General features: G+C 41.2%; 1 protein-coding gene across 1 annotated transcript; it reads right to left on the bottom strand.

The window, feature by feature from the left end:
* Window positions 1-5,447: 5,447 nt before the first annotated feature.
* Window positions 5,448-46,191, bottom strand: ESR2 (estrogen receptor 2). The gene is made up of 8 exons (XM_007531714.3): window positions 45,710-46,191; window positions 40,808-40,980; window positions 26,689-26,805; window positions 21,768-22,067; window positions 20,280-20,418; window positions 14,547-14,680; window positions 11,096-11,276; window positions 5,448-7,548 (listed from the first exon to the last, which is right to left on the bottom strand). The coding sequence occupies exons 1-8, from the start codon at window positions 46,126-46,128 to the stop codon at window positions 7,362-7,364; spliced, it is 1,650 nt and encodes a 549-aa protein (XP_007531776.2). The 5' UTR covers window positions 46,129-46,191; the 3' UTR covers window positions 5,448-7,361.
* Window positions 46,192-64,192: the final 18,001 nt, after the last annotated feature.

The following is a 64,192-nucleotide window of genomic DNA, read 5'->3' as shown; positions in this document are numbered from 1 at the left end:
AACCTCTTCCTGCCTGTTCTCTAAAGGTCTGTGCAGCCCCCATTTGATCTGGGAAGGTAGGATCTGAAAATTGAATTGAAGATAGCTGTAACTTAACCATTGCTCTGCTGTGCGCTGAGATTCAGCTGAAGCAGCAGACTCTTAACAGAGCACAGCTAAGGCTGACGGCAGAAGACTGGTATGCCCGTCCATGAGCAGACCAGTTTACCCCCTCAGAACTTGAACTTGTAGTAAAGACAGAACTTGGGGACTAGGGAGATAGCATAATGGTTATGTAAAAGACTTTCTTTTTTTTTTAAGTATTTTTATTTTATTTATTTATTCCCTTTTGTTGCCCTTGTTATTTTATTGTTGTAGTTATTATTGTTGTTGTCGTTGGATAGGACAGAGAGAAATGGAGAGAGGAGGGGAAGACAGAGAGGAGGAGAGAAAGAGACACCTGCAGACCTGCTTCACCGCCTGTGAAGCGACTTCCCTGCAGGTGGGGAGCCGGGGTTCGAACCGGGATCCTAATGCCGGTCCTTGTGCTTTGCGCCACCTGCGCTTAACCCGCTGCGCCACCGCCCGACTCCCTGTAAAAGACTTTCATGCCAGAGATTCAGATGTCACAGGTTCAATCCCCAGCACCACCATGAACCAGAAATGAACAGTGCAAGTGTGCATAGCTCCCTCTCCCTCCCTCTTCCCTTCTCCCACTTTAAAATAATGTGTTTTTTAAAAAAAAAAAAAAAAAAAAAAACAAGAACTAGGGGTCAGAAGGTGGTGTACCTGGTAGAGCACATGTTACCATACCCAAAGACTTGAGTTTTAGTCCCAGGTCCCCACCTACAGGGGCTACAGGAGAGAAGTTTCACAGTAATGAAGCAATACTGTATATCTTTCTCCCTCTCCCTCTTCCTCTATAAGAAAATAAACAAGAAAAAAAATAATAACTACCAGGACCAGTGGAGTCCTGGCACCAAGGCATCAAGCCTCAGCAATAACTGGTGCCACAAACAAACAAACAGAAAAGACTGAACTTCTCTATCAGACCAGCAAGCAGTTACCCAACTCAGACCAGATGAGACAAGCATGTCAGACTGCATTTGATGGAGGCAGTGTACAGTCAAAAAAATATTTTAGTTTGCCTTTAAACTAGTTAAACTGCATAATTATTTTCTGCACTAAACTTTGACTGCCTATATCCAGCTCTCTCACTTCCTGTATAACCTTCATCAAGTCTTCTAATACCTTCTAGTTTTCACAGCCACAGTTAGGATGACAGTAATTATTATGAGACTGTATGAGGCACTGAAAACTGTGTCTGACACATAGTAATTGTTCCACAGTAATACTTCTTAGATACTAAATGCTGTATTTTTATCATTTCTTTTACATAACTTGCCTACCTTCAGCTTTTCAAGCATTTTTAGTAGATAAATGTATTAAGTCATAATAAAAATATGTTACAAAGTAGACCTACAACTAAAGGTTCACCTTGAATTTGAAAGGTTGCCTATAACTACAAGCCCTTTAGCAGATTTGAATTTGTGTAAATATGGGAGCCAAGGAGGTGGCTGAACAGTTTATGTCTTGCATGGATGCCTTGCAACTGGACCACATAACAAGGAAAAAACAATTAGAACACCATAAATGGTAAATCAAATATTTGCTTTCTTTCAAATAAAACAAACTTTGTTTTCATGTACTAGAGAATTCTAGAAATGCTGCAATTATATATGTGCTCAGCTAGAAACTGGTAATAATAATTTAAGAATTATTATTGAAATATAAAATAATTGCCATTCTATCTGGGTTAGCATGTTAAATGACCAAGCAAACAACTGCTGAACTTTTGCTGACTTTGTATTGTTTTTGTTTTGGATACACTTGAGACCCTCTAGGTTTGCTATTAGGCTGACAACTACAACTTCTTTTGCCACCTCAATTTTTTAAGAAAAATCTCTAAAAATACTTTAGGGCTGGATCCTTTGTGATTAGTCCTGGTGGGCAGTAAGTGGCAGACCTGAGACCAGACGGGGGTGTGGAGAGGCTCCAGAGAGGCAGTTAGAACAGCAGGTGGGAACTCTGTGCTGGTTCACAAAGGGCCTCCAGAGGGTCCACTATTTGTCTCCCAGACAGAATGGACACTCTGTTCCAATGTTCCCTATGTTAATAATATCCCATGGTGACTATGATGTTATTTAACATAATTACAATTAATATTAGTCAGCATAACTAATAAGACGCTCGTGTTTTTGAAATTAAGCCCATAAATCTCATTCATTTCCTACAATAAGTTTATCTTAATAATTAACAAATAAAAAAGGAGAAAAAAAGTCTTTGGCTGGGGACACAGCATAATAGTTATGCAAAAAGACTCATACCTAAGGCTCTGAGGTTCCAGGTTCAATCCCCAGCACCACCATAAACCAGAGCTGTGCAGTGCTTTGGTCTCAACACCCCCCTTAAAAAACTTAAAAAGAGAGAGAAAAGGAGTCTTGCCACAAAAGCCTAAGACAAAGCTGAGAATCACTTTTCTATAATATATAAGATGTAGTTGAGTGTTTTTACTTTTCCTCCATACTCAATTTAACCCCAGCTTACAGTTTTCAGGTTCTATTCTTCCTAGTTAATCACTTTAAAAAAAACTAAATTGGGTGTGGGCTGGAAGATGGCACTCTCAGTTAAATGTACATTAATACTATGCACAAAGATTTGGGTTTAAGTCCCCTTTCCCCACCTGCAGGGAAGATGCTTCATGAGTTGTGAAGCAGGTCTGGAGGTGTCTGTCTTTCTCCCTATCTCCCCCTCTTCTCAGTTTCATTCTGCTTTATCCAAAAAAAAAAACAAAAAAAAAAGCCTCCAGGAGCAGTAGGTTCATAGTGCAAGCACTACTTTAACTCTGGTGGCAAAACAATAACAACAACAACCAAAAAAAAAAAAAAAACCCTGAATTTGTAAGTTCTGAAATCCTTGCTGTGCTATGATTTTTTTTTTTTTTTTTTGCTATGGGAGATTTTTAAGATACATTCAAAATAAAGCACTATGAAAGTGAAACAACTGATCTTTAAAACAGACACTGAGGTTTACCACAAACAAAAGGTGGAGCCAACTTCCCACACTGGCATCATTAACAGACACTTTTGGAATTGGTGGGTATCAAGATTTGAAATACTTCATTTGTTTTAGGGGAAAGGACCCTAATATTCAAAACCAAGGGAAGAGCATCTTTAGGTCATGTTACCTCAACTGCCCACATGGCCTAGACCCCAGTCAAACAGATCGCTTTGCACCCCTGAAAGAAGTGGCTCAGTTTGGACTAATCCCAGCACACCCAGGTGACAGACACTTGAGTCCAGATGAAATCATAAGTGCTACATTCTCTCAGCTGTCTAAATCCAAATGCAATGAGACCAGCAGGAACATCTGTAGACAGGGAGGAATGTGCACTGGTGCCTTTTCATATAGAGAAGTCACAAGTCTAGGTAAGCACAAGGGTGGGCACAGAAAGGGACATGGACATCTAAATTCAATCTGGTGCCTACCTTGGGCATCTATATCCAACCTAAAAAAAAAAATCAAACCAAGATATAGCATAATGGTTATGCAAAAAAGTTTTCATGCCTGAGGCTCCAAAGATCCTAGGTTCAATGCCCAGTACAATCATAAGCCAGAGTTGAACAGTGTTTTGGTAAAAGAAAAAAGGGGGGGGGAGATTTGCTTCTGTGGTCACATATGTAATACAAACTTAAAAGACAAACAAACAAAACTCTCCAGGTGCCAGGAGATGGCTCACCGTGTAGCACACACACTCAACTATGTGCAAGGACTCAGGTCCATGCTCCCAGCACCACGTGGGTGCACCATGCATGAGTGGTGGAGAGGTACCATGGTGTCTGTCATTCTCCCTCTCTGTCTCTGTCTGTGAGAGTCCATGGGCAGCAGTATGATCACATAGATGTGAAGCCCTCTCAGAGGAAACACACACACACACACACACACACACACACTCTCTATCCTTAAGTGGCAAGTGGCTTGGACATCACTTGGTTTTGATTCTGGCTTTTCTAATCTGGTTATGTCTTTTACAAATACAATTAACAGCATCCCATCATTTGTTCCTACTTTCCACTCCCTAGTCTCACATCTTTTCTGTTGTGGAGGGGATTCCCAGCTGACCAAAAATAACTATAATTGATCTCTTGGGTAACACAGGCTCCTATAAAATCAGGTTTATACTTTCTGTGCTATGTGCTACCTATAAAGACTCCAACACTAGATTAATTTTAGGCTGCTTCCAAATACAGATAATACTGTGTTCTTGAGGTCTGTGTCCAAGTATTTCTGAAACAGCTTTGCTCAACTTGTACCAGTATCACAACTAATAGTTATTAAAGGCCTCTCACTAGTAGAAACTAGCTTTATATCATTGAATTTAATGCCTTAAGTACAGGATACGCTAGCTAGAGTAAATCTATTTTCAAAAAGAAAACGTGCTTTGTTTTCTTTTTTTAATATTGATTTATTTATTCCCTTTTGTTGCCCTTGTTTTATTGTTGTAGTTGTTGTTGGGTAGGACAGAGAGAAATGGAAATAGAAGGGAAAGACAGAGAGGGGGAGAGAAAGACAGACACCTGCAGACCTGCTTCACCGCTTGTGAAGCGACTCCCCTGCAGGTGGGGAGCTGGGGGCTCGAACCGGGATCCTTACGCCAGTCCATTAATGCTTTACGCCATGTGTGCTTAACCCGCTGCACTACCGCTGGACACCCGTGCTTTGTTTTCTATCACAAGGTTATTCTTTGATACATAATCTCAGAAATCAGTCAGTCACTTCCAAGTAGAGGCATAGCTAATTCTTTGCACATTCGCTGCACTGCTGAAAATTTCTTTCTCTCTTTTTTTTTTTTAATTAGAACTGATTTCAGAGGTGCTTTATCTTGTCCTGCTTATGTTCCACTTGGAATGAAAGCTAAATATTTTACAAAGTTTCTGTTTTAATAAGCCCACTGTGGGAAGTTTCTGACAGGAAAATGCTATAGGGGCCAAGGAGGGCATGCAGTGACACAGCATGTTTTTCATGTGTTCAACTCTGGCACCACATTTAAAAAAATACAAAACTAATAGAGCATCATCATAAATGGCAGAAAGCCAACTGATGGTTTATCTGGTTTAACACACTTGTTACCATGTGCAAGGACCTAGGTCCAAGACCCTGGACTCCCACCTGCAGGGGAGAAGCTTCAGAAGCAGTGAAGCAGTACTGCAGGTGTCTCTTTCATTCTCCCTATTACCTCTTTCTTCTCATTTTCTCTCTGTTATATCACAAATAATGAAATGGGGAAAAAAAAGTAAAATATGGCCACCAGGAGCAGTGAGTTTATCAAGCAGGCACCATGGCCCAGTGATAATCCTCAAATAAAAAAAGAAGGAAGGAAGGAAAGAGAGAGAGAGAGAGAGAAGAGAGGTTCCTACATACTCTACCACCTGAGGAAGATGGGTCCTGAAATAGGGGCAGCTTGGCATGTTCCTACTCATGACCATAGAATGTGAGCTCAGACCTACAAGGATGCAGAGGTCACATAGGCTCCTAAGCTGAATATGGGCCCCATATCAAATGGATGGGGTTTACAGTCAACAATATTTATATACCTTTCCCATATTTGGGAGCTACTTTCTTCCCTGATTCAGCTTTCTAGGCCTCTTTTCAGCCATGACATCATCTCCCCAGTCAACAACTTGGGCTCACCTGCACACCAGATGTCAGGCTCAAGAAAAAACTAGTATAGTCATAGGCCCTTTGGAATATAACTAAAATAAGCCTACTAGCTATCTTCAAAAGGGAGAGCCTAAATCTTCATCTGCAATATTTCAGCCTTTAGACTCATGATTAATCAACAATTTGGCTTTATGTGTTAGCTCTTTTTTCAGCTACCAGGTTCCAGATGTAACCATGATGCCAACCAGACCTCCCTAGGCAGACAACCCCACCAATGTTACCAGGAGCCCTGCTTCCCCAGGCCCCGCCCCACTAGGGAAAGAGAGAGACAGGCTGGAGTATGGATTGACCTGTCAATGCCCATGTTCAGTGGGGAAGCAATTACAGAAGCCAGACTTTCTACCTTCTGCACCCCATAATGACCCTGGATTCATACTCCCAGAGAGATAAAAAATAGGAAAGCTTTCAAGGGAGGGGATGGGATACAGAGTTCTGGTGGTGGGAATTGTGTGAAACTGTACCACTCTTATCCTATGGTCTTGTCAATATTTCCATTTTATAAATAAAAAAACAAAAAATAAAGAAAAGGGAGAGAGAGGAAGGAAGGAAGGGAGTAGTGAAACTTAGGCTATAAAACAGTTTCTTCTCACTCCCCAAAATTACTGCTAGTTTTATCATTTTTTTACTAGAGTTCACAAACCAACTTGTATTAAAGTGTTTTGCTAATCAAATCTATAGTTTGTACCTGTACCTGACACACTGGTGTGTATATAGCTATTCACCCTGCCATGGACCAGCATGCCCTGCACACAGTTCCAAAAAAGAGAACCCCATTCTTGCAAGCACTGGACCTTTTTCTAATGCACATACCGGACCCCTGGGAACAACAATAGACAGGCATCTTTTGAGGCAGGAAGATTTACATCTCCACAGTTCTCTGTGAAATTTACCGCACGTGTGTGCGCGCGCACACACACACACACACACACACACACACATTACATAATCTGCAGGCCCTGAATGCAGATCAGGAGATCAATGCATCTGCATGAAGATGACAGGAAGGTCTTGGGGGAGAGCAGGGCTCACACCCCAGCCAGACCACTGTCCCATTATGTCACCATCTCTCTAGCCTTCAGCAGAGTAACAGCACTACATGGTCTCTGTCCACACAGGCTTGTTCACATGTGAAACCATTTAGCTGACTGCCATCGTTTCTCAGCCCTACAGTCAAGTGGTACAAAAAAGCACACAAAGGTCAAAGGGCAGTATAGTCACATGATAAACATTAGCCCACGTCTCATAAGGGTGCCACAATCATTCCCCTTTTTACTTTATAACCCTCCCAAGCCAGATTTACACTCTTCACTCCAAAATCTTTAAGACACTTTCCAAAAGGGCAGAAAGAACCACACCGAGAGCCTGCAGGCTTAGCAAGTCAAAAACTCTGCAGTCAAATGTGCCTCTTGGTAACAAGGAAAACTGGCTCTCTCACCCTGACTCGGGGGAGGATGGTACATGATGGCACCTGCCAAAACCAAAGCAGAGACCACACAGTAGAAAGACACGGAGACCCGCCCACTCCAGATGGGGCTCACGATTGGTGCTGGTGTTTACGCTTCGGCATCTGACTTCCTCTGCAGCCTGTTCTCAACTGGGCATCATTGAGACTGTGGGTTATGGGAGCCCTCCTTGCTCTTACTGTCCTCTGCCGGGCTGCACTCAGACCTCGTGACCGAGGACTTGTACCCCCGAAGTGTGTGGGCATTCAGCATCTCCAGCAGCAAGTCGTATACGGGGACCACATTTTTGCACTTCATGCTGAGCAGGTGTTCCATGCCCTTGTTACTGTGGGGACAAAACGGTGCCGAGACTCCTTCTAGTGAGGCAGTGATAGGGACTTCAACATCTTTCCCAGGTCCAACCCTAACTCCCTGGCCCCTTGCACTTACCCAGCCCTTTCCTTTTATTGCTTGTACATCTGGATCCTACACTTAAGGGCAAAAATAATGTCCTGTGGAGCATTGTGTCCCATAACCCATTTGCCATGCCCCAACAGGACCTGGATCAGACTGCAAGCTCCTCTGCTGTACACAGTTTATTCTATAAAGTCACTATGGACTCTGAATGAGTGAATCCCAGGCCACTACTCCAGAAAGGAACACAGGGGCAGGCTCAGGAGAACCTCTGGGCACAGTTCCATCAGCCAACTAAAATGCAACCTTATTTTACCTGTGTTTTTGTTTAAAGACACCTTGTTAAACATATTTTGTTGGCTCCTTAACATTTGGCTCATAAAGGCCAGTGAAATAGCTCATTTGGATAGTGTCCTGCTTTGCACTGAAGGAAGCTGTGGCCTCTTTCACTCTCTCTGCCTATCTAAACAAGCAAACAAAAACAGAACTATTGACTCATGACCTTTAACACTATAGTCCCTGCCTGTATAAAGCTTACCTAGTAGCTATTTCAAGTACACCACTGCCTTCTTAGACTTTGGAACACTGTGCTTGGGGCCATTTAGAAATAGTGAACTCAGGGCCTGAGTGGTGGAGTACCCAGACACTATCAACAAGGACCTCGCTTCAAGCCCCCAGTCCCCACCTGCAGAAGCAGGGGGGGGGGGGCTTCATTAGTGGTGTGAATCAGTGCTTCAGATATCTCTCGACCTGTCCATCATCATCTTCCCTCTCAATTTCTCTATACAACAAATAATAAGTACTTTTTAAAAAAAGAGTAATGAACTCTGTGGTCCGGGAGGTGAGGCAGTGAATAAAGCATTGGACTTTCAGGCATGAAGTCTTGAGTTCGAGCCCTGGCCGCATATGTACCAGAGTGATGTCTAGTTCTTTCTCTCCCCTCCTATCTTTCTCATTAATAAATAAAATCCTTTTAAAAAAGAATAATGAGGGGGGCTAGGCAGTAGTGCAGCAGGTTTAGCGCACATGGTACAAAGCTCAAGGACCGGCACAAGGATCCTGGTTTGAGCCCCCCAGCTCTCCACCTGCAGGGGAAGGTTGCTTTCCAAGCGGTGAATCAGGTCTGCAGGTATCTATCTTTCTCTCCTCCTCTCTGTCTTCCCTTCCTCTCTCGATTTCTCTCTGTCCTATCCAACAACAACAACAGCTATAACAACAGTAACAACTACAACAAGGGCAACAAAATGGAAAAAATGGTCTCCAGGAGCAGTGGATTCGTGGTGCAGGCACCGAGCCTCAGCAATAACTCTGGAGGCAAAAAAAGAACAACAAACTCAAAAAAAGCAAAAGCACAGCACTGAGTCGAATAAAAATTGTCTGCTGTCAGAGAGTTGAAACAGGGAAGGCAGAGCCCAAGGTCCTCTGGCTGCAGCTGGAAACATTAGTGCTCATGACTCAAGTTTTGGGGGAATGTCCATGAACTTGAAAGTGTAACAGTATTGGTTTGGGGGTTACAAATGAATATCAGTAAGTACATAAGGTCACAAAAACGAAGACAGGCAGTGACTGCTCTGCTGCTGGGTGAGTGCTGCTGAATAATTACAAACAAGCCAAAACTATCTTCCTCAGAAAGTAACTACCGGGGCTGGGTGGTGGCACACCTGCTTGAGCGCACGTCACAGTGTGCAAGAACCTAAGTTCAAGCCCCCAGTCCCCACCTACAGGGGGAAAACTTCATGAGTAATGAAACAGGGCTGCAGATGTCTATCTCTCTCCCTATCACCCCCTTCCCTCTCAATTTCTGTATGTCTCTATCCAATAAAGATGAAAGAAAGAAAGAAAGAAAGAAAGAAAGAAAGAAAGGAAAGAGAGAGAAAGAAGGAAGGAGGAAGGAAGGAAGGAAGGAAAGAAGGAAGGAAGGAAGGAGGGAAGGCTGAAAGAAAGGGAGGGAGGGATGGAGGGAGGAAGAGAGCAACTACCTTTTATCCTCATCCTCATTCTTCCAGTGCCTGAGCTGGGCTAACCTCTCCAGCTGTCACCAAGCACCAAGCAGCAGTTTACTGATGGGAAGTCATGGGGGGACCCCAGTTCTGTCACCTGTGCACACAGCTCACACCAACATCCCATGAACACACTCTGCCCACAGCTCTGCTTTCCTCAACCAGCTGGGCTCACCAGTTCTCTTACGCCTCTTTCTTCTCCTGTTTTTTAAGATTTGAGAGAATCAGAGGATGACTCTGACATGCGATGCCAGGGATCAAGCTCAGGACCTCGTGTTCCTAATCCCAACACTTCATCTGCTGCACCAGCTCCCAGGTCAAGGTCTCATTCTTAATATAAAGTAATTTTTAACTGCTGTGGCAACTTAAAAGCAAAGCTCAGGGCTGGGGAGACAACATAATACTTAGGCAAATGACCTTAATGCCTGAGACTCCATGGTTCCAGGTTCAATGTCCTGCACTATCATAAGCCAGAGCTGAGCAATATTCTGGTCTCTGTCTCTCTCTTTCTCTCTGTACCGATCATTAAAAAAAAAATGAATAAATAAATTTAAAAGAAAAAAGCAAAGCCAAACTCTGATAGTAGGCTTTGTTCATTTTTCCCAGTTCACCACACCTGAGAGTTGATCCAGGAGAGTTTGATTTAGTCAGTTCAAGAAAAGACCTTCGAGCCTCAGTGTGAGGTGTTGCCCCTAAAATAACTCCATAAATGAGCTAAAAAATAATAATAATTAAAAAAGCAACAAGGCAAGGGGATGCCATAAAAATTCTTTGTTTGTTTGTTTGCCTCCAGGGTTATCACTGGAATTTGGTGCTGGCACTATAAATCCACTTGCTCCTGGTAGACATTTTCCCATTTTACTGGATAGGACAGACAGAAATTGAGAGAGGAGGGAGAGACAGAAAGGGAGAGGAAAAGAGACACCTGCAGACCTATTTCACCACTTGTGAAGTGTCCTCCCTGCAGGTGGGGAGCAGGGGCTCAAACACAGATTCTTGCTCAGGTCCTTGTGCTTAGTACTGTGAGCACTTAACCTGGTGTGCCACCGTCCAGCCCCTTCTTTTGTTGTTTAATTATATTTGATTTTATAGGATAGAAACTGAGAGGAGAAGATAGAGAGGAAGATAGACAGACTTCACATCTTGCGAAGCTCCACCCCTGCAGGTGGGGACTGGGGGTTTGAACTGGGATCATACCAGTTGGCATAGGTAGGGCTCAACTAGGGGGACCATTGTCCAGCCCCGCCATAAAGATTGTAAAAGGCATCACACGGCAGTCATTTGATGCCCAACATGTGCTGATCTGTTACAGGTCTGCATGGATAGAGCCCCCCATTCCCTTTAGGGGGGCATTTTCTACTAAAGGTGATGATTCTACCTTCTCTGTCCCAGTCCTGCCAACACTTTCCACAAAGCTCTTCACCTTCCTTCCCTCCCTCCCACAGCCCCCCCCACTCTCCCCACAAGTGGAGACTGTACCTGGCATGCCTGACGTGAGAAAGGAGCATCAGGAGGTTAGCCAGGCGAACAGACTGCTGCTGAGAGGAGATGCCACTCTTAGCAATCACCCAGACCAGAGCATCCGTCACGGCATTCAGCAAATGAGTTAGCTTCTGGCTACTCTCACCTTCCTGGGTGGCTGCAGCTAGTGGGTACATACCTGGACAAAGAGCAAGAGTCAGGAGTCACTTTTCTGAGAAGAGGATGAAGAAGTCCTGTGCTCAACCATTAAGCATGTTCTCCAGAGAAGAGGCCAAACGTGATCCAGGTTGCTCTGCCTTGGTGAAATGGTGTCCTCTCCCCAGAGCAGCCCCAGCGCTGAGCAAAGGGGAAACCCAAGTGGCACAGGGCAGACTCAATGGCCTCACAAAAGTCCCCACTGGGGCTAGAGTGTTGTCTTGTCACGGCAGTAAATGCATTTAGTGGTTTTAACCCTTTACATGGTATTTCTCGGGGTTCCCAGAAGATGGCGGACTGAGAAGCTGCTAGTGGCTTGAGCTCTGACCACATCTCCTAGAAACAGTAGGATTTTCTGCCTTTAGTAGGCCAGTCAATAAGGGGTCCTAGCGGTGACACCAAGGAGGTGACTATAACTTAATTTGGGTTAAGAATTAGAGTAGGAAAAAAGGGGAAAATTTTTTTTTCCTTTTAATTTTTAAGCATACCTCCTCCCCCTCACCCCCCCCCCCATAACCAGTCCCTGGGGACCAGCTCCTAGCAGGCTCCCCTGCTAGGAGCCTCTTTCTTTACCAAATTCCTGTCCCATCAGGGAGTATCATTCATTCTAAGTCTATACCCTTCTGAAACCTCTGGCCTTTTTTCTTTCTAAGTAGCCAACCCCCCCCCCACCTCACCCCGCATAGCTAATTAAATAATTAAAAATAAATAAATACATGGTATTTCTCAGTGACTACAATGAATATGCATATAGGGATTATTGGAAAGTATCATCAATTCTATTTTTAGCCCCTAGAAGGGCCCCTCAGCTAAAGAGAATTTAATAAATCTAAGGACTACTGGTATACAGCTCCCTTGCCCACCTGCAGCACCACTGCAACCTCTGTGCAGGGCCTTGGCATCCTACCCCTGGTGGCACCTTGATGGACCAGGAAGGCCACCAATATGGAGGCAGACAAGCCCTCTGAAAGTTCACCAGTCCTACTTTACTGGCCACTGACTTGGTTTCTCCTGCCTCAGCCCCTCATCTCTGTCTCCTCTCTCCCTCAGTCTGTCTCTATACAATAAAAATAGATAAAGGGGAACTATTAAAAAGAAAAATTATTTTTAAAAAAGCAATTTCAAGGCGGTTATCATTTAGGTTTTCCTGGTTTCTTCTATCATTTTAATTTGGCCAGCAGTTTACCAACTATACTCGTGAATTATTTGCTTTCCCAAAATGTCTTGTTAAGTAGGTAGGACCAGATTGAGACACAAACAGCAGGTGCCAAAGGCTGTCTTCTTGGTTTCAAACTTGACTGAGTTTTTAGGCTCCTTACTTCCTCTTCCTGACACCACTCCTTCAAGCTCTGACACCACTTCAGCCCACCCATCCCTGAAGATTCAGTTCTGTTCTGGATCACCAGACATGCTCCTGACCGGATGACTCAAAGATGATCTTCCCATACAAAAAACAGTGAAAATGGAGGGTAATTATTTGTAAATGTTGGTGGTTACTATCAGACTAGCTTTAAGTTGACTTCATTAAAAAAATAGGGCTTGTATGTTCTTTCACTACCTCATAATTTTTATTATACTTAATATTTAGAGCAATTTGTTAAAGAAAGAAAAAAAGAAAGGAATAAAAGAAAAATCTTCATCACAGATCATTTCAGAAGCACTTATCTGCATGTTTCTCTTTCCTCTTGCCTAATGCTAATATCCAAGAGTATGTGGCACTTATGGTAATCTAATTTTTGACAAGGGGGCTCAAACCATTACTGCTGTTGAGTACATGGAGAGAAAGGAACTCTTCTACACTGTTGCTGGGAATGCAAACTGGGATAGGACTAATGAAATACAGCTTGGAAATTCCTGAAAACATTAAAATGCACCTACCATGTAACCCAGCAATTCCTCTTCTAGTTGTCTAACAGAGATCTATACACACAGGTGCCAGTCAGTGGAGCAGTGGGTTAAGCGCACAGGGCACGAAACACAAGGACCAGCGTAAGGATCCTGGTTTGAGCCTGGCTCCCCACCTGCAGGGGGGTCGCTTCACAAGCAGTGAAGCAAGTCTGCAGGTGTCTGTTGGGAAATTGTGAGGATGTGGTAGAGCCTGGCAGGGTTTGACCTGAGGAGTTCGTCTATCCTGTCATGTGCGCTTAACCCGCTGTGCTACCACCTGACCCCCCGACACTGGTTTTTAATGTTCTTATTTCCATAGCCTGAAAGGAGGCACATTGGGTACAACAATGAGCTTGTGTGTATGAGGCTCCAAGTTTGAGCCCCTCAGTACCACATAGGCCAGAGTGATGCTCTGGTGCTCTTCCATTCATAAGCAGATCTTTAAAAAAAAAAAAAATACATTGTTTTCTAACAAAATGTCTTGAGTCACTTTTTAAATTAACTGCCAATAATTCACCCAATGAATAATTCATATTCAAGTTGCCAAAGGTTAACTACAGTTTCACTGTAACTGAAATCTCTATACAATAAATCAGAAATTAAAAAAAGCAATTTTTTCAACTATTTTATTTTATTTTATTGGGGAGTTAGTAGTTTTCAGTATAGTCCTTACCAAATAGGCAAAGCCTCTCATCTGCCTTTGACTGGTGTCTAAGAGACACAAAAGGACCCCAATGTCCCCTCATCCTACCCCTTTCCCTCCTTCCTCAGAGTCCGTTTGGCCACACCCAGTCCAGGTTTTCCCTTACTGTTCTTTATTCTTAAATTCTACTTACAAGTGAGATCATTTGGTATTGGTATTTCTCTTGTCTCACTCAACATGATGCCTTCAAGTTCTAAGCAATGGAGATGATCTGATCATTTTTAACAGCTGAGTAGTACTCCACTGTGTTTATGTACCACAGCTTCCTTAGCCATTCATATGTCATTGAGCATCTGGATTACTTTTAAGTTTAGAGCACTACAAGCTGTGATTTTATGAACATTGTTATGCACAGGTCTTTTCAGATAGGCATTTTGTTTTATTGGGGTGGGGAGTTCATAGTTTACAATAAACACAATTGTTGGTACATGTGTAAAACTTTTCTTTCTGCAAAACACTCACTACCAGCCCAGGTCCTCCTCAACTATCAGGCACCAGGACCTGAAAGCCTCCTGCCACCCTCCAACCCGAGTTATTTACTTTGTTATAATACATATTTTCCCATTTTTAAAATAAAAGAAGTTCAATATTCCTAATGTCATTCCAGTTCTAAACATAGCATCTCTCCCCCATAAAAAATGGCCCAGCTGTGTGGTTACTTACTAGAGTTGAGGAGGATCATGGCCTTGACACAGAGATACTCCTTGTGTTGGAGTTTCAACTCACGAAACCTTGAAGTTGTTGCCAGGAGCATGTCAAAGATTTCCAGAATGCCTTCTACACATTTCCCTTCATCCCTACAAAAGTTCATTTAGAAAATCAAGAAATATATAGCCCCAAGCCACCACCAAAACCAACAGAACATTTTCTTTTTAATCTCAAAATGTATCTGATATATCCTTTAACTATAGTGATAATGGGAGCACATCAAGCAATATGAAATTAATGGAAGAGGACAGGGCCTTTTCCTGTAAATCCCTGAAGTGAACATATGAGTAAATACTTTTTAGGTGAAAGTGTCCAGTGAAACTACATTTTCCTTCTATCTGGTCACCAAACATGGTCTTCGTTTTCTTTTATAAAAATTTTGTATTTATAGGACCAGGTGGTGGTGGACCTGGAAGTGCACATGACAATGCACAAGAATCCAAGTTTGAACTCCTGGTTCCCACCTGCAGGGGGAGAGCTTTGCAAGTGGTGAAGCAATGCTCCAGGTGTCTCTCTCCCTTTCTATCTCCACTTTCTCAATTTCTGACTGCCTTTATCCAATAAATAAAGATAATAAAAAAATAAGTAAATATATTTATTGAACAAAGACAGAAAAATTAAGAGGGGAGGGGAATTAGAGGAGAGAGAAAGAGAGACACCAGCAGCATTGCTTCACCACTCATGAAGCTCTCCCACTCCACTACTACAGATGGAGACCAGGGGCTTGAACCCAGGTCCTTGACTGTAGCATGTGCACTTAACTGGGTGCACCACCACCTGGCCCCTAACAAACAGTATCTTTTTAAAAAAAATTCCTGGGAGTCGGGCTGTAGCGCAGCGGGTTAAGCGCAGGTGGTGCAAAGCACAAGGGCCGGCATAAGGATCCCGGTTCGAACCCTGACTCCCCTGCAGGGGAGTCGCTTCACAGGCGGTGAAGCAGGTCTGCAGGTGTCTATCTTTCTCTCCTCCTCTCTGTCTTCCCCTCCTCCCTCCATTTCTCTCTGTCCTATCCAACAACGACAACAACAATAATAACTACAACAATAAAACAACAAGGGCAACAAAAAGGAATAAATAAATTAAATAAATATAAAAAAATTTTTCTTATTGGGGGATTAATAGTTTACAGACAACAGTAAAATACAATAGTTTGTACATGCATAACATTTCCACATAACAATACAACCCCCACTAGGTCTTCCTCTGCCATCATGTTTCAGGACCTGAACCCTTCTCCCTACCCCAGAGTCTTTTACTTTGGTGCAATACACCAACTCCAGTCCAAGTTCTCCTTAGAGCTTTCATTTCTAATCCTGTTTTTCAACTTTTGCCTGAGTGAGGTCATCCCATATTCATCCTTCTCTTTCTGACTTAGCTCACTTAACATGGTATCTTCGAGCTCCATCCAAAATGGGGTAAAGAAGGTGAGTTCACCATAAACCTGAGACTTTGGAGCCTAAAGAATAAGATTCTCTTTGCATAACCATTATGCCATCGAACCCTGTTCACATTTCTCAATTTTCCACATAACAATTCAACCCCTCACCCAGGTCCTCCTCTGCCATCATATTCCAAGAATGAACCCTCCCCCACCATGGACAGAATATTCACCACAGAAGAGATCCAAAAGGCCAAGAAACACATGAAAAAATGCTCCAAGTCTCTGATTGTCAGAGAAATGCAAATAAAGACAACAATTAGATACCACTTCACTCCTATGAGAATGTCATACATCAGAAAAGGTAACAGAAGCAAATTCTGGAGAGGTTGTGGGGCCAAAGGAACCTGTACTGCTGGTGGGAATGAAAATTGGTCCAATCTCTGTGGAGAAAAGTCTGGAGAACTCTCAGAAGGCTAGAAATGGACCTACCCTATGATCCTGCAATTCCTCTCCTGGGGATATATCCTAAGGAACCCAACATATCCATCTACAAAGATCTGTGTACACATATGTTCTTAGCAGCACAATTTGTAATAGCCAAAACCTGCAACCCAGGTGTCCAACAACAGATGAGTGGCTGAACAAGTTGTGGTATATATACACAATGGAATACTGCTCAGCTATAAAAAATGGTGACTTCACTGTTTTCAGCCAATCTTGGATGGACCTTGAAAAATTCATGTTAAGTGAAATAAGTCAGAAACGGGATGAATATGGGATGATCTCACTCTCAGGCAGAAGTTGAAAAACAAGATCAGAAGAGGAAACACAAGTAGAACCTGAACTGGAATTGTAGTATTGCACCAAAGTAAAAGACTCTGAGGTGGATGGGGGGAGGGGGGGAGAATACAGGTCCAAAAAAGGATGACAGAGGACCTAGTGGGGTTTTTATTGTTATATAGAAAACTCAGAAATGTTATGCATGTACAAACTATTGTATTTTCTGTCGAATATAAAACATTAATTCCCCAATAAAGAAATTTAAATGAAGAAGGAGGAGGAGGAGGAGAAGGAGAAAAGGAAAAGGAAACACAAAGAAGAACTTGGACAGGAGTTGGTGTATTGCCCCAAAGTTTAGGGAGTGGGGTGGGGAGCTTTCAGGACCTGGTGCCTGATGGTGGAGGAGGACCTAGTTGGGGGTGAAAGTGTTTTGCAGGAAACTGAGAAATGTTACACATGTACCAACAAAACTGAATTTATTGTTGACTGTAAGCATTAATCTTCCCCTCGCCCCAATAAAACAAAACCAGAAAAAAAAATTTTTTAAAGGAAGAGAAGGCAGGATCAAGAAAACAATGGGCAAATACATATAGAGAGACAATTACAAAAATAACAGCCAGCCCATATCTGTGACTTTGGGAGAACCACTGCAGTTTCCAGTGGGGGGGATAGGGACACAGAACTCTGTTGGTGGGAACAGTGTGGAATTAGACCCTTGTAATTTTGTAAATAAATATTAAATCACTAATAAAAAATAAAATTTACCCAGGGATATATATGCATCATAGTGAGTACAGTTAATAGTAACTGATATACACTTAAAAGTTGCTTGTCCATCAGATCGATAGGGTTTACAGTCAACAATATTTATACACCTTTCCCATATTTGGGAGTTACTCTTCCCTGATCCAGATTTCTGGTGCTTTTTCCAGCCATGACATCATCTCCCCAGACAATAACTAGGATCCACCTGCATATCAGATTTCAGGCTCAGGGAAAAAAAAAAAAAAAAACTAGTATAGCCACAGGCCCTTTGGAATATAACTAAAATATGCCTACTAGCTATCTACAAAACGGAGACCCCCACCCCCGCCAACTCTTCATCTGCACTACTCCAGCCTTTAGGCTCATGATTTGTCAACAATTTTTTTGGCTTTATATGTTAACTCTTCTTTCAGCCACCAGGTTCCAGATGCTACCATGATGCCAACCGAACTTCCCTGGGCAGACAACCCCACCAATGTGTCCTAGAGCCCTGCTTCCCCAGAGCCCTATCCCACTTGGGAAAGAGAGAGATAGGCTGGGAGTATGGATCAACCTGTCAATGCCCATGTTCAGTGGGGAAGCAATTACAGAAGCCAGACCTTCCACCTTCTGCATCCCACAGTGACCTTGGGTCCATACTCCCAGAGGGTTAAAGAATAGGAAAGCTTTCAAGGGAGGGGATGAGATACAGAGTTCTGGTGATGGGAATTGTGTGGAGTTGTACCCCTCATATCCTATGGTTTTGTCAGTGTTTCCTTTTTTAAAAATATTTATTTATTTATTCCCTTTTGTTGCCCTTGTTGTTTTATTGTTGTAGTTATTATTGTTGTCATTGTTGTTGGATAGGACAGAGAGAAATGGAGAGAGGAGGGGAAGACAGAGAGGGGGAGAGAAAGATAGACAACTGCAGACCTGCTTCACTGCCAGTGAAGCGACTCCCTTGCAGGTGGGGAGCCGGGGGCTTGAACTGGGATCCTTAGGCTGGTCCTTGCGCTTTGCGCCACCTGCGCTTAACCCGTTGTGCTACTGCCCAACTTCCTAGTGTTTCCTTTTTATAAAAAAAAAGTTGCTCGTCTTGGGGCCTCAAGAGCCACAACCAGTTGTGTGTACACCTTGCCATCACAAGGACCGGGGTTTCACTACCTACAATTCTCCTGTTGAACCACAACCCATATTCCAGGTCCTTAAATGTTTGATTCTCTACCAAGACGTCTGATATTTAGAATTGTGCTTCCTGTCAGTGTCGTCACTGATGAGAACACATGCAGTGTGCGCTTCAATCTCAGGGCATCCCTTTACATCTATGTAAGGTGGAGATCTAAAAAGAACTGAAGGCAGGCATTTTCATTCATAGCACTGAGGAGCCTACTACTCTTCCACAAAAAGTCGATATGCTTGAACATTTAACACTGGCTCATCTTCAACACAAGGATCATGAAAAATCTGTTTCCATGGAGATTTTTGAGATGCTTCAATTTATTCCAGAAAAGAAAGTGTTTCACTTTTCCTACTGAAAAGCTTGAGTACTGTATATTTCAGCTTTATAGCCGTGAGCAGTGTGCTTAAGTCCATTTTAAAAAAATTTTTTATTTAAGAAAGGATTAATGAACAAAAACATAAGGTAGGAGGGGTACAACCATTTTTCTTTCTGTAGTATATTTAAAACAAAAATAAAAGGGGCTAGGCGGTGGATTGAGAACACAAATTACAGTGCTCAAGAGCCAGGGATCAAGCACCTGGTCCTCACCTGGGGGGAGCTTTATAAGTGGTGAAACAGGACTCTCTCTCTCCTATCTCCCCCTGCCCTTTCAATTTCATGCCTATAAAAATAAATACTTTAAAAAATAGGTATAGAATATAGAACAGATAAGTAAAAATAAAACAAAAATAAATGCATAGTATTGTAAACCAATTAAAAAATACCCCTGGGAGTCGGGCTGTAGCGCAGCGGGTTAAGCGCAGGTGGCGCAAAGCACAAGGACCGGCATAAGGATCCCGGTTCCAACCCCGGCTCCCCACCTGCAGGGGAGTCGCTTCACAGGCGGTGAAGCAGGTCTGCAGGTGTCTATCTTTCTCTCCTCCTCTCTGTCTTCCCCTCCTCTCTCCATTTCTCTCTGTCCTATCCAACAATGACAATAATAACTACAACAATAAAACAACAAGGGCAACAAAAAGGGAATAAATAAATTAAATAAATATTTAAAAAAAGAAAAAAAATACCCCTAAATGCAGCCAAATCACAGCATTAGTTCCATTACTCCCCAACTGCCATTCACTTTAATCTTGTTTTAAAAGCCATCCCTTCAACAGTCATTGCCAAAAATGCTATATAGTGTATGCAATTATCATGAGTTAAACTGTGTTAAAATAAACTTGGCATCTTTGCAGGAATGTTACTGCCTATTCAGACAGCTGCAGATGTCACTGTTTTCTGAAGTGGAATGAGCAATAGGAAAACAGAATTATAACAAAACAAAAAAAAATGGGATTTTTAATGTAGATAAGCCTGAGTTGGCCTGAACACTTCATGGCCGCATACCCTATAGGACTGAGGCCCCTTTTACAACCTGCCCCGTGAATGCTGTCATAGGCACTGAATACAATTCCTGTGTTCTTGACCTGGTGAAGGAGCTCATGACAGTACAGCCTCTTAATTGCACTTTCAGCTGTGAGACTGAAATGGCAGCATGAAGACTGTTCCCACTTCTTAGCACCTTTCACTCAAGCAAGTCAGAGAAGAAACACAATGCATTTTCTCTCACCTGTCTAGAACAAGGTCTGGAGCAAAGATGAGCTTTCCAGGGTGGTCGATGGAGCGCCACATCAGCCCCACCATTAGGACCTCCATCCAGCAGCTTTCCAGGAGTCGCACTTGGTCGTACAGGCTGAGCTCCACAAAGCCTGGGGAAAGCAAGAGGCCCTGTGACACACCCTGATCCTCCTCCTCAGTTTCCATAGAAACAGAAAACCAAGTGTGGGTTTTTGGAGGTTTTTGTTTTGTTTTGTTTCGTCTTTAAAGAAAGTACAAACATAGGGATGTAAAGATGTAACTAAATACTGACCTAAGGGAGAAAATTTTGAAGTAATGGTATACAATTCACAATTTCCAGAATCAAGCCCCTTCTAGAGACAGCTATATTGCTTTTTAAGGGTATAAAGGATGGTGTGTTGCACCAAAGAAAAAGATTCTGGGGAAGGAAAGAAAGGGACAGAATGAGGGATACTGGGGTCCTGGTGTCTCCTAGATCAAGGGGAGATGGGAGGCTGTGCCAATGTGTTAAAAGGCTATAATTATAAACCATTAAATCCCCCAGCTAAAAAATTACAAATAAAGTAATTTATAAAAGACTATCACTTGGGCTTATACAGCTCCTCAGATAGATACTAGGGGGGGGGGGAAAGAAAGCTGGTATCAGTCTTTTTTGCTTATACTCTAATAATTCCTTTGCTGAGAAATAATTCTGAAAAAAATAATGCTCAGCCACTAGACAGAGGGGCAGCCTACACAAGGGAAATCAAGTTTCTTATACTTGCACATATTCAACAAGATGAAAGCTATATAATCACGTAGTATTTGTTTGATTTGGACAATGAAGAAAGACATCAGTTAGGGAGAGAGATCAGACCTCCAGACTAAGCCTGACTTTCCTGGAATAATTTGCAAAATACAAGGCTTGGAAAAGAACGAATGCAGCTTAAGAATCCCGCTTTGTTGGGAGTCCGGCAGTAGCGCAGTGGGATAAGCACAAGTGGTGCAAAGCACAAGGACCAACATAAAGATCCCAGTTCAAGCCCCCAGCTCCCCACCTGTAAGGGAGTCGCTTCACAGGTGGTGAAGCAGGTCTGCAGGTGTCTATCTTTCTCTCCCCCTCTGTCTTCCCCTCCTCTCTCCATTTCTCTCTGTTCTATCCAACAATGATGACATCATCAACAACAACAATAACTACAACAATAAAAAACAAGGGCAATAAAAGGGAAAAACATATATATATATATATATATATATATACACACACATATATATATACATATATATATATATATATATATATATATATATATGAATTCCACTTTGTTATGGCAGAACAGCTAGACAGTTTTCTGCCACCGCCTGGCCCCTTTAAAGGTTTAAATAAAGCTGTCAAACTCAAATGTGGAGACATAGTTTGTGGACCTTTGTTTTGTACACTTGCCCTAGAGAGCAGGCTTTTCTACAGCTAAGAGGCAAGTTAAGACCCTGAAAGTCCTACCGGGAATTTTCTTGGCCCAGCCAATCATGTGCACAAGTTCCTTGTCTGCCAGCTTGGTCAGGGACATCATCATGGAGGCCTCAGTGAAGGGTGTATTTGGCCGGCTCACTAGTACGTTGGGTGGCTCTGCCTCGAGGAGGGTGAGCACCAGCTGTTCCGGGCTCAGAGAATTTAGCAGCAGCTCCTTCACACGGGTCACGTGCCCACCATTCTTCTTGGCTTTGCTCAAGCAATGCAGCTGCTCATCAGAATTCCTCTGCCTTCGTAATATACGGTACCCGCACCTTTCTCTTCGGGAGCCTAAAGCAGAGAGAAATAACGGTACATTTTCCTGACCCAACATTCAAGTTTCTACATCATCATGATAAGAAATGAAGCAAAACCAAGTTGCAGACGCTACTACGATACCATCCTGACTTCCCTAGGCAGACACCTCACCAATGTGTCCAGGAACTTGAACTTACCCAGAGCCTTACCCCACCAGGGAAAGATAGAAACAGGCTGGGGGTATGGATTGACCTGCCAACGCCCATATCCAGCAGAGAAGCAATTACAGAAGCCAGACCTTTCACCTCCTGCACTCCAAAAAGAATTTTGGCCCATACTCCCAGAGGGGTAAACAATAGGATAGTTTCCAAGGGAGGGACTCTGACAGGGAACTTGGGTGGTGGGAACTGGATGGAATTATACCCCTGTTATCTTACAATCTTGTTAATCATTATTAAGTCACTAATAATGTTTTAAATGTCAGAAAGAAAAAAAAAGTGAAACAAAAATAGAACATGAAATGAACTAAAGGGTACTGAGCAGGTAAGTCAGAAGAGTACAAATACCAGATGATCTCACTCATATGTAAGACCTAAGAAATAAAGGACAAAACACGAGTGAATCTTCAGTGAACTGTAGTCTACCACAGCAGATTTGGGAACTCAGAAGAGGGAAGGGAGAATTACTAAGGGGAGGCTGGGGACTTAAGTCTCTATGGTGGAAAAACAATGTTTCCAGAGAGGCTGGGGAAATAGCATAATGATGATGCAAATGACTTCCATGCATGAAGCTCTGAGGTCCCAGGTTCAATCCCCAGCACCACTATACATCAGAGCTGAGCAGTGCTCTGGTATCTCTCTCTGTATCTCTCTCATTACAAAAAAAACAGAGAGAGAGAGAGAGAGAGAGAGAGAGGGGCCTATAGGAGCAATGAAGATTGTGCAGACACCAAATGTCAGGGACAAAAAAAAAAGATAAGGAGTTAGTATAGTGGTTACTAAAAAAACTTCCATGCCTAAGGCTCCAAATCCTTGATTCAGTCCCTAACACCACCATAAACCAGAGTGGAGCAGTGTGCTCTGGTTAAAAAATAAAGAAAGAAAAGAAAAATAAATGAATGAATGGAGCCAGGCAGTGGTACATCTGGTAAAGCACATACATCACCATGTGCAAGGACATGGGTTCATGGGTTCAAGTCCCTGATCCCCTTTGCAGGGGGAAAACTTTAAGAGCAGTAAAGCATCTATCTCTCCCTCCACCTCTCAATTTATCTGCCATATAAGATAAAATAGAAAGAAAAAAAGAGGGGATGGCTACCAGGAACAGTGGATTTATAGTGTCAGAGATCCAGCAATAACCCTAGTGGCAATAAAAAAAAAAAATGAATGAGTGAGTGAATGTAAACAAGCAAGGAAATAAAAAATGGAAACTAAGAAGGCATGCTATGAGTCAGGATGTCATTTGCATGGATACAACTATTACATTAATTCTAGCTCTCCCAAATAACATAAAACAAAAAATATGCTGAATAGTCATTTTCTCTGCTCCCTTCATAATTGTGTTTGTTCACTAAATTTAACTGTTCAGAACTTTTATGAGAAATATAGTAGGTGGCTGCGAAGTGACTAAGTGGATAAAGCCTTGGACTTCCAAACCTAAGGCCTTGGGCTCAATTTCCAGTATCACATGTACCAGAATGATGCCCTAATTCTCCTCCTCGCTAATAAATAAATCTTTTAAAAGTATGTTACCTAGTTCCTGACCAGTAGCTGAACAAACAGCTCATTCCAAAATTATCTAGATTTCCCCTTCTCTTTGGCTAACTGCAGTAGAAGTGCCCTTAGATCAAATCGATGGGGTTTACAGTTAACAATATTTTTGTACTTTCTCCATATTTGGGAGCTATTCTTCCCTGATCCAGCTTTCTAGTCCTTTTTCCAACTATGACACCATCTCCCTAGACAATAACCTGGGTCCACCTACATATTAGACGTCAGGCTCAGGCAAAAACTAGTAAAGTCATGGGCCCTCTGGAATATACCTAAAACAGACCCGACTTCCTTGGGCAGAGGACCCCACCATGTGTCTTAGAGCCCTGCCTCCCCAGACCCCTGCCCCACTAGGGAAAGACAGAAGACAGGCTGAGAGTATGGATCGACCTGCCAACGCCCGTGTTTAGTGGAGAAGCAGTTACAGAAGCCAGACCTTCCACCTTCTGCACCCCACAATGATCCTGGGTCCATACTCCCAGAGGGATAAAGAATAGGAAAGCTATCAAGGGAGGAGATTGGATATGGAGCTCTGGGGGTGGGCAATGTATGGAAATGTATCCCTCTTATCCTATAGTCTTGTCAATATTTCCATTTCATAAATAAAAAAGAAGATGAAGAAGAAGGGCCCTGTCCATCAAAGGATATGTGAATCAGTTATTGCGGAAAGAATTCAAAGTCCAAAACATTTTTATTAGTAGTAATCAGGATACAAAAAATTATTTGTGGTAGATTACATCCCCCAGGATAAAACATAGCAAAAAACAGAGCTCTTAAGTGAAATAAGTCAGAAACAGAAGGATGAATATGGGATGATCTCACTCTCAGGCAGAAGTTGAAAAAACAAGATCAGAAGAGAAAACACAAGTAGAACCTGAACTGGAGTTGGCGTATTGCACCAAAGTAAAAGACTCTGAGGTGGGGGGGGGGTGAGAATACAGGTCCAAAAAGGATGACAGAGGATCTAGTGGGGTTTGTACTGTTATATAGAAAACTAGGAAATGTTATGCATGTACAAACTATTGTATTTACTGTCGAACTATTATATTTACAGTCGAATGAATGTAAAACATTCATTCGCCAGTAAAGAAATAAAAAAAAAAACACAAACAAATCAGTAATGCTGGAAAAATCAATTAAAATGAATAAAAGTTTTATATATATATATAAAAAAAGAAAGTAATTTTCGTGGTCCAGGAGGATAGGGCATTGGACTCTCAAGCATGAGGTCCTGAGTTTGATCCCCAGCAGCACATGTACAAGAGTGATGTCTGCTTCTTTCTCTCTCTCCTCTGATGTTTCTCATTAATAAATAAATAAAGTATTTTTAAAAAATTAAGTAATTTTCTGTGGGATAGTGAAATAGTTCATTTGAATAGTGTATGCTTTGCCATGTACACAAGACATTTTTTTCTATTACCAAGAGGTCTAGTGTTGTGGCTTTGACATGTGACCTAGGTAGGCTCATTCTGTGTTGGAGAAGCTAATGAGAAAGTACCAAATAAAGGTTTGTCCCATATTAGAAAGAGGCATAGAATTCCAGTGAAGATGATTATGATGATTGTAGTAAACAATAATAAAATGAAGAAATGGAGAACAGTGATTGGAAGAAGCCAGACAAGCGGGATTAAATTAAGAAAACTTCTGTTGCCTTACTGAACAAGGTGAGGTATCTTCCCAATTAAACAGAGAAAAGAAAAAGAAAAGGACAGAATGGCTAAGAGGTAGAGCTAGTGAGAGATTGTCAGGGGAGAAAGAAACTTCAATTTTAAATTTTTCAAATAGTAACAGAGAGAAGTCACAACCAATGGTAGACAAAAGATCGGTCAGCAAGCAATTGTGAAAGGTATGGCCCAGAAGTGGAGCAGAAGCAAAGCACTACACTGCCGAGTATGATGCCCAGAGTTCAATCCCAGTATAGCATGTGCCAGAGGGATGCTTGGGTTTTCTCTCTCCTCCAATTCCTCCTCCACCTTCTCTCTAATACATCTTTTTTTTAGATGAGATGGGGCATGTTCAAGGTGGTATGGCATAGACAAGTATATCTTTAAAAAATTAATGTGAAAAGCATAGGCAGAGCTGGTATGAGCATACACCAGTAAACAAGTAAAAACAAATGAATCAAGATATCCTGGTTGAAAGAAAAGATTTCAAGCATCCCCTCACTCAAAATAAAATCTTAGGTAGGTAGAGAGACCAGGTCCAAGGCAATATTGTCAGTTGTTACACTAATGCACTTCTTTAAATGTAAATATGGTGTGTGTATATATATATATATATATAGATACCAAGACATATATTTACACATATACACCCAAAATATTATAAAGAAAAATACATGTTCTATATATTCTTCATAATTCTATCATGTTTTGACATAGATATTTTTTCACTTCTAGAAAGATAATGAAAGGATGTTATCTTCCCCACAGATCAAAAAGTCACCCTCAGAACATTCTACTTTCTACCACACTCTAATTTACCAAACCCTAATCCTTATTCTTTTCAAGGTCTCAAACAGATGGCCATCCACTCTGAGCACTTCATTAGCTAGAGTTCCCTAATCCATGTGACAGACTATCCTTAAACTGCAGAATGTTCTTCCCTATATTGGCCCAAAATTTACCTCTGTAATTTGTTTTGATTCACCCTAGTGCTGTCTTCTGTAAGCACAGGGACAGTCAATGCCACCTCCAATGTGACAGCATGCAAATCTGAAATAAATACCAAGTCCTAAATTTCTTCTCATCCAGGCTACATGTCCCTAGCTCCCCAGACTGTCGTCGCTTTGACAAAGCTTTCAGCAAGTTTCAGATGCAATAAAAAGGTAAAGGAACACTTACAGCACTGTCCCATGTGCAATAAAAAGGGAAGAGAACACTTACCACACTTCACCATTCCAACTTCATAGCACTTCCGAAGTCGGCAGGCCTGGCAGCTTTTGCGCCGGTTCTTATCTATTGTACACTGATTGGTTGCTGGACAAATATAGTCATTATGTCCTACATGAAGGAAAAAAAGAAAGATTGTCATCACAACATTCTAATTAAATCTCTTCCAGGTCAGCATCACTGACAATGCTACAGAGGTATGAGATGAGGGAGGTGTTCATAACAACAGGCCTATGTTCAAAGATCAAGTATAGCATTACCAGTGACTAGTTATTGAGTAGTAAAGGATACCTGAGAATATTTCAATAGCCTACTTCTTTTAATTGGTTATTCTCTGCAGGTTCTTATGATTTTCCAAAGATACACTTGGATATATTCTCTGCTGTACATGGACAGTGAGACAGTCAGCTGGAATTGATTTGCTCCAAATCACAAGATTCCCCAGAAGTTGGGCTTGTGTATCAAGTCACCAAATGAAACTGTTGATATTTTTTACATATTCACAGTGAAATGAGAGCACTAAATTAGTCATTAAAAAAATCAAAATAATAGCAAATAAAAAAGAACTGATAATTGACAATGATTATAGTGGTTAGATTATTGTTCTCATTTTGTCACTCCTTCCCTTAACCTAGCAAACGGACTCAATTAAGGAGAGCAAAGCATATTTTCCCACTGACTGGCACTGGACTTGTCCATGGGGCTTGCTTTACCCAACGGCATGTCACGCCAATATGAAAATCCAATAGTTTGACTTGGTCTTCAGTGTCTCCATTAAAAATATGCTCATGGAGTTAACATGACGAGAGTGGAGATACATTCCAGAACTTGGGCAGACAGAGAAAATACAAGATAAGGGGGCCAGGCAGTGGCACGCCTGGTTAAATGCACACATTACAGTGCACAAGGACCCAGGTTCAAGCCCCCAACCCCCACCTGCAGGGGGAAAACTTCACAAATGGTGAAGCAGTGCTGCAGGTGTCTCTCTGTCTCTCTCCCTTTCTAATTCCCCCCCCCTCTCAATTGCTGCCTCTATCCAATAATAAATAAAAATAAAGAATAGGGCTAAGCACACATGGCACGAAGCATAAGGACCGGAAACTAAGGATCCCGGTTCGAGCCCTCGGCTCCCTACCTGCAGGGGAGTCGCTTCACAGGTGGTAAAGCATGTCTGCAGGTGTCTGTCTGTCTCTCCCCCTCTCTGTCTTCCCCTCCTCTCTTGATTTCTCTCTCTCCTATCCAACAACAATGACATCAATAACGACAACAATAATAACTACAACAACAATAAAAACAAGGGCAGTGAAAAGGAAAAAATAAAATAAAGAGTAAAAAAATATAAGATAAGCCTGAAATATTTTGTTATGCCAGAAAGTAAAGTATTTCCCAAAGGATTATGAGTATATATTAAAAAGAAGAAGAAAAAGATGACAAAGGTCATTTTAGGAGGATTCTACTGACCAAATCTGGCAGCCTAATGAGTGATAGTAATAGAAGCCAGCTATAGAAAACAGGAAATCATCAGCTATATTAATGTAAATTAAGTAATTAATGATTTATGGGGAATGAGGTATATGCATGATCTAAAAGGATCTCACACCAAAAACACTCATTAAATGCAAAGGGGAAAAGAAAGAGTAGAAGTCTGGCAGACATCATTTCAGCCAAATAATCAAAGCACACATTAGTAACAATGAGACAAACTGAAGTCAGGCACTGTATGAAAGGAACCAATGAAAAGAACAAGTATCCCATTTTGTGTATTCATCTTATCAATAATGTATAAATTGATTTTAATGATGAAGAAGCATTAGACAAATGAAAGTCAGAGACATTCTGTGAAAAAATCAGTGTATTAGATTTCAGTATTAAAATCATGAAAGCCAAAGAAATACTAAGAAACTGCCCAGACAAGAGGCAGGGAAGCTAGTCTCCTACCAATGAAACGCAAAGTGAACTGATCTTGTACTGTAGAGGGCACTGCTGGGACAACTGACATAACTGAAATGAGCCTGATTTCCCAAAACTGACCCTTTATGATGTGGCTATAAAGGAAATATTACATGTTAACATGTGTGAACTGAAGAGTTGGCCTGAAAATTTCCTTGGGGCCCGGTGGTGGCACTGGTGGCACACTTGGTTGAGTGGACACGTGACCATGTGCGAGTTCCCACTCCTCACCTGCTGGGGTGGAGGGGAAGCTTTACCAGTGGTAAAGCATTGCTGCAGGCATCTCTCTCCCCCCCCCCCAATTTATCTCTACCCTATCAAAGAAAAAAAACACAAAGGAATTTTTATATATCTTATATGCACATTTTCTATAAATTTGAATCCTGTAATAAACGGTTCCAGGAGTCAGGCGGTAGCGCAGAGGGTTAAGCGCAGGTGGTGCAAAGCACAAGGACAGGTGTAAGGATCCCAGATCGAGTCCCTGGGCTCACCACCTGCAGGGGAGTTGATTCACAGGCGGTGAAGCAGGTCTGCAGGTGTCTATCTTTCTCTCCCCCTCCTCTCTCCATTTTTCTCTGTCCTATCCAGCAACGACGACATCAACAACAATAACTACAACAACAATAAAAACAAGGGCAACAAAAAAGAAATAAATATTTAAAATAAATAAATGGTTCCACAGTTTCATTCATAACTGCACTCATAGAGACTACCTTGAAATAAATATGAGAGGTGAAAATATCACTGCAATGAAACTTACAAGACATTGTTAAAATAAGAGGGGAAAGTGGTGCACCCAGTTAAGAGCATGTTATAATGCACAGGCACCTGGGTTCAAATTCCCAGTCCCAACCTACAGGGGGAAGCTTCATGAATGGTGAGGTAATGTTGCAAGTATCTCTCTCTCTTTCTCCCCTTTCTCTCTCTGTTCTGATTTCCTTATTTAAAACCAGTAAGTAAGTGACTATTGAATAAGAATAAAAAGTTAAAGGATAAAAAGGGGGAGAAATAGAAGTAAGCTATCCTGTGTCCATAGACTAGAGCAGGGGTGGGGAACATCTGGCTTGCAGGCCACTTAGTATATTCCTGTTAAAACAACTGCAAAAGGGGAGTCCAGAGTTAGCACAGAGGGTTAAGCGCATGTGGTGCAAAGTGTTAATGGACCGGCATAAGGATCCTGGTTCGAGCCCCGGCTCCCCACCTGCAGGGGAGTCACCTCACAAGCGGTGAAGCAAGTCTGAAGGTATCTCTCTCTCCCCGTTTCCCCCTCCTCTCTCCATTTCTCTCTGTCCTTTCCAACAACAACAATAATAACTATAACAATAAAACAACAAGGGCAACAAAAGGGAATAAATAAATATTTTAAAAAAACAATTGCAAAAGATACTAGAAATTCAGTAAATATAGGAAATTTTTTCATAGCAACGCTAAATGTTAATTTTAAGTTGATAATTTTATTACAAATATCTGAATGACCCTTGGCAGAAAAAAAAAAGATTTCCCACGTCTCAATTAAAAGAATAAACATTGTTAAAATGACCATATTATGTGAAGCAACTTACAAACTCAATGCAATTTCTCTCAAAATTTCAGTGAATTCCTCAAGAAGCTAGAATAGGCAATGACACAAATAAATCTTAAAAGCATAGTAAGTAAAAGAAACCATACATAGGCGGTTATATACTTATGATTCTGGGCAGGCAAAAAAGAAAAAAAAAAAAAGCTTGCTTGGATTGTGTGCTGCTTTGTCATGTGTGCAACCCAGGTTTGGGCCTGGACCCCACCACACTGAAGGAAGCTTTGACACTGTGGTGTCTTTTTTCTCTCTCTCTTTCTCTAACTTCTCTCAATCTCTCACTCAGTATCTCCACCCCCCAAAAAAAATTTTTTTTCCCTAAGTGGAAAAGCCCTGGTGAGGGGGAAAAATGCATACTTATGATTCAGTTGTATGATATTATAGACAAAACTATAGGGACATAAAACAGATGTGTGGTTACAGAACCTGGAAGATGAAGGGGGAATTGGGCAAAATGGTCACAAGGCGGATGTTGGGGGTTGATGACAATTAATATATAGGATATATATATGTAAATATGTATACATATATATATATTATGTTGTGACTACATGCATTTTCAAAGTTCACAGATCTGTACAATAAAATTGATAGATTTATAAATTATGTCAGAAACGTAACTAGTACTAAATTCCTATTTTTCAAATCAATGAAAGAAAATAGATGAACTTGTAAAACAAAACTCGAAAGACTAATCATACAAATTAAATACTCTTAGGGATTGGGCGGTAGCACAGATGGTTAAGTGTACATGGCACAAAGCACAAGGACTGGATCAAGAATCCTGGTGGTGAGGCAGATTTAAACCCAGTGTCAGAATTCAATCAGTTTACAAATTTGAAACATTAAGTGCTTATAAAGAAAACATGTCTGCCATTTATGCATAATGATGCTTGAATACAGAAGAGTTAAAGGAAACCCTAGACGTGGGGTTACAGTTCAACCTGCCAACAACCATGTTCAATGGAAAAGCAATTGCAGATCAGAACTCCACCCTTCTGCACCCTAAAAAGAATGTTGATCCATATTCCCAGAGAGATAAAGAATAGGAAAATTTCCAGTAAAGGGGATAGGACACAGAACTTGGGTGGTGGGGACTATATTCTCCCCTACAATCTTTTAAATCAATATTAAATAAATAAATAATAAAAAACATTAAAGGGGGGAACTTCTCAAGCAGTGGAGTATGCTGTAGTGTCTCTTCTTGCTCCCTTTCAGTTTATTACCATTTACCCAAAATAAACAAATAAAAAGAAATCCTAGAAAAAGCTTACATTTGTATGATATTTAAAATTGATTGCATTATGTAGAACCATAAAAGGCCAAGAACTGTCAAAAAAACTTCTGAGAAAAAAGGAAAAATATGAAGATATATTCTCCAACTTCAGCTTATACTAAAAGCAATAGTAATCAAAACAGCATGGTACTGGAATAAAAAATGGACTATTGGATCAATGGAGCAGAACTGAAGGCCTAGAAATGATCCTACACATATACAACCACCTAAAAATGATAAAGGGGCCAAACCCATGGGACAGCCACATGTAGAAAAATGAAACTAGACCACCACCTAACACCATATAGCAAGGTCAAATCAAAATGGATTAAAGAACTAGATATTAGGCCAGAAACTGAAAATTTATAGAAGAAAATATCAGTGAAACTTTTCAGAGCATTTACATCAAAGATGTATTTGCAAAGTCAACCCTCTAGGAATGGGAAATGAAAGCAAGAGTAAACAAGAGGTATCACATGAAACTAAAAAGCTTCTACATATCAAAAGCAAACTACAGTAAATGGGAGAAGGTATTTGCACAGTACACATCAGACAAGTGACTGATATCAAACATCTATACAGAATTGGTACAGATCTGCCAAAGAAGTAAAAATAGAAGACTTCTGGAGGCGGAGCTATGAGCAGCAGCAGATCGCTTTCTCTCCTCTCCTCTCCTCTCCTGGATCAACTAGGAATACCAAAGGAGATCACCCGGGACCTAAACAAGACAGGACTAGAATGAGCATAGGAACCCAGTAAATCACCGGTGAGTACAAACACGTGTGGCTGGTGACAGAGAGGAGAGAGGAGCCTAAGGAGAGAGTAAGTGACTGTTAACAGTCCAGTAGTTTATCAGTTGAGACACCACCTCCAGTCTGCTCCACCAACAAGGGGACAGCTGAAGGGAGGAGAGGACTCCCCAGAGACTCACCAAGTTTAACTCTGAGTCTCCATTGCTACTGCCCTCAGAATCTGCAGCAGTGACAGGGAGGGACACCAGGGGACAGAGATCTAACCAGGAAACTCAGGAGAAGACCTATACCTCAGTGGCATAGCTGAGGGGCTGTGAAAGTCTCTTTGCATAACCACTGGATTATCTCTGCCACACCCTGCTTTATCTCTTGGTCAGGAGTCAGTGATTAAGCTAAGAAGCCTATTGATAGTTTAAAAGCCCTCAGGCTCCCATAGCCTACAGGGTAGAAAAAAAAAAAAAGAGGTTTTTAAACCACTGAGCTCCAACTCACAGATTAAAACACTACTGAAACAACTATTAACTTCCACCACTTCTTCTTCTAGCGTTTGCCCTTCTTCCATAGCCAATCAACAACGTCAGGTTGAGCCTGATGTAAAGTTTCGAGACCTCCTTTGAATCTGGAGAGGTGGCAGTCGTTGACTATGTGGGTCATAGTCTGTCTGTAGCCGCAGGGGCAGTTCGGGTCTTCTCTGGCTCCCCAGCGATGGAACATAGCGGCGCACCTGGAACATAGGCGCACCGGCCATGGCCTGTTCGATAGCGATTGAGGAGGGCCCAATCATAACGTGCTAGGTCAAAGCCGGGTTGACGCTTGCAGGGGTCTGTGATGAGGTGTTTGTTCTTTACCTCAGCTGACTGCCAACTCTGTTTCCAAGAGTCTGGAACAGAGAAGTTCAGTGTAGGCGTAGGGGACCAGATTGGGTGACGAGACGTCAAGCGTTGGACAGGGTGGGCAAAGATATCCGCGTATATTGGCAGGTCCGGTCGAGCGTAGACGTGGGAAATGAACTTAGATGATGCCGCATCCCGACGAATATCTGGCGGGGTGATGTTGCTAAGAACTGGCAGCCGTGGAAGCAGGGTGGAATGGATGGTTCCAGAAATTATCCTCATGGAGGAATATAATTTGGAATTGACCAAGTGGACATGGGGGCTACGGAACCATACTGGGGCACAGTATTCTGCAGTGGAATAGCATAATGCCAGAGATGATGATCGTAGTGTGGAAGCGCTCACGCCCCATGAGGAGCTGGCCAATCTTGCAATGATGTTATTCCTCGCGCCCACCTTTGCTGCAGTTTTTATGAGTTTTTTTATTCCACCACTGTGAACCCTTTAATTAACTTACTTAGACACAAGTCAATCCAGGCAATAATGATCAGTAATTTGAAAAGTACTGATAAAGGGAACTCATAACATAATATATAAAATGGTTAAAACAACAAGAAGAAATATTGGAGAATTGAACCAAGACAAGAGTCCAGCTAAAAGTCCTCCAGAGGGTGAAGCACAAAATAATGAGTTCAACATCCAAGGAAATAACAGGTAAGGAAATAATAAAAGGAGTGAGTAAAGAATTTGAAAAAATTGTAATCAGAAATACAGGAACAACAAATGAGACTCTGGAAGAAAATACTAATTATCTCATGGTTATTAGAGTACTGCCCCTGCGGCTACAGACAGACTATGACCCACATAGTCAACGACTGCCACCTCTCCAGATTCAAAGGAGGTCTCAAAACTTTACATCAGGCTCAACCTGACGCTGTTGACTGGTTACGGAAGAAGGGCAAATGCTAGAAGAAGAAGAAGACAGCTGAAAGCTGTAATCACTGAGCTAAGAATGCAACTAGCTGAACAAGCTAAAACAGTATCAGAACAGGGCAACAAAATAGATGAACTCCAGAAAACAGTAGAGGGCAGAGAGAATAGAATCAATGAGGTTGAAGACAGAATTAGGAAGATCGAGGATGAATTAGAGACAACTAAAAAAGAAGTAAGAGATCTCAAAAAGAGATTAAGAGATGCTGAAAACAACAACAGAGTCCTATGGGATGACTTCAAAAGAAACAATATATGCATTATTGGCATACCAGAGGAAGAAAGAGAAGGAGAGGAAGAAAGCATTCTCCAGGCCATAATAGCTGAAAATTTCTCTAGTCTAGACAACATCAAAGACAAAGATTCAAGAAGCCCAGAGGGTCCCAAACAGAATTAACCCAGACCTAAAGACACCAAGACATGTCATACTTAGATTGGAAAGGAATAAGGATAAAGAAAGGATCCTCAAGGCTGCAAGAGAAAAACAAAGAGTCACCTACAAAGGAAAACCCATAAGATTAGCAGCAGACTTCTCCATACAAACACTACAGGCCAGAAGAGAATGGCAAGATATCTATCGAGTGCTCAATGAGAAAGGTTTTCAACCAAGAATATTATATCCTGCTAGACTGTCATTCAGACTAGATGGAGGCATCAAAACCTTCTCAGACAAGCAACAGTTGAAGGAATCAACTATCACCAAGCCTGCCCTGAAAGAGGTTCTGAAAGGTCTCCTATAAACAATCAGACCACCACAAATAGGACATATATCAAAACACTCTAAAACTCTACAAGAATGGCATTAAAATATCTTCAATCTTTGATATCAATAAATGTCAATGGCCTGAATTCACCTATTAAAAGACACAGAGTAGGAAGATGGATCAGAAAATACAAGCCAACAATATGCTGTCTACAGGAAACCCACCTAACTCAACAAGACAAACACAGACTTAAAGTGAAAGGATGGAAAACTATCATACAAGCCAATGGCCCAAAAAAAAAGGGCAGGAACAGCTATTCTCATATCTGACATGACAGACTTTAAAATAGATAAGATTAAAAAAGATAGGAATGGACACTACTTAATGCTCAGAGGATCAGTCAATCAAGAGGACTTAACAACTATTAACATCTATGCACCCAATGAGAAGCCATCTAAATACATCAAACTTCTACTGAAAGAGCTACAGTAATATATTAACAGTAACACAATCATAGTAGGGAACTTCAACACCCCACTATCTCAACTTGACAGATCATCCAGGCAGAAAATCAATAAAGACATAAGGGAGCTAAATGGAGAGATAGATAAACTAGAACTGTTGGACATTTGCAGAGTCATTCATCCCAAGAAACTGGAATACACATTTTACTCAAATCCACATGGGTCATTCTCAAGGATAGACCATATGTTAGGCCACAAAGACAGCATCAGCCAATTCAAGAGCACTGAAATCATCCCAAGCATCTTCTCAGACCACATTGGAATTAAACTAACACTTAACAATCAACAAAAGATTAGTAACAGTCCCAAAATGTGGAAGCGCAATAGTACACATCTTAACAACTTCTGGGTCAAAGAGGAAATCAAAGAAGAAATCAAAATGTTTCGAGACTTCAATGAAAATGAAGACACAAGATACCAGATATTTGGGACACAACTAAAGCAGTACTAAGAGGGAAGTTCATAGGTATACAAGCACACATTAGAAAACAAGAAAAAGCATAAATAAATAGCCTGATTGCACATCTTAAAGACCTAGAAGAAGAAGAACAAAGGAACCCTAAAGCAACCAAAAGGACAGAAATCACTAAAGTTAGGGCAGAAATAAGTAACATTGAGAATAAGAAAACCATACAAAAGATCAACAAAAGTAAATGCTGGTTCTTCGAAAGAGTGAACAAAATCGACAAACCTTTAGCCAGACTCACAAAACAAAAAAGGGAGAAGACCCAAATAAATAGGATAGTAAATGAAAGAGGAGATATTACAACAGACACCGCAGAAATTCAACATATCATGTGAGGCTTCTATGAACAACTATATGCCACCAAGCTAAAGAACCTGGAAGAAATGGATGATTTCCTAGATACCTACCAACTTCCAAAACTAAGTAAAGAGGAAGTGGATAACATGAACAGGCCCATCACAGCTAATGAAATTGAAACAGTTATCCAAAATCTCCCCAAAAATGAAAGTCCTGGACCAAATGGTTTTACAAATGAATTCTACAAAACCTTCAAAGAAGAACTAATACCTCTACTTTAAAAGTCTTCCAGAAGATTGAAGACACTGGAATACTCCCTGCCAGCTTCTATGAAGCCAACATCACTCTGATACCAAAAGCAGACAGGGACACAACCAAAAAAGAAAACTACAGACCAAGATCTCTGATGAACATAGATTGGAAAATATTGAACAAAATTCTAGCCAACCGGATACAGCAGTATATCAAAAAGATTGTTCATCATGACCAAGTGGGGTTTATCCCAGGCATGCAAGGTTGGTTTAATATACGTAAATCAATCAATGTGATCCACCACATCAACAAAAGCAAGACCAAAAACCACATGGTCATATCAGTAGATGCAGAGAAACCCTTTGACAAAATACAACATCCCTTTATGATCAAAACACTACAAAAAATGGGAATAGATGGAAAATTCCTGAAGATAGTGGAGTCTATATATAGCAAACCTACAGCCAACATCATACTCAATGGTGAAAAACTGGAAGCATTTCCCCTCAGATCAGGTACTAGACAGGGCTGACCACTATCATCATTACTATTCAACATAGTATTGGAAGTTCTTGCATAGCAATCAGGCAGGAGCAAGGAATTAAAGGGATACAGATGGGAAGAGAAGAAGTCAAACTCTCCCTATTTGCAGATGACATGATAGTATACATGGAAAAACCTAAGGAATCCAGCAAGGAGCTTTTGGAAATCATCAGGAAATACAGTAAGGTGTCAGGCTATAAAATTAACATTCAAAAGTCAGTGGTATTCCTCTATGCAAACACTAAGTTAGAAGAAATTGAAATCCAGAAATCAATTCCTTTTACTATAGCAACAAAAACAATAAAATACCTAGGAGTAAATCTAACCAAGGAAGTGAAAGACTTGTATACTGAAAATTATGAGCCACTACTCAAAGAAATTGAAAAAGACACAAAGAAGTGGAAAGATATTCCATGTTCATGGGTTGGAAGAATTAACATCATCAAAATGAATATATTACCCAGAGCCATCTACAAAATTAATGCTATCCCCCATCAAGATCCCAAGCACTTTTTTTTTTTAATTTAAGAAAGGATAAATTAACAAAACCATAGGGTAGGAGGGATGCAACTCCACACAATTCCCACCACCCAATCTCCATATATTCCACCCCCTCCCCTGATAGCTTTCCCATTCTCTATCCCTCTGGGAGCATGGACCCAGGGTCACTGTGGGTTGCAGAAGGTGGAAGGTCTGGCTTCTGTAATTGCTTCCCCGCTGAACATGGGCGTTGATTGGTCGGTCCATACTCCCAATCTGCCTCTCTCTTTCCCTATTAGGGTGGGTCTCTGGGGACGCGGAGCTCCAGGACACATTGGTGGGGTCTTCAGTCCAGGGAAGCCTGGCCGGCATCCTGATGGCATCTGGAACCTGGTGACTGAAAGGAGAGTTAACGTACAAAGTCAAACAAATTTTTGAGCAATCATGGACCCAAGCCCAAGCACATTTTTTAGGAGAATAGAAAAAATGCTACAAATGTTTATCTAGAACCAGAAAAGACCTAGAATTGCCAAAACAATCTTGAGAAAAAAGAACAGAACCAGAGGCATCACACTCCCAGATTTCAAACTGTATTATAGGGCCATTGTCATCAAAACTGCTTGGTACTGGAACATGAATAGACACACTGACCAGTGGAATAGAATTGAGAGCCCAGAAATGAGGCCCCACACCTATGGACATTTAGTCTTTGACAAAGGTGTCCAGACTATTACATGGGGAAAGCAGAGTCTCTTCAACAAATGGTGTTGAAAACAATGGGTTGAAACATGCAGAAGAATGAAACTGAACCACTGTATTTCACCAAATACAAAAGTAAATTCCAAGTGGATCAAGGACTTGGATGTTAGACCACAAACTATCAGATACTTAGAGGAAAATATTGGCAGAACTCATTTCCGCATAAATCTTAAAGACATTACAATGAAACAAATCCAACTACAAAGAAGACTAAGGCAAGTATAAACCTATGGGACTACATAAAATTAAAAAGCTTCTTCACAGCAAAAGAAACCACTACCCAAACCAAGAGACCCCTCACAGAATGGGAGAAGATCTTTACATGCCATACATCAGATAAGAGTTTAATAACCAGCATATATAAAGAGCTTGCCAAACTCAACAACAAGACAACAAATAACCCCATCCAAAAATGGGGGGAGGACTTGGACAGAATATTCACCACAGAAAAGATCCAAAAGGCCGAGAAGCACAGGAAAAATGCTCCAAGTCTCTGATTGTCAGAGAAATGCAAATCAAGACAACAATGAGATACCACTTCACTCCTGTGAGAATGTCATACATCAGAAAAGGTAACAGCAGCAAATGCTGGAGAGGGTGTGGGATCAAAGGAACCCTCCTACACTGCTGATTGGAATGTAAATTGGTCCAACCTCTGTGGAGAACAGTCTGGAGAACTCTCAGAAGGCTAGAAATGAACCTACCCTATGATCCTGCAATTCCTCTCCTGGGGATATATCCTAAGGAACCCAACACATCCATCCAAAAAGATCTGTTCTTGGCAGCACATATGTTCTTGGCAGCACAATTTGTAATAGCCAAAACCTGGAAGTAACCCAGGTGTCCAGCAACAGATGAGTGGCTGAGCAAGTTGTGGTATATATACACAATGGAATACTACTCAGCTATAAAAAATGGTGACTTCACTGTTTTCAGCTGATCTTGGATGGACCTTGAAAAATTCATGTTAGGTGAAATAAGTCAGAAACAGAAGGATGAATATGGGATGATCTCACTCTCAGGCAGAAGTTGAAAAACAAGATCAGAAGAGAAAACACAAGCAGAACCTGAAATGTAATTGGCATATCACACCAAAGTAAAAGACTCTGGGGTGGGTAGGTGGGTGGAGAGAATACAGGTCCATGAAGGATGATAGATGACATAGTGGGGGTTGTATTGTTAAATGGGAAACTGGGGAATGTTATGCAGGTACAAACTATTGTATTTACTGTTGAATGTAAAACATTAATTCCCCAATAAAGAAATAAATTTTAAAAAAGAAGTAAAAATAACCCAATAAATAATTAGACAGTTTTCTAAAGAGATACACATGGCCCCCCAGACACATGAGTAAATGCACCACTTAATTTATAATTAGAGAAATGTAAATTAAAACTACACTGAGATACCATCTCACACTTGAGAGAATGGTTCCTATCAACAAACCAGGAAATAGCAGGTATTGGAGAGGTTGTGGAGAAAAGGTAACTCTACTACACTACTGGTGGGAATGCAAACTGGTACAGCCCCTTTGGGAGACTGTAGGTCCTCTCTGGCATTATGCTATTACACTGCAGAATACTGTGCCCCAATATGGTTCCGTAGCCCCCATGTCCACTTGGTCGATTCCAAATTATATTCCTCCATGAGGATAATTTCTGGAACCATCCATTCCACCCCGCTTCCATGGCTGCCAGTTCTTAGCAACATCACCCCGCCAGATATTCGTCAGGATGCGGCATCATCTAAGTTCATTTCCCACGTCTACGCTCGACCGGACCTGCCAATATACGCGGATATCTTTGCCCACCCTGTCCAACGCTTGACGTCTCGTCACCCAATCTGGTCCCCTACGCCTACACTGAACTTCTCTGTTCCAGACTCTTGGAAACAGAGTTGGCAGTCAGCTGAGGTAAAGAACAAACACCTCATCACAGACCCCTGCAAGCGTCAACCCGGCTTTGACCTAGCACGTTATGATTGGGCCCTCCTCAATCGCTATCGAACAGGCCATGGCCGGTGCGCCGCTATGTTCCATCGCTGGGGAGCCAGAGACGACCCGAACTGCCCCTGCGGCTACAGACAGACTATGACCCACATAGTCAACGACTGCCACCTCTCCAGATTCAAAGGAGGTCTCGAAACTTTACATCAGGCTCAACCTGACGCTGTTGACTGGCTACGGAAGAAGGGCAAACGCAAGAAGAAGAAGGAGGAGGAGGAGGAGGAGAAGAAGAAGGAGGAGGAGGAGGAGGAGGAATTTTAACACATTTCTGTATTTACTTAATAGTAATTCACAAGGCTGTAAGATGGCAGGAGTATAGTTCCATGCCATAGTTCTACTCTACCACCACCGTTCCATATGCCTCCCCAACAATAACCACTATATTCTCTCAAAGTCTTAAAGACAAGTTGGCTATTTTTATTTTTATTTGCAAATGCAAATGTCTTGATTCACTATATTTCATGAGTAATACTCTTAGTGAGAGAAGTACATAAAACCTTTGATAACCTAGATAATGCATACTATTTTAACTAATTATTAGGATTTATAAAATTGAGAAATGTGTTTCCATACGCATCAGTCCTACTTCATCAAGTACTTTGTATACCAAACTAGGCCAATGGTAACATTTCTTCTAGGTTACCTCTCCAAAAGATTTGAAAGCAAAAGTGGGAAACTAAAGCAGGAGCTAACAATACCTCCATACCTTGAATGCTTCTTTTAAAAAAGGCCTTGCATCCTTCACATGACCAGACTCCATAGTGATATCCTGATGCATAATCACTGCAGACTGCACAGAAGTGGGCATCCTTCTTTGTACTTGGGCTAGTAACAGGGCTGGCGCAACTGCTCCTACTGACCTTCCTTTTCAGTGCCTCTCTGGGGGCAAAGAAAATATCCCCTGTAAAATTACATTAAGTGGCGCAGTGGATAAAGCACTGGACTCTCAAGCATGAGGTCCTGAGTTCAATCCCTGGCAGCACATATACCAAAATGATGTCTGGTTCTTTCTCTTTCTTCTTATATTCTTCATGAACAAGTAAAATCTTTAAAATAAATAAATAAATAAATAAATTTACATTAAGAGCACCCAGGAGATAGTACAGTATCGGACCTGAGAATGAAATCCCAAGTCTGATCCCTGGCATCACATGTGCCACAGTGATACTCTGGTTCTCTCTTTCTCTTCCCTGTTAATAAATACTATTTTATTTTATTTTATTTTATTTTATTTTATTTATTTTTTTGGACAGGACACAGAGAAATTGAGAGAGAAGGGGAAGAGAGAGAGGAAGAGAGACAGACACCTGCAGAATTGCTTCACTACTTGTGAATCGACCCCCCCCCCCCATAGGTGGGGAGCCAGAGGCTTGAACCAGGATCTTTGTGTTTTGTACTATGTGCACTTAACTGGGTGCACCACCAGCCAGCTCCCAATGTTATTTCTTTTTAATATATATTAACAGAAAAGGAGTTTCTAGGGAAAAAGTAAAAAAAAAAAAAAAGCAGTAATTAAAACATCAACCTTGTCTAATTTAAGTTTTGTGCCACCCAAGGTTCACAATAATCACACCCCAGAAACTTGGCAGCTGGGCAGTGACACACTGGGTTGAACACACATGTTACATGGACCCAAGCCTAGTCCATACCTGCAGGAGGAAAGCTGAAGCAAGTGCTACAGGTCTCTCTCTCTCCCTCCCTCCCTCTCTCTCTCTCTCTCTCTCTCTCTCTCTCTCTCTTGCTCACTCTTTCTCCCCCTATCTCCCTGTTACCCTCTCAATTTCTCTGTTCTATAAAATAAAAGGGAAAAAATGGTTACCAGGAGCAGTGGATTTGCATGCAGGCACCAAGCCCCAGTGATAATCCTGGTGGCAATGAAAAATAAAATAACAAAGTCTTGATCCAGCACATTGTTGCTAGTGGCAGATCTATGAAGAGTTGGAAATGACCAATGTCTGAAAGTGGTTAAGAGAGTTAATATCCTTCCACACAGTGAGGATGAGCACTAGTAACATGGAAAGCCAGATGCAGTCATCCGTGTGCACACCTAGGTAGAGTAGGTGCCCACCTGAGTCTTACCTTTACAGGGTCCAAATCACAAGCAGGGTAAGCAGTAACTTTCCATAGTTACTGGAGTTCACAGCACTGCACAGATGAGCCTGAACTCACCAAATCACTCCCAAGAATGAGGCATTTCCAACAGCATCACTAAACAGACTTGCAGTGCACCCATTTGAATCATTTCCATGGGGACAAAACTTTCCTTCTGCAACTGAATATAAGATCTAGAATGACAATAACTTTAGGAAGAGTAACAAATGGACTTTCAGTTATATTACATTGGTGGAGGGGAGGATGTTGGGTGGGAGAGAACACATGTCTGTCCACAGCGAAGGCCTTGAAAGCAGCAGGTTCAGTGTTAGAGTGGGGGAGAGGGGAAAGTAAGGAAAGAGTCCAGCAAGGAACATTATGACACAACAGAAACACCTGGTTCTTTCCTAATTTATAAGATATGATTCACTTGGAAAGGAAATGACAATGATGGAATTGACTTATAAATGAAATTACATTGGTTTAATTTGATTAAACATTAGCAAACCTAATTAGGTCTCATGCTCAGAAAAAAAACTTATCTTAAAGATTGAATATGAAGACATTTATAAGTTATGATTTTATATTTTTTCTTGTGTTACCAATAAGCAAAAACATTTTTAAAAGAAGAGAAAGAAAATTACTCTGCAAGATGGTTTTCTCAAAAATTTCTGATAGCATATGAAACTAATGAATTTCAATATCCAATATGCTATGGCCTAGTATTTGGCGGGGGGGGGCTAGAAGTTATTTTCCTCTTCACTTATATACCACCCTCCTCTTCCCCTCCAGTCATAATTATCGTTAAAAATATTACAAGCAGGGAGTCGGGCTGTAGTGCAGCGGGTTAAGCGCAGGTGGTGCAAAGCACAAGGACTGGCATAAGGATCCCGGTTCGAACCCCGGCTCCCTACCTGCAGGGGAGTCGCTTCACAGGCAGTGAAGCAGGTCTGCAGGTGTCTATCTTTCTCTCCCCCTCTCTGTCTTCCCCTCCTCTCTCCATTTCTCTCTGTCTTATCCAACAACGACAACAACAATAATAACTACAACAATAAAACAACAGGGGCAACAAAAGGGAATAAATAAATAAAATAAAATATTAAAAAGTTAAATGGGCATTAACACCATAGCTTTGCATTTGAAGAGTACAAAAAATATTCTATTTGATTCTAAAAGATTTCAGTTAAACTTTATGTTTGAATAGTTTTCATCCATTTCTATAAAATTTATTATTTTAATCCACAAATTAAAAGTTTATATACTAGTGAAGGAGATAGCAAAATGGTATGCAGAAAGACTCTTTCATACTTGAGGCACCAGTGCCCCAAGTTCAACTTCCCACCCCCCACCATAACCCAGAGCTCAGCAGTATTCTGGCAGGAAAAAAAAAGGTAGTAATAATAGTAAAATTAATTAATAAAAATAAATAAATAAGTCATAAAAGTTTATACCAATTATCTTTTCAGGTTTCTCACACCTAGTGTTTTAAGTTGTAACACTGTCAGTTAATTTATTCTGCACAAAAAAACTGTCATGTTCTCTCAATTGTAATTTCACCACAAGGAGGCTAATGTAAAAGAAAAATTTAAATTTATTTTTCAAACTCAAATCACTTGATCAAGAGAAATGATTTTTTTTATTTGTCTCCAGGGTTATCACTGGGACTTGGTGCCTATACTACGAATCCCTTGCTCCTGGAGGTCATCTTTTTTCCCACTGTTGTTGTTGCTACTATTGCTGTTGGGTAGGACAGGAAGAAATTGAAAGAGGAATGGAAGACAGAGGGGGGAGAGAAAGATAGACACCTGCAGACCTGCTTCACCACTTGTAAAGCGCGCCCCCCACCCTGCAGGTAGGGAGCCAAGAGTGCGAACTGGGATTCTTACTCAGGTCCTTGCACTTTGCTCTGTGTTCGCTTAAGCTGGCGTGTTACCACCTGGTCCCCTTAAATTTTTTAATGCTTTATTATTGATTTAATATTGGCTTACAGAACTATTTTTTCAGAAGTATAGTTTCACATGTGCATGTGTGTGTACAACTAATAGCACCCACCAAAGTTCTTTTACAACTCCACCTATCCCCCCAATCCTTCTATTCCTGTTCTCTCTGACAATCAGAACAGTTACCACAGAGTCTAAGAGACAATTTGATTACTTTTTCTTTTTTGCAGGTTCACTTGCTCTCATCATGTAGATTTTATATGAATGAAACAATCCGGTAGTTGTCTTTCACCTCTTAATTGACTTAGCATAATGTCCTCAAGTCCCATTCATTTTGTCCTGACACAAAACACAATGCCATCTTTTTAATGACCATGTAGTATTCCAGTGTGTGTGTGTGTGTGTGTGTGTGTGTGTGTGTGTGTGCGTGTGAGAGAGAGAGAGAGAGAGAGAGAGAGAGGGAGAGAGAGAGGGAGAGGGAGAGAGAGAGAGAGAGAGAGAGAGAGAGAGGGAGAGAGAGAGAGAGAGAGAGAGGGAGAGAGAGAGAGAGAGAATATCATAATGTTTTTATCTAGTCATCTGATGATGGGCATTTAGAATGACTGTATTTGGGCTATTATAAACAGTGAAGCTATGAACATAAAAGTACGACTATCCTTTCAAGTTAGTGAGATAGTATCCTTTGGATATATGCCTAAGAGGTACTGCTATAACATATTTTCATTGAAGTACATTTATAAAAACCACTGAATTAGAAGAGGTGAAGAGGAAAAGAAAACTGGAGCATCACTCTGGCACGTGCAACGCTGGGATAGAACCAAAAGACCTCATGCTTGAGAGTCTTTTTTTTTCCTAACTATGCTACTTCATGGGCCACATTTTTTTAAATAAAATTTTTTAATATATTCATTTATTTTTATGACACACACACACAGAGAACACTGCTCAGCTCTACCATGTGGTAGTGCCAGGTATTGAACCTAGAGCCTCTAGGGCATCAAGCACGTAAGTCTTATATTCTACTGTTGAGGATCATCTCCTTCCCAAGAGAAAAGTGGTTTAAGTTTAATCTTTATTCTAAGAGAGTAGTCGTGACAGTGATTTTTGTTTACATTTTTAATTTTTTAAATATATAACTCCAGGGAATAAATCCAGGGCTTTGTCTATGTACAATACCACTGAACAGTCTCTGTTCAGTCATACTGTGTTTTCTTATATATTTTATTTCTTTTCTTGAGAGAGAGGGAGAAATAGAAGCCACAACACCATTCCACCTGTCAAGCTCCTTTCATATGATCCTATGATGTGCCAAGGCTCAAACCCAGGACCTCACAAAAATTAAGTCATGGGCTTCACCAGACAAACCGTTTCCAAGTCTGACAATTCAAACTTTTTTATGAGAACTACAATATCAGAATAGGTATTCTCGAATTCATAATTCAAAAGATGTTTTATGTGCTCTAGTCTATATAATTAAAAAGAAAGAGCTTCTACAACATTATCTTCCTTCTTATCAACTCATTAAGACCTATGAATAATGTCCATAAGCTACTAGTCAGAATGAATACTGGGTTTACCTGTTTATAGGTAAGGTATGTTCCAGTGATCTTGCTTCACACCATGGACTCTTTTGAGGCTCTGCATACAGAAGTGATGGCTGGCAATGAATTGATAGAGGAGAAAGGTGTCCAGGAGTTGGCCACAACACATTTGATCCTGCAGTCTGCCGACCTGGCCCACCTTCTGAAATATTTGCACTGCTAGGAATACTGTAATTCATCACAGCAGGGCTATAGAATGTCATGGTTGAATATTCATGACGGTTCTCTACATAGGAGGAAGGTATATAAATGGGGCCATGCTCCAGGGGTAAGACAGACTGACTGCAGTTGTAGGAAGCAGGAGAGTTAAGGCTAGATGGTGAGTTTTTGATATCCATGTCTTGAATAGATAACAGCTGGGAAAACTCCTTGTGAGAAGAGGTACAAAGGGACATTATACTGTTCTCAAAGTCTGATGAGCAGGTATAATGGCTATAAGAAAAAAAAAAGGCATTTTAAAGTGAATTATAGGCATAACTATTAAAAATGCTCTAGTACTTTTATTAGGAACACAATCATATGAACTTACATTTCATATGTATGAAAATATTAACCACAGAAAGATAGGAATGTGAGGCATGAAACTGCCTACCATTTTACTTCATTTACTTATTTATTGCTTTTATTACTAACTACAAAAACTTTTGGTTTTTGTTGTCTACTACAAGTATATTTTTACCATGAAAATTTACTACATCTTCTGAAACTAAACCAACACAAGATTAAATTAAAATGCTGATATTTTTCCATGAAACTAGGTAAGCTTATTTTAAAGTTGTAATGAATAAATAAAACTAGCCAATAAAATCCTGAAAGAGATCAATAAGCAGATATTTAAGCACACTATGAACAACTAGTAATAAGACATTAAGAATAAACAGATAGGGAGTAGCAGCAGGATAAGCGCACGTGGCGCAAAGTGCAAGGACCGGTGTAAGGATCCGGCTTTGAGCCCCGGCTGCCCACCTACAAGGGAGTCGCTTCACAAGTGGTGAAGCAGGTCTACAGATGTCTTTCTCTTGCCCTCTTTGTCTTCTCTCCTCTCTTCGTTTCTCTCTGTCCTGTCCAACAACGATGACATCAATAACAACAATAATAGCTCTAACAATAAAACAAGGGCAACAAAAGTAAATAAATATTTTTTAAAAAGAATAAACAGGTCAGTTTAGCTGTGTCAGCTGTCAATGTATTGCCTCAAAACTTAGAACACAACCTTCAATATATGCTCAATATATATCAATAATATATCAATAATATCAAATATCAAATATATCAATAATTGCTTTAATGTGAGCATAATGTTACACTTGCTCTGTAGAGGCCACTACAGAGATACTTCAGGAGTAAGAGGTTTCAGTGATTTCTGGCAAAGGTAGAACTTGGCAGTGTGTGTATAATGAACATCCAGTGAAACCTGTCTCGACCTCAGGAACGAGGTTTCTCTGCAGAACTGTTGCCTCCCTGTGGCAGTAACCTCTTGGCATCCACCTATCCAGCCTATGGCCAGAGGAGTGACAGAGAAGGTGTTCCTTTTGCAAGCCCCTAAAATGTCTCTCTATCCCAAGGCAAGGACTCCCTGTTTGTGTTCACACCACCAGCTGCTGAGGACAGGTTTCATATCTACAGCTTGGAGAATGCTGTTGCATACCCAAAAACCCCAAGCCCGCTCTGCTCTGACTAAACATTCATCCATCTCTGCTACTTAGTGGGGAATCCACCTTTTTCCATGAGGTCTGAACCCCTTCCAAACTTGTCCTTCCTTGAATACTCTCCCTATGCCCTAGGATACCATACCAGAGTATCCTTAAAGCCTATACTTAATGTCTTGTCATCATTAGCAATTCTTCATATTTGAGCCTTACCTGTTAAACATGCTATGTAGTTTTTATCTCCTAAGTGAACGTAGATAGCTATATAGCAGAATAGAAAATTTCCAAATGAGGGAAGGGGGGGTCAGGTCCTGGAGCATGATGGCAGAGGACCTAGTGAGGGTTGAACTGTTATGTAGAAAACTGAGAAATGTTACATGTGTACAAACTACTGTATTTTACTGTCAACTGTAAGCAATCCCCCACAAATAAAATTTAAAAAGAAAGAAAGAAGGAACGAAAGAAAGAGTGAATGAAAGAAAATCCCCAAATGGAAAAATACAAACTTCAGATTTCTTTGTAAGTTCAGTATCTGGTAAAAATAGTTTCCTCAAATTTCTAGGGAAAAAAATGGACAACAGACCTGTCACTGGAAGAACAATATGTAGCAGAATAAATTCCAAACGTTTAGAGATCCCCATTTTAAGAGAGAAATGGAAGAGACAAGGAGAGAGGAAGAGGAGGAGTGAAAGGGTATGGAGGGAGACCACCCAAGTACTGGAAAGAAACAAAGGGAAATCTCTTTGTGATCCAAGTGTGGGGAAAACCTTTATCACTCTGGATCAGATATCCACATAAATATGCCCAAGAAAAGCATGTCCACTCTGGCTTAGAAATCCATATAAATATGCCCAAGAAAAGCATGTGCATAAGTACATAAAATCAGTACATAAAAGTAAATCCTTACAGGGCTGGGGAGACAGCACAGTGGTCATGCAAATAACTTCCATGCCTAAGGCTCTAAACTGTTGGGTTCAATCCCTAACACCACCACAGGCCAAAACTGAGCAGTGCTCTGGGGGAGGGGGGTCCCCTTCACAGGCAGTGACGTTGGGAAAAAAAAAGTCCAATGTTTGACAACAGGCACACTTGAAGTTCTGGAAAAGCAAGGACTCTCCTCTTAGGTTGTTGATGTGGATGCAAAACAGTTTTGGGCAATACATAGCAAATTTACTTGTGTTTTTACATTTTGGAGGAAGTAGCAGTTGTTATCATTGCAATGAATTGCTGTCCCTGTCTATTTTGTCATCATCACCAGGACCTCACTAGTCTGAGGTGACTTTTTTAGGGAAGACAGAGACAGAGGCAGAGAGGGGGAGAGACATCACAGCACCAAAACTTCCCCCAGTGTCTTGCAGGCGGAGTTAGAGCTGAAGTCACATGCTTGGCAAAGCATACACTTTCCCTTGTGAGGTACCTCCCCAGCCTGCAAGTAACTGCTTTATCAGCCTCTCACACTGAAAATAATTAGGGGAAAATTACACCTGTAGCCAGTCTTCAAAAACCTATAGATTTTTCAAGGTTTCGGGAAACTTATTTACAAAAATAATAATAAAAAAAAAAAGCCATATAAAATAGTTCAATGCTCAGATGACTATAGTCAGTCCTGGAGTTCACATCTTGGTTGCATCCCCTTGACAGTTAGAACCATGCAACGAGGCTGTTCCTTCCTGGATTCCTAACTCTCAGAGCTTATGTGAGATAGCATATGCTAGTTGTTTTAAGCTGCTAAATTGCCTGGCAATTCATTACACAGTAATATATAATAGAATATCCAAGGTAAAATCAGTCTTCCTCCTCCAACCACTTATTTCTTATTTGCATTAATGACAAAGACCATTACGGTTAGCTTTCACTTTCCATCTTCATCCAATCACATTTTAAAAAATATATTTTTAATATTACTTACTTAGGATAAAGACAGAAATTGAGAGGGAAGGGAGAGATTGAGGAGACAGAGACACAACTACAGAACTGCTTCACTACTAGTGAAGCTTCCCAAGCAGATGGGAATGAAGGAGGGGGGCTTGAACATGCATCCTTGTGCACTGTTACATGTGCACTCTACAAAGTATACCACCACATGGTCCCTAAAGATTTTTCTTAATTTTAACTAGAGTACTGCTCAGCTCTGACTTATGGTGGTGTAGGAGACTGAACCTGGGATTTCAGAGTCTCAGGCATGACAGTCTGTTGCATAACTAACCACTGTGCTTTCTCACCTGCCTTCCAATCACAATCACCAAGGTGTTGCTGAGGAATTATTCTGATGCAGTCTCCGCCCCCAGGTTTTACCACACCCCGTGAAATCCTAGCAGTGCCCCCTTCAACCAATCCCGGCCCCACACGTCACCCAATAAAAAGCACCCTCACCCCCCCCCCTCGCTCTCTCTGGGCTCTAGGCTCCCCCTCTCGCAGATCTCTCTCCCTTCTCTCGCCCCGTGGTCAGGTAGTGGGGACGGCCATTGTCGGCTGACTGCATGTGGCCTGAGCCACCCCCCACATCCTATAATAAAGATTTGTGTACCCGCTTGCTCCGGACTTCCTCTCTCTTCTCCACGGTGCAGCCCGACACCTGGCCACAACAACATCTGGCGCCCATCGTGTTCCGCACCCATGCCCCGCTGGACGGCCCGGCCTAAGGTCCCCGAAAGCCTCCCAGACACAGGTAAGTGGCATCCACCCACCTCTGTGGCCCCGCGTTTCCCTCCACCATGGGAAATTTTTCGTTTTATGAGGTGTCCCAGTCACTATCTCCTTCTGTCCTGGGACAGATTCGTGTTCTCAGAGACGGTTTAATTTTCGCTACACCGTGGGTTCCCATAGCTATAATCGCAACTTACAAGATATGTACATCGTGGTCTGCCTTGAGGATACGCGACCTTGAGGCTGAGATATGAGAGTTAAAGCACATGTGCTTAAGACTTAGACGACCTAAGCGATCAGCGTCTAGACCCAAAAATTCCGTTCCCACAGACATGTACACATGTTCGGACGCCTGCCTCCTTGGGTTCAGTTTCACCTGAGGCTTCCGCTCCCCTGACCCCGCCCCCTGCCACCCGGGTTCAGCTTCTCCTGAGGCTCTGACCCCGCCCCTGCTGATACGTCATCATTAAGGGACCTTGTGGCTGAGATACGAGAGTTAAAGAATTTTTTTTTCAGCATTTAAAGACATTAAACCATGTGCAGTGTGCCCTGAGAGCTCCATCCCCGTAGATATGCATTCAGTTTCCCCTGCGGCCACTACAGCAGTTTCCACGGCACCTTCCACAGAAGTAGCTCCCTCTCCCATACCATTGGACCAAATCCACACCTTCCCAGTAAACATGGCCCCTTCTAAACAAAACCCTCAGCCGTGGCAGCCATACACCTCTAAAGAGGTCGGACAACTCAGACAAACGGTCAGGAAGGACGGCATTCATGCTCCATGGACCAAGTCCGTTTTAAGGAGTTTTTACCAGCATCTTAACATGCCCCAGGATTGGAAAGACCTGGCTCGTGCTGCACTCCCAGACCCACTCTATCTACAGTGGAAGGCATGCTTCCACAATGATTGCTCTAGACAGTCGCAGGAAAATAGTAACAAACAGGTAGAATGGAGTTCTGATGCTTTGTTTGGAGCAGGAGCTTATGAATCTGGAGCTCAGCAGGCAGAAGCCAGGTTTCCAACCGGTTATTTTGAACAGGTATGCATCTATGCAACACAAGCATGAGAAAGGGTGACCCCACCCCATGTAGATTCGTCAGTTCCCATTAACTCTCTTCACCAAGGCACTGATGAATCATTGGCAAGCTTCATCTCAAGGGAGAAGACAAGCTTAGAAAGAAAGGTTTATAATCCTGACATCCGCTCACTACTCCTGCGCTCTGTTGTCTGGGAAGGCATGACACCACAATTCCATCAGGCATGCCTTAATCTTAAACACCTACACCCAGATAATTGGATTTTAGTGACACAGGAACTTACATCAGGCAATTATGGGGCACCCACTACGACACAGGTTTATGCAGTTACCCCACGTAATCAAAATGGGGCCTACTTTCAGTGCAGTCGCCAAGGACATTGGCGTAACCAATATCCTGATAAGCTACGACCATGCCTCCAGTCAGGGAAGCCACGCCTCCAGTCAGAGCAACCCCGCTTTCAGTCAGGGAGCCAGAGACCACGTACTGTTTGTCCAAAATGTGGTAAGGGGTTTCATTGGAAGAGAGATTGTTGGTCCCAATTTCATAAAGATGGTTCGCCCCTGAATGGTACAAATTCGGGGCCTGAGATTTTGTGGACAACTCCTGTTTTAGAATGGGGTCACCCTTCTATGACAGTAAAGATTGGCAATATTCCTTTTAAATTTTTGATTGACACGGGGGCAGAAAAGACGACTTTAAGGCAAGAAAAGGTTCCCCAAGACTGGGAACTCCTTCCTGGACCCAGTATACATGGAGTAGGAGGGGTGACCCCATCATTTCGCACATGAGATTTGCTCACGTGGGAAGACCCGGAAGGCTCTACCGGACACTTCTGCCCTTTGGTAGCTAATATTAGCACCAACCTACTGGGCAGAGATCTTCTGGAATGTCTTGATGTTAGGATATCCACAGATGCTTCTTCAGAGCGTAACACTCGCTCCTGCGAGACCAGGTCTAATCAGCACCCCCAATACTAAATGCCACTGTTCGTAGCCAAACACCCTGCTTAAGCTGGCTTTCTAATGAGCCTATCTGGGTGGAACAGTGGCCTTTACCTAGGGATAAACTAGAAATTTTAAAAGAGCTCGTCCAAAAGCAGCTGTCATTGGGACACATTCGTCATTCTTGAAGCCCATGGAATACTCCTGTCTTTGTGATTAAAAAGTGCTCAGGAAAATGGCACCTCCTTCAAGATCTCTGTGCAGTAAATAAAACCATGCAGGTCTGGGGCTCCCCCCCAAAGGGGTTTGCCTCTTGCTTCTGCAATTCCCATGGGAATTCCAATCATAGCTATTGATATACAAGATTGTTTTTTCTCTATTCCCTTGCATCTGCAAGATTGTAAACGTTTTGCCTTCTCTGTTCCTTCTATTAATAACGCCAGCCCTGCTGATAGATTTGAATGGGTGGTGCTGCCCCAGGGTATGGCCAATAGTCCTACAATTTGTCAGGAGGCTGTTAAATCTGCCCTTTTCCCATATATTCATAAGGGCCTTCATGTTTTTCATTATACAGATGATATTTTAATATGGGGAAAATCAGATACAGATCTCTATGCCTTACGTGATTTTCTCATTCCTGCATTAAAGAAAAGCGGCCTTAATGTAGCCCCTGAGAAGATATAGCTAATCCCTCCAATATCCTTCCTAGGTTCAGAGATTTCTCTAACGCAAATTCGTCCCTTAAAACCTAATGCCACCTTCCCTTCTAACCTTACTCTTGCTTCTTTACAAAGTTTTCTAGGAAATTTAAATTGGCTTAGGCAGTATCTCTATCTGCCTACAAGCTGCCTCCAACCACTGTTTGACCTCTTGAAAGGAAACAAACAGCCCTCTTCAAAACGTAAGTTAACTCCCGAGGCCTCCTCGGCATTGGAGAGGGTTAACCAGGCCCTCGAGGACATGCACCTTGTTCGATTCTCCCCCTCCTCTCCGGTAAACCTTCTAATCTTCAACTCCACCCCCACAGTAGTAGGGGCACTGTGGCAAGACCATGGGGTTCTCAAGTGGCTTCACACGCCAGTAGGAGGACCTCCAAGACTCCTCATTGAGATAGACGCATTAGCATTCATGGTTCACCAAGGGAGAAATAGGTCTGTGCAGGTCTTAGGGAAAGAACCGGATTTAATTATTCTGCCCTTTTCTCTCACAGATACAGAGTGGCTTATACGCCATCATTCCCGCTTTGCCATAAGCTTCGTGGGGTTTCCAGGACAAATAGATAACCATTTTCCTTCTAATAAATTGATAGCTTCTTTACCTCTTCTGCCTCTACTAGCACCTAAACTTTTCTCTTGGGATCCCATTCCCTCTGCTCCTACAATCTTTACTGATGGCAGAAAAAAGGGAGCTGCTGCCCTTATATATTACCCAGACAAACAATCTCCTAAACCTCTCTTTACTGAGCTTCCTGAGAATTCCCCTCAGTACAAAGAACTTTATGCTGTTTTCCTTGCATTAAAAGCTGTACCAGAATCCTTCAACCTTTTTTCTGACAGTGTGTACACTGTTAACTTACTTCCATGGCTTGCTCGTTCTTATGTGAAAATTGATGACAACCCACTTTCCCCTCTCTTGATTCAAATCGCCTCTATGCTCTGTTCTCGAACCCAACCACTGTATATTCAACACCTTCGTTCCCACAGCCCTCTTCCTGGTTCCCTGTCCAAAGGGAATGCCGCAGTTGACCGCCTTGCCTCCACAGGAACTTTCCCAGTCTCTGTCTCTGATCCTGCTAATTTTCATTCTCTAACTCATGTTAATCTTAAAGGCCTTCGAGCTTGATTTCCTGATGTTCCTGTACCACAGTTAAAACATATCCTCACTACATGCTCTTCTTGTGCAAGTCTCATAAAGACACCTGCTATCCAGACCCTTGGGGTTAACCCCCGAGATTTAAAAGCTAATGCTATTTGGCAAATTGATGTCACCCACATACCAAACTTTGGCAAACAAAAATATGTGTTTGTCTCAACTGATACCTTTTCTAAATGTATGTGGGCTACAGCTCAGACAGGAGAAAGCGCTAAAAAGCTTAAAAGCCATATGCTCTCCTGTTTTGCTGTGATGGGTTTACCTCTTCAACTGAAAACTGACCGTGGACCAGTGTTTACCAGCAAACAATTTAAAGATTTTTGTTCCCTCTGGAACATTACTCATACCACAGGCATTCCCTATAATCCACAGGGACAAGGCATTGTTGAGAGGGCCCATCAAACCCTTAAGGCTCAACTAAATAAAATTAAAGGAGGAATGTACCCCCCGAATTTCCAGCTAGCAAAAGCCTTAACTACATTAAATCTCTTTAATATTTACAATAACTCGGACCTACCTCCTATCATTCTTCACTGGCAAACACCATCTACCCTCCCATCTCTTAAGGTCAAATGGACAGACCCACTCGATAAAATTTGGAAAGGACCTGACCCACTATTGACCATGGGAAGGGGTTTCGCATGCGTTTTCCCTCAAAATTTCTCTAAACCTGTCTGGGTTCCTGCCTGCCATGTCCGACAATACCCGCAGGATGGTGCTGTTATCCCTGAAGAACAAGAAATACTACAAGAGGACCAGATGCAGGATACATCCCAGGACCCATAATATGACATGGCAGTACCTACAAAATCTGGCTCACAGAGACCTCTCTCCTACCCTTTCCCTGAATGTCTTATGTTATAACTGGCCAGTTGTGTTTTGTGAGTGAGTGTGTTGAATGACAAAAAAAAAATTTTTTTGCATGACCCATCTGCTCAGAGTACTCTAAAAGGTAATTGGCTTTATATAAAAATGCTGGACGCAGCCAAAGTTTCTGGAGACGTCCAGAAACATTCCAAAATTTTTTTCTCCCTCTTTTGATTTTTATATATAGTTTTGGTATATATGTAAGTGTTTAGTCTTAAACTGTGTGACTAATGACGGATATAAATTTGTTTTAAAAAATAATATGTTTTTATAACAAAAGTTCTTTTTCCTCCAGTATGTTATAACTAAATGTTTATGGGTATGTCTCAAGTTTGGTAACACTAACTTAACGGTCAAAAGTGTAACCCTACAGCTACACTATTACCAGACAAGGTACATATTAATTTGTTAAGGTAACTATTTAAGTAAAAGTCTAAATGTTTAACGTGACTAAACATTCCCAAAACTAAAATATATAAATTTTATATACAGGACACCTTTGAAGGGCCCCCAACGGTGCCCTGTAAACTATCTTGTGGAAATTAATCCACAACAGATCTGGCATCAATCTGGCACTGTAAACGTTAAAATCATTATCACGAAAATGCGTTAACTCTCTAAGCAATTTGAGTCTGTTTAAAATACATATTTTAGCTAAAATTGGTCTCAAGATCCTGCGGTAGAGACTGCTACAGGAGGTCACATTAGATGACCTTTAAATAAAATCATAAAGAAATTTTAAACCAATTATAATCATCGAGGTATCAACTATAACAAACCTATAACTTATTACAAGTTCAAATTAACCACAAGAAGCAGATTGTTTGTGTTTCTTTCACAGGAATCCCGGAAAAACCATCTGAACCCCTGCACACCAAGATGTCACCCACTAGACGGCACGACTACAGTGGCACACCTCCCAAAACCCTAGATGTCACTTAACTCGATCTGAAGAACCTGATACACAGACTCCAAGGACAGAACTTTCTTAATGCCTGCTCGCCGTTCCTGCTTCTGATCTGCCTGTCACGTGTTGGCAGTTCCAGCTGGCTATCTACAGAAAAGCAGAATTCCAGCAGCTGACCTCCCTCATGCAGCGTCTCATCCCCTGCCAATTCTTCCCCTAGCCATCTACTTTGGACTGAGACTTGTATCGGACTTTCTGACATACCCTATAGACATTTTACACAATTTTAAAGCAGCTTATTTCCCTTCATGCTGCTGGTTTTTTATAGACTGATCCTGAGTAATTCATAGACTTTACAGACTGTTGCCTTGAGGACTATACAATGCCAAATAGCCCCTCTGTTTGGTGGGTCATGCCCTCCCGCCTCCCCCTCATTATGTACCCTTGCCCCTTTCCCTCTCCCAAGCAGGGAACATTCCTTTACACACCAATACTTCCCTTCACTTCACACTGGCTTTTACTACTCCCCTACTTGTCCCTTCCTGTTTTGTTATATCATTTAGGTTTATGCCCAAAAGGTTTCTGCTCCATGATAGTCTTTTACAGACTTTGAACCATCTTATGCTATTACTAGATAGAAAGATAGAAAAGATGTAGAGATATTGTGACGAGATGGTTGAGCAGGCTGCGCTTAAACCTATGAGATGAGTCCCTACAGGTAAGTCTCTCTCTCTCTAAAGAGGGGTTGAGCACAGGAGGACGCATAAATCTCACAAGGTTGGCAGCCATTTAAGCCTTCCCTCCTCCACAGAAAGTCCTACATCTTCCCACCTGAGCACGCATTCCTTAAAAACATTTAAGCCTGCTCCATTCCATTTTTCTTTACTGTGTCCATTTAGATATAAAGGGATAGGAGATGTTGCTGAGGAATTATTCCAATGCAGTCTCTGCCCCCAGGTTTTACCACGCTCCGTGAAATCCTAGCAGTGCCCCCTTCAACCAATCCTGGCCCCACACGTCACCCCTGGTTGTCACCCAATAAAAAGCCCCCTCATCCTCCCCTCGCTCTCTCTGGGCTCTAGGCTCCCCCTCTCGCAGATCTCTCTCCCTTCTCTCGCCCCGTGGTCTGGTAGTGGGGACGGCCATTGTCGGCTGACTCCATGTGGCCTGAGCCCCCATCCTATAATAAAGATTTGTGTACCCCCTTGCTCCGGACTTCCTCTCTCTTCTCTGTGATGCAGCCCGACACCTGGCCACAACAACAACACCAAGGCACACTGAAGTTTCTCTAGTGGTGCCTTTTCCCATTGTCTATCTCTTGTTGCCATGTGAGTAAGCTTCCATTACTTTTTATCTGTGCATCTGTAATAGGTTTCTTCTCAGGATCTCCTATTATTCCTTCTTCAGGTCACAGAGCTACTTGATTAACATTCTTAAAACACAGCTCTCAACAATCTGCCTCCACCAGCCTCTAAAATAAAATAAGAGTGGTGTTCATCTAGCATTTAAGACTTCCACTAGGTTGCTCCAACCCATCATTCCATTCTAATCTCCTACCATTTTCTGACAGAAAAACCTACTGTGTCCATAAAGAATATGTAGATCGTGGTCTGGGAGGTAGGGCAGTGAGCACTGGACTCTCAGGCATGAGGTCTCAAGTTCAATCCCTGGGAACACATGTACCAGAGTGATGTCTAGTTCTTTCTCTCTCTTCTTATCTTTCTCATTAATAAATAAAATTTTTAAAAACAAATACTCAGATGTAATGCAGTTGGTTTGTTATACTTTTGTGCCTTTTTTTTCCCTCCAGGGTTATGACTAGGGCTCAGTGCCTGTACTACGAATCCATTGCTTCTGGAGGCTGGGAAGCCAGGGGCTCAAACTAGGATCCTTACGCTGGTCCTTGAACTTTGTGCCACATTGCACTTAACCTGCTGTGCTAACACCCAGCCCCCAGGTGCTACCACTTCTAATCAGCATTAATTGACCACAGGAACAACATAAAAATAAAATTAAAATGGTAGAGAAAAATAGAATGAAGCAGCATTTTTAAGAAGCATTTTTTAATCATTGTGTATTTATTAGGTTGTCAGAAAAAGTTGTAACATAATTTTCCTGTTTTTCTAATCAAAAATACATTATGAATTTTCCAGCAACTCAATATTAATTATGAACATAGAATTTCATATTTCAATGATTTAAATTCTCATTTAATATATAATCTCCAATGCCTAACAGAAAATTTACAAGATAAGCCTTAAAATGCTAACTACTGTCAAAACCAACACTTTCTAATTTTTTTAATTGTGCTAAAATTTAATATATGGTAACATAAATTTTACCACCGCCGCCACTTTGATGTGTACCATTCAGAAGCATAAAGGACACTCATGCTGTTGTGCAACAAATCTCCACAACTTCTTTCATCCTACATAACTAAAACTCTATCCAGCTCACCGATAATACCTCCTTCCCCTCAGTCCCTGGTAACCATGATTTTTTATTTATCCCTATGGATTTGATATACTGAGTCACTTATAAAAGTGGAACCAAAAAAAAAAACCTAGTATAGTCATGGGCCATTTGGAATATAACTAAAATAGGCCTACTATCTGTCTACAAAACGGAGACCCCCCCCCCAACTCTTCATTTGAACTATTCCAACCTTTAGGTTCATGATTAGTCAACAATTTGTTTGGCTTTATATGTTAACTCTTTTTTCAGCCACCAGGTTCCAGATGCTAGCATGATGCCAAATGGACTTCCCTTGGCAGACGACTACACTAATGTGTCCTGGAGTTCTGACTCCCAGAGCCTTGCCCTAGGGAAAGAGAGAGACAGGCTGGGAGTATGTATCGACCTGTCAATGCCCATGTTCAGTGGGGAAGCAATTACAGAAGCCAGACCTTCTACCTTCTGCACCCCACAATGACCCTGGGGCAATACTCCCAGAGAGATAAAGAATAGGAAAGCTATCAGGGGAGGGGATGGGATACAGAGTTCTGGTGATGGGAATTGTGTGGAGTTGTACCCCTCTTATCCTATGGTTTTTGCCAGTGTTTCCTTTCTATAAATAAAAATTAAAAAAAAAAAAAAAGACAATGGGTCTTTCTCCCTAAGGCTCACAAACATGTAAAAAAAAAAAAATGGATCCAAGAAAAAAAAAAGTGGAACCACAAGCATTAGTCTTTTTTGTGACTAACTGTATTCTTTTTGTGACTGACTTCCTTTCACTTAGCAGTGTCCTCAAGGCTCACTGCAGAATTTCCTTCCTTTTTATGGCTAATATCCCACTGTGTATATACACACAAGTTTCTTATCAAAGAGTGGTTTTAAACAGATACCTGAAACTGGAAATACTGAGGTTAAAGTTAGTAGTTAAAACTGCCTGTGGTCAGAGGAGTAATTAAGTCATTGGTAACCTCTAGATAGCATCTCATGAGTCTGGACAGTATTGTTGGGAGGTGTTTATCCCTCAGTCTATCCTGAAAGCACCTCTCTTTTTTCTTTTCTTTTCTTTTCTTTTCTTTTCTTTTCTTTTCTTTCTTTCTTTTTTTTTTTTTTGCACATACACCTCACTCTATTCTTTCTTGGCAATTGTATTTTAGTGTATTGTTTTATCGTTTTGCTATATTATCTGAGCATGTTTTCTATAGCCAAATGTTTTAATCTGAAACACACAAAAAATTATTTGGCAACCCAAAACTGTAGTGCAGTGACTAGAGCTTTGGAATTTATTCATTTGTTTACTTTATTTTTACCAAAGCACTGCTCAACTATGGTGTGTGGTGGTGCTGGGAATAGAAACTGGGACTTTCAGTGCCTCAGGCATGAAAGTCTTTTTGCATGACTACTATGCTATCTCCCCAGTCTAGTGACTTGAGTTTTGGACTTGAAAGCATGAGGCCCCAAGTTCGGTCCCTGGCATTTCATGTGCTATAGTTATGCTCTGGTTCATTCTCTCTGCTATCACTAATAAATAAATTTTAAAAATAAGAACACTGAAAATACTTTTAAAGAATTAAACAGTATACATCTTAACAACTGAGCAAAATACATAACAAATTGCACTTAGCTATAATAAAAGCTTTCCTGATGGTAACAAATTTTGTTTAAACCTTAAAAAGTGCTGCTATAACATAACATACTACCCAATTTAAAAAATTTAAATAGTAGTTATGCAAATAGGCTTTCATACCTGAGGCACCAAAGGTTCCAGGTTTAATCCCCAGCACCACACCACTATAAGCCAAAACTGAGTAATACTCTGGTAAAAATAAATATTTTATTAGTGTTCATGCCTCCAGGGTTATTGCTGGAGCTAAGTGCCAGCTCTACAAATCCACTGCTCCTGGCAGCCATTTTTTCCCATTTTATTTGACAGTACAGAGAGAAACTGAAAGAGGTGGGACAGAGAGAAAGAAAAAGACACCTGCAGACATGCTGCATGGCTTGTGAAGCAACCTGCAGGTGGAAGGGATCTGGATCCTTGTGCTGGTCCTTGAGCTTAGCACTACGTGCATTTCACCAGTTAAGTAGCACCACCACTCGGCCCCTTAAAATGTTTTTTAAAAAGAAAAGGCATATCTAAATATTAGTGTCATCATTGCTAAGTATGCTAGTAAGTATGCTAAATCCCCTAACAGAGTATCATCATTTACGGTAAATTTATTGAGAGACAAGTTCAATACTTAATCTTCAAATGAAAGTTAATTTGTATTCAAGAAATTATGAAGAAGAAAAACTGATTTAGGATAATAATTTGAAGAAATTTCAAATTAATTCTTTATGAAAAATTGTGCTAAAAAAATTCTCTGAACATTTTGGTTAATCAAAATGCTATTGAATTTCATGTTGTCTCATTTTTACAGTGACCAAAAGAAATAAATCTAGTATTTTAGCATAAGTAGTTCAGCATAATCATCACACCAGAGTTATCAGAAAATCACTACTCTCTTCCTTCCATTATACCTCTTAAAAATAGAAAACTCCTACTTACACAGAGTGATGAATAGTAGCAGGGAAATTCACGAACTTAAAATATCACTTGTAATTTTCAAGTTGGAAAGTGAATACACAATTTAAAAATGAATATGACATCTTTTTCAGGACCAGAGAGTCAATCTCATTACTCATTTTCTCCTAGCACTCAAATGTACATTTTTGGCCAAGAAATACTAAAATGACCTGTCATACACACACTGCACAGATGGCAAATGAAGAGATTCATCTAGGAGATCAATCAGGTGCCACAGGGACTTTGCTTCGAAAATATGGATTTCCTGGAGATTTGAACTCAGTCTGGGTTTACTGTCTGTGTTACATTTCATGCTATACATTAAGATTGCTTTTGGACACCTTTGCTTCTTACATCAGATTTGGTCAGGAACTGCTGTTTTGTTTAACTGACTTCATAAGTAAATTATAAATGTTGTTCCTCTTCTAGATCTCTTCATCCCCATTGTCATTCCGTTCCCCCACCCTGCTTCTTTCTTCTTGAATTGATCTAGTCTTTTGCTTTTGTTTATAGTATTTAACATTTAGTTCTGTCCTTTGCACCATATTTAATAATTTCTTCCTTGGAAATTTTTCTACAATAAAAATTGATCAATTGTTTAAAATAAAAAAAAAAAAAGGCAGGCAGTGGCATACCCAGTTAAGTATTTATAGTACTATGCACAAGGACCTGGGTTTGAACCCCTGCTCCCTACCTGCAGCGAGGACGCTTCACAAACAGTGAAACAAGCCTGCAAGTGTCTTATCTTTCTCCCCTGCTATCTCCCCCTTCTCTTATCTCTGTTCTATCAAATAAAGTGGGGGGGGGAGAAAAAAAGAAAAAAATGGCCACAGGGAGGATTCATAGTGCCAGCACTGAACCCCACTAATAACCCTCCGGAGGGGGGAGAGAGAGAGAAAATATGGATTTAACAAGCATACATCGATCAACTTCTGTAAGAATTTCCATATGTGCTCAGTAAAGTAGTGATTAACGTGAGAAGGCTATTCTGCATTTTGTGAGGGGCCATGGTGCGTTTTGGTAGGTTATCTCTTAAAGTACCAGATTTACGTGGTAACGATTTGTCAGTGGATTTTTGGATAATTAACTCATTGGTCACTGCAAAGGATTTTTCTTTCTAAACAAAGGCACAAATGTGGTAGACTTAAACCACTACAGTAGACCAATATTTGCAGTAGTCAAATGAGCAGTCAGCAAAAAAGAAATCTCTGCCACTGGCATCTATTAAAGTCAATAAACACACCTGATCTGTTTATGTCAAACATCTTATTCTAAAACACTGATATAAGTTGGCTGAAATAAATTTTTAAATCACTTTTTTTTTTGGTACACGGTAGGACAGGAGATTCCCCAAAACATTCATTTAAACAACAAAGCATTACCTCAATGACACAATATTGATGTAATAAGAAAAACAGCCTCAACAGTTTAACTGGCAGGCTTGCGATTTCATCTAGCCAAGAAAAAAAAACCCATGCATCTAGACATCCTGATTTTGAAAATTAATCGTTTATTGGCACACTAATTTTAATCAATCATCATGGCCCATAACCTTTGGGACAATAGTCCTTGTCTTTTGTCCAGAGACTTCTCTTTCCCACTCCCAAGCACACACACAGCTGTGTTGAATCCTTTTCAGCAAATCCTGATTTTCACAGGAAATCTTTTTGTACACATGGGATTATACACTATGTTCTAATGTGCTGACTGAAGGACACTTTGTGACTCTTCACCAGGAAAAATACTTTTTTTTAACGTGACACCTTGGAGGGTAGGAAAAAGAAAAAATACCCTAGAAAGAAACAACAGAAGACTGATTTAATCAAAGTACTTATCAAATCCAGCTAAAGAATAAGATGACAGTCACCACCAGTTCTGTTTGTATAGTATACATTCTGTCTCGATAGCCAGCTCAGTACTCCAGATCCAAACTGCCTAAAAGCCAGGGTAATCTTAAATCACATAAGCCTCCTGAACTTTCATGGCTTATTTGATAGAAAAAAGGGTTTGATATACTTGCATTTTTTCCATGGTGCTTGGAGGATGAAGCAAAAACATTCTGTAGATGAAGCCAGCCTATTGGCATACTATTGAATATACATAACAAGACGTAATTTCTAGACAGTTTAAATTAAAATGTCCTTATGGCCATTCTGATGACTTTACCTCCTAATTTTACCTTCTTAGCTTCCACTTGATAATGCCTCACCACTGGCCCAAAGAGCTAGGCTGCTGGTAACCTGTCAGCTGTATGTGGAATACAAAAAATGCTACATGTCCCACTGCTGCAGTCTCAGGACTGGCCATAGCATTTTCCCAAGTGTTCAGTTCAAATGCTCCACATTATTGTGCCTCTGTAAAGTCATAAAATCACATTTGCAAAGTGAATGCTAGGAAGAATTTTGTGAAAAAAGATGAAAAATATTCCCTAAGTGCCAGCATTCCTGATGTCTGTACATCTGTGTACTCATGAGTGGTCTTTAAATGTATCTTTTTCCAAAGTGAAATGATAATGCTATTAATCAATTTAATACTAATTAGGAATAAAGAAAAGCACTCCCAAGCCACCACAGACTTAATCATTAGTAGATCCACATACAAATCTTTAAGAACATGTATGGGGTGGGAGTAGATAGCATAATGGTTATGCAAAGAGACTCTCATGCCAGAGGCTCCAAAGTCTTAGGTTCAATCTCCCACACCACCATAAGCCAGAGCTGAGCAGTCTCTGGTTAAAAAAAAAAAAAGTATGCATATTAAAAAAACAACCTCAATTCTCCTTAATAGCCTATTAGAGCTATTTGAATAACTGAATAAGGAATCTAATTTTGAGGAAAATAAAATTCATAGAGAAAGAGTCTCAGTTCCCAAGATTATGACATGCAAGATAGGCATGTGAAAGTCCCTCAAGTCTCTGCTCCTTCCTAATACCCAGTCTGAAATGATGCTACTCTTAGAAAACAACCATTTTCCAATAGCCTTTTAGTACAGGGTCAGGGAGTGTTGTGGATGAAGAGGACATAAACCAACACAGAAGTTAAATTAAACACACTAACTTACTCTTCCAACCGTGGGGTTGACAGTAGAAGACAAAATACTTACCAACAAAAGTATACAAGTCCAGTCATCTGTCTTTCCAAGTGACCCTCATTTTCCTACCCTCGCTCAAGCAAACCAGCACAAAGATCCCCTTTCTAAAAGCCCTTAATTGGCAAGAGCTGTGCTTGTATTTAGGTAGAACTACAACTATCCAGTTTGCTGGTGCCTCATCAATGTGCTACTCTGTGCGTCCAACTTAGTTGTTACTATTTACTTCTGAAAGGCAACATATGAATTTAAAATACAGGCTCTAATTTTTCTTGGCACAAAAGAAAAAGGGAAAATGCTTCAATCTGTCTTATCTGTTTTAAGAGTCCCTAGCAGTAGCAGACTTCTATGTACTGAATTGAATTATGCATTTAATAGTAAAGAATACTTGTTTCTGTGTTCTACAGGGAAATCTAGATTTTAAGCTGTAAG

Source organism: Erinaceus europaeus, chromosome 16 (genome assembly GCF_950295315.1).
Source record: "Erinaceus europaeus chromosome 16, mEriEur2.1, whole genome shotgun sequence".
NCBI classification, from domain to species: domain Eukaryota; kingdom Metazoa; phylum Chordata; class Mammalia; order Eulipotyphla; family Erinaceidae; genus Erinaceus; species Erinaceus europaeus.
The sequence above is the reverse complement of the archived record's forward strand: the minus strand, read 5'-3'. Positions and strand labels throughout refer to the sequence as shown.

What these genes read in the sequence shown, in the direction of transcription:
- ESR2 (XM_007531714.3), bottom strand. Translation starts at nt 46,128, where the DNA reads ATGTCCCTTTGTACCTCTTCTCACAAGGAGTTTTCCCAGCTGTTATCT. An exon ending in CCAGACCTTGTTCTAGACAG is followed by an intron (nt 14,681 to 20,279) that starts GTGAGAGAAAAT and finishes GAACTTTTGTAG; the next exon opens with GGATGAAGGGAAATGTGTAG. An exon ending in TCTCACGTCAGGCATGCCAG is followed by an intron (nt 7,549 to 11,095) that starts GTACAGTCTCCA and finishes TTGTCCCCACAG; the next exon opens with TAACAAGGGCATGGAACACC.